This window comes from Pseudochaenichthys georgianus, chromosome 17, assembly GCF_902827115.2.
Source record: "Pseudochaenichthys georgianus chromosome 17, fPseGeo1.2, whole genome shotgun sequence".
NCBI lineage: Eukaryota > Metazoa > Chordata > Actinopteri > Perciformes > Channichthyidae > Pseudochaenichthys > Pseudochaenichthys georgianus.
Genome location: NC_047519.1, coordinates 42,328,337 through 42,400,425, shown reverse-complemented (window position 1 = coordinate 42,400,425; position 72,089 = coordinate 42,328,337). Strand labels below are relative to the sequence as shown.

The 72,089-nt window shown below is 41.3% G+C and overlaps 4 protein-coding genes across 4 annotated transcripts in view; 1 reads left to right on the top strand and 3 right to left on the bottom strand.

Annotated features, from left to right (window-relative positions):
• LOC117462669 (uncharacterized) overlaps positions 1 to 3,537 on the bottom strand; it is a 4,916-nt gene extending 1,379 nt beyond the window's left edge. Inside the window, exons 1-3 of the mRNA XM_071206417.1 lie at positions 3,231 to 3,537; positions 2,273 to 2,479; positions 1,656 to 1,817 (exon numbers count right to left, since the gene is read on the bottom strand). Of these exons, the coding sequence (XP_071062518.1) occupies positions 1,656 to 1,817; positions 2,273 to 2,479; positions 3,231 to 3,537 (676 nt within the window). The remainder of the gene's footprint in view (positions 1 to 1,655; positions 1,818 to 2,272; positions 2,480 to 3,230) is intronic.
• Positions 3,538 to 21,747: 18,210 nt separating this feature from the next.
• On the bottom strand, positions 21,748 to 29,465 carry LOC117462833 (GTPase IMAP family member 9-like). The gene is made up of 2 exons (XM_034105176.2): positions 29,396 to 29,465; positions 21,748 to 23,791 (listed from the first exon to the last, which is right to left on the bottom strand). Exons 1-2 carry the CDS (start codon positions 29,418 to 29,420, stop codon positions 22,659 to 22,661), a joined length of 1,158 nt encoding a protein of 385 aa, XP_033961067.1. The 5' UTR covers positions 29,421 to 29,465; the 3' UTR covers positions 21,748 to 22,658.
• Positions 29,466 to 39,455: 9,990 nt separating this feature from the next.
• On the bottom strand, positions 39,456 to 46,117 carry LOC117462963 (GTPase IMAP family member 4-like). Its single transcript, XM_034105339.2, has 2 exons — positions 46,048 to 46,117; positions 39,456 to 40,455 (listed from the first exon to the last, which is right to left on the bottom strand). The coding sequence occupies exons 1-2, from the start codon at positions 46,070 to 46,072 to the stop codon at positions 39,644 to 39,646; spliced, it is 837 nt and encodes a 278-aa protein (XP_033961230.1). The 5' UTR covers positions 46,073 to 46,117; the 3' UTR covers positions 39,456 to 39,643.
• Positions 46,118 to 64,381: 18,264 nt separating this feature from the next.
• LOC139435553 (uncharacterized) lies at positions 64,382 to 67,184 on the top strand. The gene is made up of 3 exons (XM_071206271.1): positions 64,382 to 65,670; positions 65,752 to 66,392; positions 66,479 to 67,184. The coding sequence occupies exons 1-3, from the start codon at positions 65,640 to 65,642 to the stop codon at positions 67,175 to 67,177; spliced, it is 1,371 nt and encodes a 456-aa protein (XP_071062372.1). The 5' UTR covers positions 64,382 to 65,639; the 3' UTR covers positions 67,178 to 67,184.
• The last annotated feature ends 4,905 nt before the right edge of the window (positions 67,185 to 72,089 follow it).

The following is a 72,089-nucleotide window of genomic DNA, read 5'->3' as shown; positions in this document are numbered from 1 at the left end:
GTATTTATAAAATGGTTCAACTACCAAATGAACAATGTACACAGTGAGGGGGGTGGGCTCAATGTGGTTTAATAATCTAAAACATCTCTAGAAGCTATGTCATTCAATTGATCTTTTTCATTTATTCCTGTAGACGCTATTGTCAATATAGAAATCATTTATTAGGTGAATGGCAGGTTTGGTGATAAAGGTACAATGTACAGTTTTTCCCTCAAAAATGTAACAGTTTTTTATTGTATTTCATAATTACAGGAAATCATATTAAAATGACAAGAATAAACGCTTTACTGAAATGTGTGATGTATTTTAACAAGAAAAAACTGTAGAAATGGAATACATTATTTCTCTGTTTTATAGCAGTTTTTAAATGCGAATTTAACTAAACTATAAATGATTTTCTGTTGGCCAAATTAGTTGAATTTTCTGTAATTGTACTAAAAAATACTTTTGTTATGGGTATATATCACTGTCAAATACATACAAAATACTGGTAATACTCATTTAAAAATGTATAATTGCAAGAAAATATATGAGTAAAGAAAGAAATATTTTGTAATTTTGTTTAATTTAACCACTACTTTACATTGATAAACTGGAAACACACAGGTATTGACTATCCTATTATAGTAAAAAAAACTACATTTTAACACATTTTGACTTTGACCATAGAGTTAAAGACACAAAAAAAACGGACTGTTGGGTGTGAATTCCTACCAGAGCACAATACAGATATAAAACGATGTTATAACCCACAAGTAACAGACTGTGGGTTGTATAGGAGACATTTTTCTATGCCATCATAAATCTATAAACTAGCTAAATAAAATAGCTGTCAGCATTCACTGCAGGCAAACCTAATGTGACCATTCACTTGTGATTTCTAAGTAGAAGAAGAAGATATACTTTATTATTCCCTCAGAGGGAAATGTCTTCCCCCACTCTGTTGTGTTTAAACACATTGCACACGCAGGGAGGATATACAAGCACTAACAGACAGTTTGGTACGTTCACAACCCAAGTAACATTGACCTGCTGATGTCTTTCAACACAAAAAAGGAGGAAAGTAGCTTTTAGAAATGTATCAATGGACTCAAATGTGTGACTTTAAAGGTCCCATGTCATGGCCATTTCTACTGATCATAATTCCATAATTGAGGTATACTAGAATAGATTTACATTGTTCAATGTTCCAAAATGACATTGGTTTCTCATACAGCATCTCTGTATAGTATGTGTGTTCACTGTCTGTCCTAAACGTCGGGTTACGTATTGTAACCCTTTGGTATATTAGCACAGGCGGAGCCCTCTACTGGACTCTATGGGTACTACCTTATCATGCAAGCATTCACCTACTGAGATTTCTATGGACGTAGCCGGCGCCGGGGCGGGCCTACCTGAATGCGTGCGCATCTCACTTCCGCATAAAAGGAGGCCTCGTCTCCTGACCACCATCCTACACCACCCTTCAGCGAGCGGTATAGGACAGACAGTGCCCCAAGGTAGAGGGCTCCGCCTGTGCTAATATGAGAAGGGTTACAATACGTAACCCAACGTTATATCTCACAGGCTCCGCCATCTACTGGACTCTATGGGTACAGTGGGCGGACCCCCCGATATATGCACGCACTGTCGTCCAGCACACCGTTCCACCTCACTGTCCCTGACCGGCTTTAGCAGCCACTGCGCCTCACTCACCTCTCCCTCGGTTGTAACCGTGGAGAAGTCTGGGCTGCGGCCGATAGAGCACACCCTGACGCGCTTGCCTCGCGAAAAAGTGTGCTCGAAAAAAATAGTGCTGAGGGCTCCCCTGCGTCCGCCTATAGGCAGACAGGGAAAAAACCCCAGCCCTGTATGGGTTCACTATGCACTCTCCCTCCTGAGTCCCTAAAGAGCACGGGGAAAATGCAAGTGCCCCCTATGTCCCCACACTTAACCACTGACCCTGTGCAGAGTGTGTAAGGACTATAGTATGGAGGTCTCTCCCCCTCCTGCCCCCAGGCAGGCGAGGGGAGCCCTCCAGCCCTGAAAAGGGCCCAGAGCACCCCACGTCCCCCGCGACCCTCCAGGGGTCCGGAGAAACATAAGGGCATTTTACGCCCGGGGAGAGGGTCAGATGCCCACTGACCAACAGCCCCCCCTCCTCACCAGTCCTGTGTTGCCCCAGCAAGCACAGATGTTGAGAAAGAGCCAGACATATCCAAGAGATAACACTTTATGAAGGGGCCTGGCGTTGACCAAGACGCCGCCGTGCATATATCCTCCACACTCGCACCGTTGAATAAGGCTGTTGATGCAGCCACAGCTTGTGTGCAGTGCGCACGGACCCCCGTGGGATAGGCTCTCCCTGCCTGCTCGTAGGCGTGTGCAATGCCTTCGAAAAGCCAGCCTGCCAGGCGTTTCTTGGACAGAGCTTTTCCAGTCACCCCGCCCCCGAAGCACACGAACAGCTGTTCAGTGCGTCTCAGGGTAGCTGTGCGCTCTACATAACATGCTAACACGTGCACCGGGCAGAGGAGGTGTAATTTAGCTTCCCTGGCCCCACCATGGGGTGGAAGACTAAATCCCCCCAACTGAATAACCCTCGACCTGAACGCACTCCTTAGGTTCTTAGGCACAAAGGAGGGGTTTGGTTTGCGCCGCTCCGGTCACCCCGAATCAGTAAACTGCTCGGGTGCACCGACAGAGCAGTTAACTCAGACACTCTTTTGGCTGACGTTAAGGCAAGTAGCAATGCTGTCTTCCACAACAGTGCTTTCAGGGAGGAGAGCTCCAGAGGCTCAAATGGTTCTGTGACCAAAGCCTCGAGAACCAGCGGCAGGTCCCACTGCGGGGTGGAGGCGCGCACTACTGGGCGCAGCCTCCTGACCCCCTGTAAAAACCGCAACATCAGTGGATGAGAAAAGGCTGACCTGCCGTTGAATCCCTCATGACAGGACGAGATGGCTGCTCCATACACTTTTATAGTAGAATGAGCTAGTCCTCTGTCCACCAGTAACTGTAAGAAGGACAAAATAGAGCCTAACTCACAAGATAGGGGCTCTATTTTCCGCTCCTCACACCATCGCTGGAATCCTAGCCACCTCGGCCTGTAACAGGCTGTGGTGGATCCCGCTCTAGCTGCCTAGATAGACTGAATAACGCTATCAGACAATCCACCCTGTCTCAACCTGTCCCTCTCAGGAGCCAAGCCTGGAGAGGACGGCCCAGAGTGGGTAACGCCCCGATTGCACCTGCCTCTTGAGACATCGCCCCCCAGAACTGGGGAACCGCCCAGGGATGGCCCACCTTCATCTGCGTCATTTCTGAGTACCACGGAGCCCCGACGCGATCCGGTGCTACCAGTATGACTGACAGACGTTCTCGCCTCACTCTCCCCAGGAGAGGGAGAATGAGACGCAGCGCTGGAAAGGCGTAGAGCAGCTTCCTTGGCCTTGGCTCGTGTGCAAACGCATCCACCCCCAAAGGCGGGTCGTCGCTCAGGGCCATGGAAAACCACAGGGCACAGTGGCCGTTGCGCCGGCTGGCGAACAGATACATTTCCGCTCTCCCGAACTAGGCCCAGATCTGCTTCACCACCTCTGGGTGAAGCACCCACTCGCCTGGCAGGGGCCGCCCCTCGACATGAGGTCGGCCCCCCCGTTCTCCGCCCGTAGCTCTAGGAGGTTGCTGTGTCGTGTTCCCGTTAGAGACCAGCTCCCACCTATAGCCCTCTTCAGGCAGGTCCCTCCCCATCATGTTCCTGTGAACACTGTGATGTAGGAGGCGCCCGGGAGACCTCAGACCCCAGAACTGGAGGTTGCCCTCCACTGAGGGGGGGATGGTCACCAGCCGCTGTTTGTGCCTCTTGGGATCCAAATGCAGGCTGGAGAACCACCTCTGCAGGCGGCGCATATGCAGTAACCCCTGCGGGACCACAATGTGAGCAGCCGTCATGAGACTCAAAGTCTGCATGACAGTTAAAGCAATCACTGTCCCTGTCGCAGCCTGTGAACCGCCCGGAGAACACATTTACTGAACGTGCATGGGGATAGGGAGCAGCCGAACGGTACTCTGTTGTACTCGTAGGAAGGCAAAACGCAGACACTTTCTGTGCTCCGGAGCAATTTCCACATGAAAGTATGCGTCTTTCAGGTCGATGGTGGTCAACCAATCGCCCGGTTTGCACAAGCCCCATTAACTGTTTTTATAGTTAACATGCAGAATTGTCTGCAGGCAATGTAGCGATTCGGGCTGCTGAGATCTAGAACAGATGTGAATTCCCCTGTCTTCCTGAGAACCAGGAAGTACATGGAATAAAGACCATTTTCTCTGTGCTGAGGGTGCACAACAGACACAGCCTGTTTCTGCACCAGAGCCTGAATCTCTGCTGAGAGGAAACCAATCTCCTCCTGAGAGGACATATTTCCTCTCGCATGCCCATAAAAGGAGGTGGGACACTGCAAAACTGGAGTGAATAGCCCCGTTTCAGCGTCCTGTCCATCCACTTTGTTAGTACACAGCTGAGTTTCAATTCCCCATAACATTGTGTTAATGGAAAGCCTTCAGCTGTGGGGCCGCAGCTACTGTGGTACTCTCTGGTGACCCGTTCCGCCGCAAAACTCCCTGTGAAGGGAAGATTTGACCATGGAGGGTCGACACAGAAAGGGCCGATTATTTACTGAGGTCCCTGAACGCACCGCCGCGCTCCACCATAATGCTGTTTTTACCACTACGGTAAACAGCATTTAATCGGAGTATTTATAGGCGTAGTGTGTTCTACTGAGGTCCCTGAACGCACCGCCACGCACTCTTGTGTGAGTGCGGGCTCCGCCATAATGCAGCCTTTACCACTATGGAAAACTGCATTAATTGGAGTCTTGCTCTAGGCATAGTGTGTTCTCTGACAGCAATACGCCGGCCATAATGTCCCTGCACCCGCATAGTGCTCTCCTTTAGATAGCACTCCCTGCGGTTCATCCCTCTCATCTGCGCATGCCCACTAGCCACCTCCTTTACAGGAGCTACAGCTGGGGCAGCGAATGGGGAATTTGTACGGTTAACATTGTGTGTAAGTGTAGCATTTGTGGAAACAAAAGACACTCAGATTTGGATACAGATCAACCTCATTCTTGTTAGAAAACGTAGTGATCTGTGCATTATACAGGGAGGAGGCGAGATTCGCCCTCTCGTCCCGGGCGGAGAGATGTTCTCCCCCCGCCAGGCCAGTCAGTTCCGTGAAGCCTGAACTCAGCCTGAGCAGTGGACGTGGGAATGGGGGGTGCTGAGGGGGCTGCAACATCCCCATCTGCAAGGCTCCACTAGCACCCGCACCCCCCCCATGGTTTTTATGTATATCTATGTACAGAGAGACCACGCAGTAAGCATGCATGAGGTGAAGAGCACGCTACACGAGGTGAGGAAGCAGCACTTTGAGAGGTAACGGTAAAAACTATTTATCAACGGATTCAAAACACTCAAGACTTAAAACATTGCAAATGTCAAAGTCCTAACTATGGTATACATTTTGATTAACGACCGAAAACAAAGTAATATTAGTAGCAGCTAGCTATCTACGGTAGCAGCTACCCTGCTGTGAAAGTGAGCTGTTCTATGCCATGCAAGGTGTTATTTTGTTTTGTAATGGTGCGCAAGATGTCTGCTCGAGTGGCTGAGCGTTATGTGCAGTGAATGTGAGTTACTTTTTTGCAATATTATTTAATAAATAGTTTAGCTAGCTAACTAGCATACATTGCAACCCAGTCTCACGGCATTTCGTGTTATATTCACGACATTGAATCTATTGATTCGTGTTCACCAACACAATTTTCCCCTTTTTTTCACACAAAACGATTTTAAAAGCAATGCATTTATATTGGTAGTATGTTTCGTGCCTGCAACACGTCTTTTTGTCCGGTCGGGTCATGGCAGACCGGAAGCTGTGGGGTTCATAAAAACATCTTCTTACTCAATATCAAGCCACAATTATTGTTTTCATTTTTAAATCTTATAATGTCTGACTTTTTTTGTCGTCTGTGAGGAAAATAAATGGGGCTCAGAGCCTCAGGATACTGAAATCTGTATTTTTTGCAATATTTCTTTCCTTCTAATTTGTTATTATTTTCTAAATAACACACTGTTATATACTCAACAATAACACACAATTATCCTTGTTTTTATTTATTTGTTTGATTCCATAATCTCCGGCTTTTTTGGCGTCCGTCAGGAACTGAATTACAAAATAAAAATAACCGGAAACAGATGTAGGCCTATAAGGGACATTTCGAGCATCATTGCGATACACAGCCACTGAACTGATTACCCAAGATCCTCAGCTATGGTTTAAGCTCGGTGATTGGATGTTTTAGCCGCAATGAACGTTGGGGGTTCATGCGATATGAAATCCGAAAAAAAAATGTTGGAGTTTAGGATGGCCGAAGACACTACACTACCCATAAACCCCAGCTATCGTTTGGGACTACAGTCCCCGTGATTAATCTTCAAGCTATGGGATTGGATGTTGGAGTGGAAGTGCGCCAAGGTTACTCCGAGCGTCAAACAGCTCTTTGAAATCGAATGAAACCACGGCAGACTATCCAAAACCGGACTTGAACGCCCCCCCAGAACTACACATGCAGCCTATTGTGTTTCTCAACATGTTCTATGTTACGTCTCTACTGGGAATTGTAATTTTAAAAGACGTTTTCGTTTTTCCCAAAATTAGAAGTTGACAGTATTAAACTGTGGACAGCCCTGGAGGTTTAGGGGATAGGAAACAAATTGCTGAGTACACATTTAAAACATATCATTAATTAATAGCTGAAAATCGCTTGTGTCCATAATGCGCAACATTAATATATACCCACATGACAGCTCATTGTTACTTTGTATTTCTACTCCACTCTAATACACTTTTTGTTATATTCCATGGAATGCTCTTAAGATCCCGATAGCAATGAATATCTTAAAGGTCCCATGTCATGCTTTTCTGGTTATCACCCGTCCCCTTGTGTTATGAAGGTTTTCATGCATGTAAACGGTCTGCAGAATCAGAAACCCTCAAAGTACACCCTGTAGCGAGTAAAACTCTAACACAGAAAAGACCTCCCAAAACGCCTCGTTGGAGATTTCTCATTTGCTTCCTGGGTACTCTGACATGGGGATACCCAGAGGCCGCACCCTCTGCCAGCCATTCACGAAACAAAGCTTCCCAAACCTTTCCGCATTCATGCCGGATATGTACAGCGTAGGGCACTGAAGAACGATGTTTTTCTTTGTTTGGACCAGCGGGAGATTCGGGAACACAACCTGTAAGTATTTATTGTTGTTTGTGTATTTATGATGTTTAAAACAAACAAGGTATCTACCACGACTGTTTAAATGGGTAAACGTTTTTCGGGCTGCTACGTTGGGATCACGGAGAAATGCTCTCCGCAGACCCATTCTCACAGCGCTATGAACCTTTTTCCAACTCAATATCAAGCCACACTTATTGTTTTTACTTCGGCTGCGAGTGTTTGTGTGCTCAGGATGAGTTTTGCTTGTTCTAGTTGTATCGCTGACACGGAAGCCTGTCACAGAGATGCTGTATGAGAACCCAATGTGAGTTTGGAAAATTGCACAATATGAATCTATTTTAGTAGACCTCAACAATGGAATTATGATCAGTAGAAATGGCCATGACATGGGACCTTTAAAGTACCAAAAGTAAAAGTAGTCATTGTGCAGAAGTACTTGTGGGGCAGAAGTACTAAGTAGAAAAACATTATTAGTACTCTATCAAAGTACAGAACAAATACCTCAAAAATGTAACTAAGTACAGTACTTGAGTAAATGTACTTAGTTACTTTACACCTCTGGCTATAAAGATAGAAAGACAAAGCCTTGCAAAGAGGCTTGAAAGGACATTTTCAAAATGCTCAACAGTGCTGCTAAAATTATAAACTGACTGCTTCACATTCAAAATAAATGCGTTATTATTATTACCACTGCTTCTTTAGTTATTTGTATTGATATTTTTTTTATTGATATTCTTCTGACTGCTAAATCATCTGTTATTCCTCATTTTATAGCCGATAATCTGTCTGTGTATATATATATATATATATATATATATATATATATGCAATCTCAGTTAAAGCGGTATTACAAGTTATTTTTACCCAAGCATGTGCAAACTTGTGTCTCTTTGTTTGCCTCTTCTGTTAGCTGCAGTACCAGTAATTGCAACGTTGGAATAAAAAGCAGCCAGAGATCCTCAAGTAAGATTTCTTGCCATATTACAAGTTTTTATCAATTCTCTCACATGTCCTATGTGATATTGCTATGCAAACAGTGAAAGGATATGTAAATCATCAAGAGGTGGCTAAAATATGTTTTTCTGCTGACCCTGTCCAGAGCAGCACATTGCTTTGCTTCCAGGTGGTTGCTCCTGTCTGCATCTCCAAGCTCGGGGCATAGCGACATCATCTACTCTAGGTAATACACTGACTATGGATAAGTACCTTTTACAACCCCACTTCAAGCACCCAAACTATCCATTTATGACGTGACATTTTATATACTGTTAACATTAGGAAACATTTAAGAAAGAAAAGAAAGCTGCAGGAGCTGATAATTCCTAAAATACAATTGGCCATATGATCACCAGTAAAACAATATATAAACAATCTGCACCAAATATATTTGGGATTTTTTTGTGACTTTTTCCTTTCTTGTGTACCTTAAGGGAGTTCTCCCCTGACAGCTGGACCCTACATTACATTACATGCTACTTGTGAGGCGCTTTTATCCAAAGTGCATACTCAATACTGTGGATACATTTGGGGTGAAGTGTCTTGCCCACGACACAACGACATGCTGACTGCAGTGGGGTTTGAACCTGGAAAACCTAATAAAAAAATCTTTCAAGGTATAAAAAAAAAAGTTTCTACCATGATCAAAAGCGGCAAGAAGAAGCTTAAAAACTTTTCTGGTCCTACCCCCCCACCCCCCCGTGCATTTATTGTTCATGAAAGTACAAGTTGAGGTCATCGTAAATAACTAATACAAATAATAACACAGGTCCTGCTCAGAACCATTCAGGATTTGGTTTCTAAATAAGAGTTTTAGTTTAGATAAAGTTGCACAGTATTTCAGCTCATCATTACAGTTATTCCACAGATGAACACCTTCTGTTGTGATGCAATGAAATTTGGAATTTGTTCGTATGGGTGGTTTTAAATAAATGCAGTTTCCTCTCAACATGTTTTCTCTCTATGTGAAAAGTCCCTGGACATTATGAGGTAATTGTTCTGCAGGCTGAGGAGGTTCAACATGGACTCCAGGATACTCTGCATCTTCTACAGGTGCACCATAGAGAGTATCCTGACTGGCTGCTCACGGCCTGGTACGGCAGTGCAATCATATTTCATTTACTTGCATATAGACTGTTCTTGCACTATTTCTATTCTATTTTATTTGTATTTACTTGCACTATTTTGTCTGTTTTATTTGTTCTATGTTTTATATATATATATATGTTGCACTGTTGGAGGAGCATGTGACTTCAGTTTTTCATTGACATATCTGCACTGAAGCTAAGCTACAAATGACAATAAAGCCTTGAGTCTTGAATTTACGCATTTTTTTAAAATGACAACAGTAATCTTCTGTCGTTAAGCTTTTTTATAATTAAAAAAAATATGAATTCTGTTTTTTTAGAGGTGTATGACTCTATTCTAACAATTAATATATGTTAAAAGAAAAATATTTCATGGAATTATAAAAACCTTTCTTGTAAAATTACAGATTTCTTTGGCAAAACACGTGAACAGTTTTTTACAAAAAATAGTTTACAGTGTAGTTAGTGTGTCAATGTCAAGTGCACCTTGAAGAGACGTGTTTGTTTTGTCTTTACCGGAGCAAGAGAGAGGCACCATGATGAACACAAATACTGGAAATCAAACTAAATGGTAATCTTGCCTGGATGTTTGACTTAATTGCCTAAAACCTGAACTGAAATGGTGCACCTGTGGCCTCTAGCTGTACATTTTTTTGAATGAGAAAACCTTTTTTACAAATAGTCACTACAACATGTTTAGTTTCTATCTTTCATACTTCTACAAATTACTCCATGTTGTGCCTAAAAAAACTTGTAAGGGTATAAGTTGCCTTTAGTTATAATCAGGAGCCCAAACTGAATCCTGACTGGCTACCCCTAAATATTCTTATTATTCTTAGTACGTTTCTTGTAGTCAAGTAAAAGCAGTCTCGCATTCGCAAAATCACCCAGGCTCTTAAAATGGTTGGAATTTAAGAAATATTCATTTTGTATTAACTGTTTTGATCTTTTCATTATTAGGAACTATATCAAGGTACCTATCCATCTATACATATCTATTGAGATAAGTTGCAATAATTAACAATAAAGTGTATTCACTTACCATGTTGGGCATGTTTGCTGGCCATAGTTGGTGATGGAGGGAGGAGCTGGTCTGCTGCTGAGCTGAGGAAGTGAAGTTAGTCTGCAACAACACCTCCTTAAATACAGACTGCATGCAGCAAACCACACCCACACACTGCTGACATCACAGTCTGAAATCCAGGTATGATCGGATGATTTATACAGATGTAGCACCTCATTTCAGATGAAAGGAAAAAACCCCACATGACTTGATACGCCCCCTTGATACATTATAATGAAACCAGCTGCAATGGATCATGGATCCACCAGGGGGAGCAGTGATTACAAAGCTGACACACTGGAACTCATGTGAAATAAACAGCTGATAGCTATATCTGATATCTATAAGATCCATATGTCACGGATGGCATCATATTATGTGCTAAATAAGAGACGTGTAATCATTTACAAAACATCACCATGTTTTTATTTAACAAAATAATGTTGTTTAATTCACGTTGGCGTACTAGAGCTACAAAAACAATCGGTTTGTTTTTTCATCAGGAAATGCAGCCCGGCTCAAACAAACGATTTTAAATCATCATCCTCACGATCATTTAATGTATCATATGTTCGCCGAATTTACATGAAAGCACGAACAAATATTAATTTGTCATCTTCATTAAAACTTTATTAATGTGCCTAAACTCAGTAATTCACTAAAAATAGGTTTATTTTTAATGGACCCTCGTCCAAGTGGGATTTATCTTTTATTACTATACTGTAGCATATCATTTTGTATTCCCACTGTCACGGATATAATCATATTCTGCATTGAATAAGATACATTTAATCATTTAAAAAAAATGGTGTTTGGTTTCTATTTAACGAAATACATGTGGTTAAATCCACGTGAGTTTACATCTACAAAAATAAGGTACAAGGCAAGGCACATTTGTTTATATAACACCTTTCAACACAAGGCAATTCAAAGTGCTGTAAACAATGAAAGACATTAAGTGCATTAAGAAACACATTATGAAATGGCATTTAAAAACAATAATTTAAAAGCAAAGATAATAACACTTGAATAAGTAAGATGTGAATAGTTCAATTAAAAGCAGCGGCAATAATAAAAGTCTTCAGCCTGGATTTAAAAGTAGTCAGAGTTGCAGTGTTAATTTTGGCAGCTATTTTTGAGTTAGTCTTAGTCTTTAGATGAAAATGGTTATTAGTTTTAGTCACATTTTAGTCATTTCTATCCTTCATAGTTTTAGTCCAGTTTTAATCGATGAAAAATTACATTTTAGTCAACTTTTAGTCATAATGTTTTCTCTCTTTAAACCAATTCAGTTAGGCAAATACAGGTATCTGAAATTGGAATCAAGGTGACAGTATTATGTGTTGAAATATACGAGTTAGTTACAACTTATCATGTCACGTTACCCCCAGTTTCCACTGGGTCCGTCTGCGCCACGCTGCGCCGCTGTTTTGGTCCGACCTCCTCTAGCGCCATAACCCACCGGACGCATCACAGAAGCGTTTCAGAAGCGTAGCGTCGTGCGTGCAGGCTCGCAGTTTTGTTATTGATTCGGGCATCCTGGACATTTGTACTTCTACAAGAAAGTAAGTAGGCTACGTAGTTAAATGTTTTATTTTTGTGTCTGTATAAATTGTGTTTATTGTTGTTATAAATGTCCTATTTTGTTGTGCTGTAGTCTATAGACACAGTTAATAATAATTGTAATAGTCCCGTTATAAACTACATGAATCAAATATGTGTTGCTGTATTTTAGTGGTAAACAAATGCATTCATCATCATAATTATTCTATATAAATAATTTACAGTGCCTGTAAACCAGAGGAGAACACTGGCATTACTGGCTGTACTGTACCTACAAGTATTAATTAACTTTAAAACATTAATATGTAGTTGTTAACTTCCACTCCACAAACTGCAGCGACTAAAAACCAGGCCTTGTCCTTTCTGATGTTGTCCTTGTAGTAAGCATTGGTTACATCATATCAAATAGGGTGTTTTTCCACTTCCATGATGAAAACCTCGTCGTCCATTGTGCGTATCATAGTGGAGGTGTTATGATGAAGGAGGGGGGTCTGCTAAATTAGTATATGTGGGGGATGGGCCTGGCCCGATGCTCACCTTTCCACTTCCTGTGATGGGGGGCTGCCTGCCCGACCTTACGTTAATTTTAGAGAAGCGCTGCGCCGAGCCGCTTCTGGGCCTGGGACGCTTCTGGGACGCTTCTGGGACGCTTCTGGGACGCTTCTGGGACGCTTCTGGGACGCTTCTGGGACGCTTCTGGGACGCGTCTGGGCAGTAACGCGGCGCGTGTGGTTAGACTACATTGACTAGAGTGGCCGCGATCCTTACGAACGCAGCGCGGCGCAGCGCTGCGCGGCGCAGACGAACCCGGTGGAAACTGGGGGTAAGGGGGAACAGGTGCAGACAATTAGGGCGGAGTCGACAATCACAGTGGAGGGAAAACACACAAAGGGAGGAAGTGAGGTAATCTGTAACAAGAAGGAAAGGTTACTACAAAATAAAACAGGATACAAGACTGAACTTTAAAAATTAACTTAACAGATTTGACGAAATATAACAATTAGCCATATTACCAAGGGAAATGGGGACACAGCAAATACATGCTGCCATCACTTCGAAGTTAGAGGCCTTTGCATATTTAAAACCAGTGCCAAACATCTGTAACATGTTTGTAAAACTACAGAAACAAACTCTCAATGGCCACCAATCTGCAGATCACACACATCCATTTGACAAAAGATGTAACAAAGATGTTTACACTGCCGACAGTCATTATTTCAAACAGTATGAACACATTTAACGCAGAATGTTTGCTCATTCATTTGTTTCCCTCGAAAAACGATGGTTGCCACCGTATGGTCAGATCCTGGGTGGACCATATTAATAATAGGTTAGCGCATAAGAGATAATGAATTAGGTAACTGCATTCTTTTTAAAGAGACTGTGACAGCATCCCAACAACTGTTGTGCAATGAAATATTGGGCTACTAGTCATCTCGAACCGTCAGCTTAAAAAAGAAGGTGCGATACCGTTCCGATAAATATCAATCATTTCGAACATCGCGGGGAAATTCCTTCGACTCATTTTGAACTTTTGGGGCAAGCCGGAAGTGACGTCAATGCGGGAACGCTTCACTGTGCGGCGAGAGAGCCAAACACGGACAAAGTGTGTTGTCATGCGTAGAAATGGTGAATTACTGAGTTTAGGCACGTAGTGGCGGAATGGCCATCTGGACGAATCCCGATGGGCCGGTACCGAAGTGGGCCGGTCGGATAAGTCACTAGCACATCCCCCACTCCCCCGGTTGACAATTTACTAGCGGTACCGAAGTGGACCGGTCGAGAGTCCCGGGATGATTTTTAGTGCCAGTCCACCACTGGCTACATGACCATATGATCGCCCATATTGACGCACCTCATTCCTAAACTTCTAACAGTTTCAACATAAACCGATCCTTCAGCCTCATATCAGCTCTCAGACACGTTCAAAACTAAACTGTCATCGCTGTCTGAACTTGCTGCTGTGTGAGCCATCGTGCGTTTGCATGCAGAAGCTGGGATCCTGAACGGTGCAGGTGGAGCGCTGTGCCCGCAATGACGTTACACATAATTTGGCGGGACTTGAAGAATCCCCAAGAAGATCCAGAAAATGGTCAACATTGAAGGCAGACTAATGGTTATCAAAGTACAAATATCCCAAATCAGTTCAGTAACGGTTTTCAAGGGGACAATATTTACTCAAATTGATGGGTTTGGATGATGGGGGAAACTCGTGTCACAGGCTCTTTAAACTGTCACTCATAGCTAATTCAGAGCCATTATTACCAGCTGCTAAAGCAACGCCGGTGTTGTTTTCACCTATTGAGTCTGCATGTGTGTGTCATCATGGCAACGTGGTCCTGAAGACACACAGAGGTGGTTTTGAGTACTTTGCCTAGTGTTTAAATACATGTGGACAGATTTAGTTAATCCCAACCGTGCAAGTTTTAGTGTACCTTCTCAATCCTTTTCCCATGCCATTGCTGTCAACACCTATCCATGCTGAACGCTGCTAAGATATTATTGATTGGGGTGTGGCCAAAAGTGCAATATGCTTCAAAATGTAACTGACAGAGAGCAGTGCTTTTGTCCTGTGTTTTTACACTGTGTCCATGGATTTTATTTTATTTCAAGATTTTTAATTACGCCGCTAAACTCCTTGAAAAGATCCTCTTCCTTTTCTCCAAGGTACACGACAAGGCAGCGGATGGCTATAGTTCTCTGCGTACTTCAATTGTATTGTGCTATTTTTGAAAAAGGAAAAAAAGAGAAATGACCTAAATGAATATATTCTGAACTGCCAACAACTTGCATTTCAATGACAACTCTAAATAAGGATCCTACCTCAAGAAGCATCCTTGATCTGCTTCACGAGATTCATTTTTAATAAAAAGCGATATCACAATAGTAACCAAAGTATTTTTACTCTCACAGTAGCCTCTACTACTTTGTATCCTCTCACAGAACTATTCACAGTTCAAAGTCAATTAACGCATAAATCAGAGTTCAAATTATACTCAATAAGTTGATGTAATTACCAACATTATTACGTGAACACAACTTATAAATTAATGTTTGCAAGTTAAAATGTTTATCTAAATCAATTAACTCACATTTTTATCTTGCAACCATGAATTTAATTAAGTGGAGGTGAAAGGTCGCCTGAATTCGTTTTGAGAGTGTACGTAAAGTGACGTCGTTTTCTTGCTCTTTCCTGGCTGCCAGTTCAGTGAGTTTTTTATAAAATTGGCGTACGCTCAAAAGATGGCGTACGCCAATTTCTAAGCAATCTTTGCGATTTATAAAAAAACAAACTTGACGGGAAAATGTGCGGTCCTCCACGCACACTCTGACCCATGCGTACGCACAGAGACGGGTGAGATGAGAAACTGCGACACCGTTGGCAGAAGGAAGAATGGAGAGAAACATCTGAAATAATACCATAAACAAAATGTTACCTCTCATTTATCATATATGAAGAATTAATTTGCGAAAATGGATTAAAGCCAATCTTAAAATGATTAAACAAACGCCTGTTTGAGACTCCTCAGTGCACACAAAACATAACTTGGAGAAATAAATAAATACGGATGTTATTTAAAACCACCTCGAATATGTTGTGTTAAATAATAATAATGTATAAAATATGTGGAACATGTTGAAGTCAGTATGAAGTCTCCATCAGACAGATAATGATAGGCTGAGACAGTCTGTTAAACTCCAGTCTGTGAAGGTTTCTCGTTTCTCTAATCCCCTCCTCGACTCCTATCCTCGTGTCTTAGTCCCGCCCACAAGAGATGCAAGCAGAGGAGTCGAACCGAGGAGAGAGGAGTGGAAGCAGCAAGCGTTTAGAGAAATTACATTACATTTAAAGATGATTTAGAAGAACTCAAAACCAGTAAACCACATAACCAAAACTAAAACTTCTTGCAAGTGGTTCAAGGTATTTTAATGTGGTAAGTAGGTTAAGACCTTGCAGGAATGAAGGGAGCTGATATGTCCTACAATAGTATATGACATTAGTATAACACCGTAACCAATGCTTTTACTGAAACATTACGGATTAATAGTCAGTATCAACTCTGTGTTTGAGAGTTAGAAAAACCCAATGCTGATAACGTTAGGACGTTTGGAACAACAAGTCCTCCAACTCATACGACCAAATAGACCGATTGTTCAGGCCAAATTATTACGACCAAATACGTCCTATAATTACGTTTTAAAGTGTTCACCCTCTAGTGCTCCCGTACAATGCAAACGTTTCAGATGGTCGTTTATTCACAAATAACCCTCTCTGTAAAATCCTAAATTGTAGGATAGTTTAGCCATTAAAACCCTTTTGATTAGATTTCTAGCGAGAAGTGCATATTGTACTTTTAGAATCCACGTCCAGTCGATATGTAGGATCTATAGTTTGATAGATATTACGAAGATGATTTGAGGTATGCGGCAGCCTCCATGTAAAGTTCCGGGTTGAAAACAGTATTTCCGGTCTCAAGGTTTTCATAATAAAACCAATGATCAAATGATTTAACAGTGATATCTGCAGTACTCATCCACTAAAAAACATCAGTTTATCCATGTTAATTATACGACATGTATTGGTTTAAAATGCTTTTGTGTTTTTCCCATAGGTTTTTCTCTTTCGATTCTGAGAGACACATTTCTTTTTTCAGAGGTTTTGATAGGCTAAAACATCGCCACAATGCATGTCGGGATTTGGTGTGTATGTGATATGAAATCTGATTATTTTTTTTTAACAATAAAATAATACTTAATTCCGAGTGTAAGGCAAGGCAAGTTTATTTATATAGCACCTTTCAACACAAGGCAATTCAAGGTGCTTTACAAACATGAAAGACATTCAGACAAAGGCATTTAAAAACAGTAAAAGATAAAAGAAACATTAAAAGTAAAAATACATGATAGCAATGAATACATTAAATGCTAATGTCATCTGTGGAAGCCGTAGCACTGTAAAAAGCACGACCAATCATCTGAGCCGGCCCAGCTAAAATAACTGGATGGCCTACCTGCTAGTGATGTGATAGAGTACTACTCCTACCTGCCTGTCAGCCTTCCATCTGTGCACAAACTCATCTCGTGCCCTCATTGGTCATGTGTGTGTTGGAGGAGGGGCTCTGTAAGGAAGTCTGAAGGAAGAGGCAGATTTCTTCGGCTGCGTACTTTACCCATGGATGTATAAGATGAAAAAATACATGAATAAAAAGTACCTGAATAAAAGGTTACAGTGCATTAAGATATGAATAGTTCACACAGAAGTTCCACTTCACTGATGAACACAACGGCTCAGTTTCAATTAAAATTAAAAGCAGCGACAAAAAGAAAAGTCTTCTTGCTGGATTTAAAAGTAGTCAGAGTTGCAGCGGACCTGCAGGTTTCTGGGAGTTTGTTCCAGATATTTGGAGCATAATAACTGAACGCTGCTTCTCCGTGTTTAGTTCTGACTCTGGGGACAGAAAGCTGACCAGTCCCTGAAGACCTGAGAGATCTGGATGGTTCATCATTTAGCAGGAGGTCAGAAATGTATTTTGGGCCTAAACCATTCAGTGCTTTATAAACCAGCAGCAGTATTTAGAAATCTATTCTTTGACACACAGGAAGCCAGTGTAAAGACTTCAGAACTGGAGTGATGTGATCCACTTTCTCAGTGTCAGTGAGGACTCGAGCAGCGGCGTTCTGAATCAGCTGCAGCTTTCAGTAAAGGCAAGACATAAGCAGACTTCCATACTTTTGGAATTGTGTTTGTGCTGAGGGAGAGGTTAAAAAGAGAGGTTCTAAGAAACTAACTTAGTGTGTGTTCTTAGAACCTTTCTTTTTATAGATAGCTGCAGATTTTATTGACCCTCAGAGAAGGAGAAAATGTCGTGTCTTTCAGGCATGTCCTTTCCTAACAAAAATGACAGGATACATAAAACATATTATTGCAGAACAAGTGTGTTATTTATGAAAGCGGTGTGTTTGTGTGTTTAGGGGCTGTAGATATAATTATTTTGTAATTGTAATGTTTTTTTTTTATTTCAACAGTGAGCTACAAAGACAATCAGATTATGAATGAACAGTATGAAGTTCATCAATATTGAAATATATGTTATTATCAAAATAATATTGAACTGTTACAAAACGTAGTGCAACTGTAGAAGCTTGCTCTGTTGTCTCACTGACATAATCACTTTTACCACGTTTTTTCAGACAATATTGAGAGATAAATAGTAGCAGTTCTCACTATGTGTTAAATATCCTTGCCTTCAATACATTAAAAGCTGACGAAGTCATATTGCTTGTTAATATCTAAATGTAACCTTTTGCATGGAAAAGACCCTCAACTTCACTGATGTGTAGGTGATCTAGTATTTAGTATTGTTTATTGGAATGTATATCAGTGTATTCAAGTCAATACTTCATTTATTTAAACCAATATCTTTCAGTAAGAATAGAGTCTTTGTACCTGTGCTGAAGTTCACTTCTGTGAGGAGTCCAGTGCTGTCCCTCACTCTCTGGTCCAGCCTGTCTGCATCACCTGGACACCCAAACAGATATATATGTAAAGAACCATGTGTACAAACAATATAACTGATTACCTTCTGTTGAACATGTTGGATTGTGTATTGTCCGAGTCAGGGTCCTTTTTATTTTACTGTAACTTTGGAAGTTTTGTTACCAATGCTTACTGTTGATTTGATACCCATTTGGTAATGCAATTAATAAAAACAACAAGGTTTGGGTTCGTTCTTCAGATGACTGTGACGTTAATGTGTAAGCTCGATAATGAACTCCAGCTCAACCAACCATATTGTAATATCTAAGTAATCATCTTGAGATATGACATTAATAATTGTAATATACACACATCTTATTGTGAGGTTCATTTCACATACACTACTTCGACGTTAGCTTGTCTACATACTTGAGCATAGCCAATTTAAATTAACCTTAGCGATGCATACAGTTCCTACCTACATAATAAAATATATCTCTAAATTACAAGGATGACATTATTTTCTAACCTCAAACAGAAGCCGTTTGTTCTACAGTATTATCCCACTTAACGCTTAACACTTGTCTATTTCGTTTCAACCTTTATATATACACAGTCTATGATTTTAACTTGGAGGCTACTATTAGCATCGTTAGCACCGATGTAGCTACCACTCGCTTACACGCTAACCCAAGCCTTAAAATTCATTACCTAGCTGATTAAAATCATTAACACATACATAAAGTACTTGAATTTCACTTACCGCAAAACCGCATTAATGCACTGTCGGTTTTAACCGCAGAGCGAGTCACAGTAGTCCGATATATAAGCATGAAGAACAAACAACAACGGCCGGCTTCAAGTTGTGTTCCCTGGATGAACTGAGCAGGCAGAGTCCCTGTAGCTAGCTTCACGGAGCAGCTAGCAGAGAGACAAGAAGCTAGCAGCAGCAGTCACTTGACAGAGCTGTCACTCAATGTGACCACGCCCTACTATATGCAAAAAGTTTAAGACCCAGTGGCGAGCCGTCAGGGCTCTCTAGGCCCTCTGTGAGGGTCTAAGATATTCTAAAAAATAATATTTGAAAACATTAAAAAAATATATATTTATAGGCTATATATCTTTTTTTTTTTGTTACATTTTTCATTAGTTTTACCAAAATAACTTGATTTAATTGTATTTAAAATAATATTTCCAAAGAAATAAATCCTTCGAATCTGCCTGTTCAGTTTCTGTTGGAATGTGAAGGGTTAAATGCCGTCCATGCGAGTTACTGTGAAGACGGGAGAGCTTGTTGGTCCCTCTCTACTGTACATTCACAGAGGGCCCGCTATAGTAACTCAATGAGAGAGTAATGTCAAAAGACAGTACAATTGACCAATAATATCTTCCCTTTAAATGGGCGGGCTTTATTTTATGACAAGTTCCGCCCGCTGTGAGGTCTATGCAAGTGGTGCAGTGACGCGTCCTAAAACACGGAAGTAAGCTGCGCTCGGGTTCCTTCCATGGATGTAGGTTCCCTCGACAGAAAGCAATGGGATGTCTCCAGAGGGTTTTGGAAAATAGCTGGAAATAAGGTCTGTGGAAAACGAACCTGTTAGATAAATGCACGTCTTGTTCAGCCGGATAATATCCACATGTCTATCCTACTTTTATTATTTTTGAATCATAAATCTAATCGATAGATTTATGATCGATAGATTTATGATTAGCATAAGTTTGTTCATGATGGCTCACTTCAGTGATCGTGATGACATCGTTGCGAAATTATTAACCATTAGTCATTTTCAAGATTGAGTTACAATGATAAACTGGAGTGGCAAAGGATCAGCTGCATGACCCGCAAGTGCTTCATCCAAAAGGACAGGAGGATGGACTTTGTGTTTATGTGATTTGATCATCAAAGGTAGGCCTAAGTCATTTTCAATGCGGGCCGCCGTGCCGACTTAATTCATTTGTAATTGTTACTTGGCTGTGGGTTCCCTGTCATGATAGGTGTTTATATAAATGGTGTTGTTCTGTGTGGTAGAGGGTCGCTGTCATTGATGCGTTTTGCACCCTGGGTTTTGATATTCCGCTGAAGTATACGCTGTGACGTAATATCTCTTCTTTTTTTTCGAGGGAAGGGGGCGGGGGGTCAGAGGGCCTAGGTATAAAAGTCACGGCTCGCCACTGTTAAGACCTACTATAAATAAAAGGGTTGCATTAGAAAACAATTCACTCACAGATTCATAATCATGAAGGTGGAACCTAACTATATTCATAATATTATTTATTGCATCCAGGGGTAGAAACATGTTTTTTTCTGCTGTAAAATTGGGCATTTTAACATGGGGTCTATGGAAATTGCTCCTTTCTGCAGTCATCGCCTATCGGACAATATATGAACTGCAGTGTGTGGCACTTCAGTATTGGCATCCCGGCTCTTCCCCAGAGTTTGCCGCTTGGTTATAACCAGGGAACGCCTTGAAATCCCCCTCTCAGAGCCGGTTTGTGAAGTATTGAGAGAACAATGTTGGATATTTTTCAATCATTCTACTGGTCTAGTGTTACAAACTGCAGCATTTTATTAAATGGGTGGCAGTGGCTCTGTCTGTAGTGCCTTGGAATTGGGACAGAAACGTCAACGGTTCACTTCCTGCACAAGTGCCCATGAGCAAGCCATTAAATGACTTACACCATTTAATTTAATCGTTTAATTACATCAAGTTTTGTTAATACATTTTGGTTCTGTCATGTTTCTGAAATAAGTTGAAAATACTTTTCACCTTTAGATAAATGCTCTTCTCTAAAAAGTCAAACATTTTTCCTCAAACCCTTATCATGCTTAAAACAAAGATAAATAGTTCCATGATAACTTATCCCTTTAGATACATGTGTTGATGCAAACTGCTTGGCTGTGTTTTCAGAAGATGTGTCATGCTACCAACACATGTATTTACCAGATGTTCCTTAAAGTACCTCTCCAAAGCTGTAGTGATTTGTTGTCCAAACCAATTAAAAAGTTAAGTTATTATTGAGATAATTAAGGAGTTTAAGGTATTTTCTGGATATAAAGATCAATAATGGAAAATCCTTCAAGTTACCTCAATTTAAAACGCTCAGATTTAGCACACATTCATTTCCAGTTTGTTTTTAATGGGCTCAGGCATTATTTCTTATTTTTTATGATGACATGACATTTTTTTATTTAGATCCAGTTGTGAATAATACTGTGATTTCTATTAAGATAGACCCTTAAAACCCTCTTTAATTAAACAACAAAAGCACATAGCACACTCAATGTGAAGTCAACCGTCTTTTATTATGGCACATTATTGATCACCTGATGTTTGTCTTTACACATTAAGATGTGTTCCAACCTTTTCATATTGAATTACAAAATTCATTGCATACATACATTTTAACCTTTCATTTTACAAAAGCCAACATTACGTCAGTTACAGGAAAGCCAAAGAAAAGGTATCCGTATAACATTTTAAAAGCATTAATTCATGATAATTCTACTTTTTTCTTGTAAAAGCAAAAGCTATCGAAGAACAAATTCAATTCAATTCAAAACCTTTATTTATCCAGGTAAAATCCCATTGAGATCAATGATCTCTTTTTCAAGGGAGACCTGCAGCAGTAGGTTCCACAAGAAGACATAAAAACATAAACAACAGAACAACAAAAAGACATCATATGGAAAAATGTACAGGGATTACAATTTACATATCTAACCACATGTACAGGTACCAACAGCATCTGATTGAGTAGCATCCAACCAAGCTTTAAAAACATTTAGTGGTACTAGCTTGGTAATTTTCCATTCTTTTTGCAGACTGTTCCATGTTAGTGGAGCTGCACATCTAAAACCTTTCTTCCCTAAGACAGTCCTAGCACTTGGCACATTTAATAAAACCACAGCATGCGATCTCAGGCAATACGTACTTTCAATTCGCCGAGAGATCAGGGAGCAGATAGAAGATGGTATATCCAACATGGCTTTGTAGATGAAGTTTGTAAATGAGTTTACATTACATTATAGTTAAGAATGGTAACATCTTGGTTCTTGACAATCTGTGCCCCTGATAATATTTAATTGCAACTCACCACTGAAATAACTGATATTACTATAAATCACATCAAACAACAACATCTGCAAGGTGACTGAAGATCAACAAGGAGGTATTCCAGAGGGTCAGACTGTATCATCAACGCCAAAAAAACAAAGATTTCACACCTTGTGCCACAGCGGAAAAAAGGTCGTCAAACCATGAAGCGTTGTCCTCTGCATCCTTCCTGGCCCTCCTTCCCTCCTCTTCTCTCATTCCCCTCTTTTCCTCCTCCATTTCCCTTTTATGAGCTTCTCTCACCCTTTCCCCCTCTTCTTTTATTCTGCTCCTCTCCTCCTCTGTTGATCTTTTGCTAGCTTCTCTCAGCCTTTCCTCCTCTTCTCTTAATATCCTCATCCCCTCCTCCATTTCTTTTTTGCTGGCTGCTTTTTGCTTTTCCTGCTTTTCTCTTTTTCTCCTCATCTCCTCCTCCATTTCTCTTTCACGAGCTTCTATCTGCCTTTCGGACCTCTCCCTATACTCATTGATTTTTTGTAATTGTTCCTCATTCTTTTTATCTAATCTCTTTTTAATTTCCTCTTCCTTTTTGCGTATTTCCTCTTCTCTCTCTTCAAGGATTCTCTGTTTTTCCTCTTCTAGCTCCCTCTCTGCCTCCTGGAACATTTCATTAGTGTAATGGCTTCCTCCGTTCTTCTCTGTTATATTTCTGATCTTGTCGAGCAGCTCTCTGACCTGAGAACGATCCTTCAGGTTATTATTGAAGACGTGGCACTGCCCGTTACATCTGGCCACAAGTTCCTGTAGCTCTTCACTTTCCTTCAAGAACTCTTCAATAGTTTGGTCTTCAAGCAGATCTCCGTGGGTAAAGATAACCATGCTGTATCTGTCTGCTTGCTCTCCAAAGATTTCCTGAATCTTCTGCACTGTCTGTTTTTCTTCATTTGTGAATCTGCCCAGTCTGATGACGACCAGGAAGACATGGGGTCCAGGAGCAGCAAAAGCAACGCTCTTACCAACATCTTTTCTGGTTTTCTCTTCATCAATCTTGGTGTCAAACAGACCTGGAGTGTCAATAACCTTAACTCTTTGTCCATCAACCCCACCAAAGGCATTAGAACAGTTTACAGTCATGGATTTAGCAGAGAACTTTGATTCAAAGTGCTTTTTTCCCAGAATGGTGTTTCCTGTGGCGCTCTTTCCAACTCCGGTCTTCCCCACCAACACAATCCGGAATACCTCGTTATTGTATGTGTTTGATTTTGATCGGAGGTCTGAAAAAAATGAAGAAATATTTAGCAATCTAGGTATTTATAAAATGGTTCAACTACCACATGAACAATGTTGACAGTGAGGGGGGTGGGCTCAAGATGGTTTAATAATCTAAAACATGTCTAGGAGCTATGTCATTCAATTGATAGTTTTCCTTTATTCATGTAGATGCTATTGGCACCTGACGTATTAAAATGACGTGTTATAGCAGAAAGGTTAGTATAGCGTATTTCTGGTATATTCATTTTAATGTCATCTAATATGTGTGGTTTTATATATTCCTGTGTGTTGAATTTGAAGGGACAAAGTACATTTTTTCCTCTTAATTATAGAGAAGTTTTTTATATATTCCTGAAACAATGTCCCCTTTTTAGTAAAAGTAGAGCGCAATAGTCTTTTCTTCCACTTTTATGTAATCAAAAGGTTTTTTTTTTTGGCTATTTGTGAGTAGGTAAGGTGCAGTGCAATCTGTGATTTCTGCCGTGAGTAAAAAGATTACCCGTGGATGAGTATTTTTCAGAAAGTCAGTAGAAGAGGCATGGGAGTCTCTTTGCTAATCATCAATGGTATTTGCAAATTAACAGTAGATGTACCCATGTTAATTGAATTGGTAAGAGATCAGAGGAACTCCAAGAGAGGGGCTTCCTCAGACCTAATACAATTAAAGTCTTGTTAGTTAGTGGTTCATATCCAGCATGTATTAGCTAAGAAACGATAACAATGTTGGTGCGTAGCTGCATATGGGAAAATGTATGTGCGCTCCTGTGCAGACGTTAGTTAATTGGATAATTCATATCCTGCAAGACTCCTAGAGAGGCCATGGGATAATGGTCGTTCTGAATTTATCAATACATGTATTTCTGTTAAGTGAGCTAACTTCGAGGTTAGAGGATGTCGTGCGTGCTAAATTGCCACAACATGTTGGAGTAATTGGCTTAAATATATGTGTGTGCTTAATTACTCTGTATCAAGTAGGAGCAGGTTTCATGGCAGGAAACATCCTTATTTAGACACACACGCACAAACACACACACACACGCACTGTAAGGAGAGGGAGCGAATCAGATGGAGTCAACGGCTGCTGAGTCATTGCCTAGAGTCCCGCCCAGAAGTGAAACCGACCAATGGAAAACTGCCAACTCACTGGCTAGCTCGCCCAGAAATGAAACCGACCAATGGAAAACTGCCAACTCACTGGCTTGCTCGCCCAGAAGTGAACTCGCCAATAACAAATAGCTAAGGAGAAGCATCCGACACAACCCCTCCCACAGAATTTGTATTTAAGCTATAACATTCTTATGCTCTGCACTCTCTTCCTGACTGACTGTCGTGGTACGTATATCACACGGTGGTAGGAATTGAGCCCGGAGCACTCTGTATTTGGTACTGTTGCAGAGTCTTCTGTATTGTGTATTGTTATTTTCTACCAGTAAAACAGATTATTGTTTAACTTCTATCCTGGTGCTTTGAGTTCCTTCTTTTGTAAATTTGACTAGCTCATCATCATCAGTCATCAAGGGACGGTGCGGAGCAGAGGTGAACCTTCCATATGGGCATAGATATGTCTCATAATTATTTGTGTGAACATAAAAATAATTTGTGTGTAAATATGTGATTTGTAAATGTAAAACACCATCCACAAATGCATTTAAAATATTTGCAAACTCACAAGTACATTTGCAAGTGTAAAACGGATCTGCAAATACGCAAAATATTTTCACAAATAACAAAATATCTGTGAATATCTCTTTAACATTTACAACTTTCGATCAAAAATGCGCTTGCGGATCTCAAATCTCTGCTCGTGGATCTCACATTTCTGCTTGTGGATCGTCTTTTTACACACACGGAATTTTGAGACATATTTTCCGCCGGTCTCCGCTAAAATGTACTCGTGTCACTCGGTTATTTTCGGAAACCACGTGATTGACCGCTGATGACGACATTTCCGCATGATTTCAAAGTAAGAGCATGATGGTTTGTTTAATGCTCTGTTTTTTATGTTCACACAAATAATTATGAGACATATCTATGCCCATACTTCCACCACCGCCATTGGGTGGTGCTCCAACACACCATAGAAAGCATTTATTAGGTGGTGATAAAGGTAGTGGGTCTGCCAATCATGATGAACACAAATACTGGAAATTAAAATGAAAATAAATGGTAATCTTGCCTGGATGTTTGACTTCTTAACTGCCTGTGTACAACCTGAACTGACATGGTGCAGCAGTGGCCTCTAGCTGTACGTTTATTTTAATGAGAAAACATTTTTGACAAATAGTCACTACAACATGTTTAGTTTCTATCTTTCATACTTCTACAAATTAAGCACATTTTGGGCCTAAAAAAACTTTTAAGTATATAAGTTGCCTTTAGTTATAATCATGAGCCCAAACAAACTTCTGACTGGCTACCCCTAAATATGTAGTCTTGTGCAACCCTGTCTCCTAAAAATTACGTTCCCACAGAACTAAACTGCATTCTCAATTACGTTTAGCAAGAAACTTATTTTCTCCCACGTTACGTTCGTTATAAACGTATCTCAAATACGTTTATTTTCTACATATCTTCTAGAAATATATTTTCTCCCACGTTACGTTTCTTATGAACGTATCTTAAATACGTTTATTTTCTACATATCTTTTCCATTTATTGTCTTGCTTATAATAATGATAATAGTCATTTATAAATATCATTTTAGAGCACACCTTTGAAATCGACAATCGGGCTCGATATATGGTTAAATTAAAATCAGATCCCTATAAAGTATATTCATTACTCGTTATTCTCTACTAATAGCTAATTAAAAACTGTATAATGGCTATTTTGCACATCCCTTTCAAGATTTCAAAATTGTTTAAGGTGTATTGATCATACACAACTTGGGTCGCAGGTTCCTCAACAGAGCATTACAAGACATCTATCAATATGTGTGTACTGTATACCTCCACCATTAAGTTGTCATATTCTGCACATTTCTTATTCTATCTATATACATAAGAGTATAATTAATGTGTATAATATAAGTTAAATGAAGTGCTTCAACATAGTTAACATTGCAGGAAAGCAATACATTAGACGTTAAGTACTTTGTCAGGCTTAATATATCTATCTGTAGATAGATACCCCCAAAGCTTTTTTCTTATTTGAAAGAAGACCTTAACCTAAAGTATTCTTTAATGTGTTAATAAAGGTTAATTCGTTTTTCTTTTTCTGTTTTACATATCCTCCTATTAATTTCTTTGTACATCCGGCACTAAACTGTTTTATTGTAGAGATCACTTACAGTATCTTCTTGACTTTTTATATTCTATATTTCTATCATTGACCTTCTACTTTCCCCCTATGAAAGTATGTACTCTTAATATTTTTTTCATCAAATAACATTATTCAACAAAAATAATTCAATAACGTGCTTTAACCACTAGGCGGTGCACACAAGGTACACAGCATACTCATAACTTTGAATTATTAGTGTAGGACACTTATGTATGTATAACATCTGAAGATGTGTAGTTTTATTCATTCATGTCTGTATGCAATTTACTCGGCGCGAGTTTGGGGACTTTTCATTGTGAACGTGACGTATCAGTAATGCATGACGCAGCAGACCCAACGTTTCGTTGCTCTGATTGGCTGTAGGTCTATTCAAATTGCATTCGGAGGCATTTTGATCTGACCGCGGCCGCGCTGATATTATAACGGCAGATAATTTTCACACCTTTAGTGTATAACACTCCCCCACTACTTAGACTATTCCTTGCACCCCTCTAGCATAAGCCCGAATGGTCTCAACCATATTGCGTCAGTAACGTGCACTTGTTGTTACAGCAGGACACCACCGGTAGATTTTCGCAATCCGTGTTCTCAACATGCTTACTTTAACATAATTTGTCATGGTCGGGCTAAGGTAGGGCTAAGCCATTTCTTGGTATGGCTGTAGCCTACCCCAGCCATACCCTGGCGCCGCCACTGCTCATCAGGGCTCTATAAATAAAGAACTACGGCAGATGTGTAATATTTAATGCAGCCGAACCGTGTATTACAATGTCGTTATGTGATGACTTCCAAAGAGAAAAGCAAGAACACTCTGAATTAGGTATTATTTTATTTTTCGTTTTCGGATATCATATCTTATTAACACCATATCCCAGCGTGCATTGCGGCTAAAACATCCAATAAACGAGCTTCAAGCTGAGGATCTTGGGTAATCAGTTCGGTGGGTTTGTGGTGTGTATCGCTCGAAATGTCCCGTCTGTTTGACTTTATTTATGGCTAAAAAGCGCAAGATTATAGAATTAAACGAATAAATAAAAACAAGGATAATTATGTGTTATTGTTGAGTAAATAACAGTGTGTTATTTAGAAAAGAATAACAAATTAGAAGGAAAAGATAAAAATACAGATTTCAGTATTTTGAGGCTCTTAGCCCCATTTATTTTCCTCACAGACGGGAAAAAAGTCAGACATTATACGATTTAAAATAAAAACAAATAAATAAAAAGATAAAACACTGGCATGTAATTTACGTTAGAATAAGAATTAGGTTTTGAATAATAGATGAGAGTAAAATCTACGTCACTTTACAGCCCCGCCCACTTTTGGGGAAACCAACGCTGTCATTTGAACGGTGATCAAGCCTGAAGCCACAGAGATCTCCTGTTACTGTCCTTTCTTCTTAGAGGAAGTACAGAAACACGTAACTCTGGATTTGTTGTAATGTTTGAGGAGCAATAAACGACACAGTAGCTTTTTGTCATGTTAAAACTATTATTTTCTGCCTCGCTCATGAGAGCAACAGCTGGCGAAATTACAGCCTCGCCTACTGATTTTAATTTAACCATATATCAAGCCCGATTCTCGATTTCAAATGTGTGATCTAAAATTGATATTGATATACTTTATTAATCCCCGTGGGGAAATTGTTTCTCTGCATTTGACCCATCCTAGTGTTGGGAGCAGTGTGCTGCCATTTTGAACGGCGCCCGGGGAGCAGTGTAGGGAACGGTGCCTTGCTCAGGGACACCTCGGTACACCTCGGTAGCACTTGGTCTTGCCGGGACTTGAACTGGTGACCTTCCAGTTGCCAAGCCAAGTCCCTATGGACTCCGCTACCACCGCCCAAAAAATGATATTTATAAATGATTATTATCATTATTATAAGCAAGACAACAAATGGCAAAGATATGTAGAAAATAAACGTATTTGAGATACGTTCATAACAAACGTAACGTGGGAGAAAATATGTTTCTAGAAGATATGTAAAAAATAAACGTATTTGAGATACGTTCATAACGAACGTAACGTGGGAGAAAATACGTTTCTAGCTAAACGTAATTGAGAATGCAGTTTAGTTCTGTGGGAACGTAATTTTTAGGAGACAGGGTTGTCTTGTGAAGAATGTAATGCAAGCAAGTAAAAGCAGTGTCGCATTCGCAAAATCAACCAGGCTCTTAAAATGCTTGGAATATAAGAAATATACATTTTGTATTAACTGTTTTGATCTGTTCATTATTAGGAAATATATCAAGCTACATATCCATCTATGAATATCTATTTAGATAAATTGCAATCATCATTAACAATAAAATGTATTCACTTACCATTTCGGGCAAATTTGCTGGCCATAGTTGGTTCTGGAGGGAGGAGCTGGTCTGCTGCTGAGCTGAGGAAGTGAAGTTAGTCTGCAACATCACTTCCTTAAATACAGACTGCATGCAGCTAACCACACCCACACACTGCTGACATCACAGTCTGAAGTTCAGCTCCAGTGGGATGATTTATAGATTGAAAAGTATAAATCCTTCCCTTAATAAACAGAACAAGGGGAAATACAGCCTCATGTGTTCAGATTTTTTTTAATTGAACAGATTATATATTTTAAATATAAGCCCTCAATGCTCTTTACATACACATTTACCCATTCACACACATTCATAGAGGCAGAGGCTGCCATGCAAGGTGCTCAGGGAGACTAACATTCACACACACTCACACACGCTGGCCATACCAATGTGTGGTTAAGTATCTTGCCCAAGGTCCCATGGACATGTAGAGACATGTACATTTTATTTAGAGTTTGACTGCACCTTCAGCAGTCTGCAGCTCTCAAAGTGTTTTAAAAGAAACATGGACAGTTGGCTTCAGCATTCGGCATAATCGTGATTTAATCTAATCTGGCTTCATATTATTAAAAGCAACACGAGCATCAACCCGACGCAGTCCGCCATTGTTGTGGTTGTGAGCGGCTGGGAACACAACTGGGACTAAAAAGGAGAACCAGTTCAGAACCAGAAAAGCACGGAGCTAGAACTGGTTTAGTGGGAAGGGGCATGGATGTGTTTAAACTGCCATCTCTTTCCCCGTTAGGTTTTCACGTTCATGTGATATGATTTTATTGCACTTCTTATTCAGGGTCTCAAATGATTGACACCGTTATATTTCCCATTAGAATGTATTTTCCTTTCACTTTTAGATAACTGCCCTCAGTTAACCCTGCTCTCCCTCCCTTCAACATTTACAATAAATGCCCTCTGTTCTTCTAAATCCCACAACAACCTGCAGACTGTAGTCAGCACTTTGAACTGTAGCTTTCAGTCTCTGTTCATGACAGAATGTCATATTATGCTGCAATCACAATCTTGGAAACTTTCAAAACCTTCAGCAGGGCTTTGAAATAAACAAGTTGTGTTTCACTTCCTTTGGAATGTACACCGTTGAATCCTCATACAAACTTCCCCCATTCTCGCAATGGTGGTTCAAGTGGAGTTCTTCCCAGCTTCAGTCTTCCCCTACATCACAATCCTGAGCACCTCATGATTGTTTTTGATATTAGAAATGTCAATGCACAAATGGGATTTATTTTCAGACACTGACACACAGTCTGATTCAGGATATAGCATAATCAGTGGCGTAACAAGGTTGTGATTGGCCCCAGTGATAATATTGTTTTGGGGCCCATCACCCCAGATATAAGCGCACGCTGATGCGCTCACACACGCACGGACATACACAACCACTCAGAAGCACCACATGTAGGCTATCAACAACAGCCTGCCCTGGCCTCAGACCACCACAGACTGACAACGGCACAGCGAACTAAGAAGAGGATTCCCCCTGTTTCCTTGATGTTGGTCTCTGGGGAATGGGCCGGTAGGCCTACATAGACCAGTTGCTATAATATAGCTTTTGATCTTGACGTCAGGGGGTCTCAATAGCGCCATAGAGTCCCCTATCGGTTGGGGCCCTTGGGGGAACTGTTGGACCACCACCGGGTACAGCCAAATCCAGCCTCTCCTACTGACTGGCTGGAGAAGAAGGTCGCACAGCCACGGCCACGGATACAGCTTCACTTGTGGAGCTAGATGGCAATGATGGTGGTGAGGCAGGTGAGCTATCCTTTGCCTCCGGCACCGGCTGCCGCTGCACGTCAGCATTGCTAATGATAGCGCTCGATTTCGAGGACGATATATGACACAAAAAACGGTCTAATTTTGTCTGTTTAGCTGTTACATCTCCTTGTTCTCTCTTTTTCTTTCTCTTTTGAGCGCCGCTCTTGTGCTTTGGTTTTCTGTACATTATGAATGCAAGCTATTAGATTTAATATAATATTTTATAATGCTGCCGAACTTGCTGCTGCTAGCTACAGTACAGTACTGGTTGATTAAACGGTTCGCTCGTCACGCAAGGTATCACATGACATGAAAGGGAGCAAGTTCATTGGACAGACAAATTACAAATTAATTTAGGTTGCTTGGTTACTTTGAAGACTGCGTGAACCGGTCAATGCCATTGGGGCATGGGCCCCTGGCCGTCTCTGGGCTCCGGTGCGTTGCACCGTCGATAGTTACGCCACTGAGCATAATTGAGATTAAACTGACCATCTTCATTTATGTACTTGGATGTCTTTCCCCTCTAGGCTATCACGTTCATGTGATATGATTTTATTCAACCTCTTATTTAGGGACTCAAATGATTGACACCCTTACATTTCCCATTAGAATGTATTTTCCTTTCACTTTTAGATAACTGCCCTCAGTAAACCCTGCTCCCCCTTCCCTTCAGCATTTACAAGAAATGCCCCCTGTTCTTCTAAATGCAACAAAAATGTGCAGACTGTAGTCAGCACTTTGAATTGCAGCTCAAGTGGAGCTCTTACTAGCTTCAGTCTTCCCCACCATCACATCCGGAGCACTTCACCATTCTACGTATCTGTTATCTGACGAGAAGGTTGAAAAGATAAACTATTTATAAAAATTGGAATTTTTGAAATTTCAATGCAAAAGTAGGATTTATGTTCAGACACATATTCCAGGTTAATGCAATTTCAGAAGCTACTTTTAATTGACTGATCCACACTTTTACAACAGCCTGATCTTTGTCAAAGTGGTTTTAAAAGAAAATGGAAAGGCTGGCTAGAGTCAAATAGTCAAAAAATCTGCCCCTATCGTCTATTCCTTGACCTCTGTGTGAAACGTCACGGGGTTAAGGAATAGTGGATAGGAGAATTCAAAACGATTTAGGAGAAGAGACTGCGGTGCTTTGAGAATCCGACTGCACTTTCAATATACGACGTATTTATGATGCGCCAGCGGACGTCATGAATGTGCGTCTGCTGCTGTGGGGAAACTCTTTTTTCATACAGCGGACCACATGGATGTATAATAAGAACGACGGACTACTGTAAACACATCTAGAGACTTTGCACCGTGCTCTGATGCTGTTCTTTTATGCTTTATGAACGTGGACAACAGAGAGACAAATATTTTTCATGAACGAGGTTGTAATTGAAATAAAAAAGGAAAGTGGCTCGTCATCCTCACCCTTTGGTCCACATTAATACAAATGATCCCAATATGTATGATGTTATGAAAAGATCTTTAAATAAATACAAATGTATTTATTATAAACGTTAGTCCTTAACATCTATCACTGTGTAAATAACCATTAAACATGTTTTAAAAGTTGAACAAACCCCACAAAGCTCAGTAAAGACTGTGAAATGTTGACTTTATTTGATCATTTCAGTAAAAACTAACGTTCATATTTCTCTTTTTGATTATAAAACTGATGACCGTTCAAAACAAAGCACTTTGGCAAGTTGCCACCTACCTTTTAAAATGCTTAATAAGCACCGTAACTTTCATGATATCATTTCTCGGTCATAATCGGTTGTTTCCGGGAACGGCCGAATGTTGTGTCACGGGAAATTACGGCCGCAAGGCATTGTGGGGCAGCATTTTCTCCTTTCCTTTCGTAAAGCAAGGTCCAATGTTACCTAAGCTAAAGCAGGTTATAACCATAGACTGTATATATACATGGACGTCACCCATAGGATTCTGCAGAGTTGCCGTGAAGCCCTTAGTAGGCGGAGTTGGCCACTAACGGCTCGACAGTGACGTCAGAGTTCAACTCCCGCCTGCTCCAAATAAGGGCAAAGATGCGGGACCTCCTGCCACCGAGCTGGAGCTAGCTGAAGCTACCAAGCTAAGCTAACATGCTCCCCATCTGCACACTGCCATCGCATTTTACGTTTGTAAGGTAAGCGGACATGAAACTATTCAGCAAAACTATAAATAATAATCTAAGTTATTGAGTTTTTAGCATAATACTTCAGAATCTTAAAATCCCTTAACGTTTTATGCAATTGTGCTAAATTCAACACTGGAATCAAGCAAATATTAATATGTTTGCATGACATTAGTTATTTATATTTTTATATCACTTAACTATACGTTTAATACATTTAAGTCAAGCTAAGGTACATATGATGGTAGCTAGTTAGTGCTCTTACCTGTGAGGCCTCCTCCAAACAGCATAATAACCAGACTGTATCATTACAACTAAGTACCAGTTCTAGATCCTTGACTTTAGACAAACAATTCAAAAGACAACATGTATTTAAAGACCAATCTTTATTTGAATGTGCCTCTTAACCTGGGATATTAGTTATACAGTAATAGTATTGACAATCTAAAAAAACTGAGCAACTCAACAGTCAACTTTATATTTCTTATTGTCTAATCATTTATTATTTTCATTTCCCCCCTCTCATATTCAGTGTGGACGGATTGAGATAGCGTGGTGTCCAGAGAGCTGCTGAGACTTCAGGGAGAAACCTCCGTGTGATGGACGTCCTGTCTGTTGGTTTGGAGAGGACTGAGGGTCTTTCCTCTGCGAGGAGGACCAGGCCTGATGGAGGAGGACCAGGTCTGATGGAGGAGCCCATGCTGGGCAAAGCTGATACCAACTGCACAGGCCTAGTCTGTCACTTTATTTGACTAAATGTGTTTACTTATACATTTAATAGGTTTACACCTTCTGTCCATACTGTATGTGCTTTTTATTTAAAACATGTTTGATTAAGTTTTGGTTCACATTTCAATAATTTGTATTTGTATCCTTTCGTCCATTATTCTTACTGAAAATGTTAGATCACACATTCACATCTGACTGAAGATTTATTTATTTGTGATGTTGCAAACTCTGCGGTACAAGGCACAAGTGATGTGAAGCTCATAAAGCGAGGCAAATAGAAATAATCAGCTGATGGAGTGTAGATGTGGATGTGTAGATGTGGAAATAGATGCATCCCATCAGCTGACTGTTTTTACAATAAAAGTAGTTTCTTAGTGTACTGGTCTTAAAATCTCATAACATCAGCTTTTAATGTTCCTCTTGGATGTTCTTCTTGACCCTCAGAGAAGGAGAAAATGTCGTGTCTTTCAGGCATGTCCTTTCCTAACAAAAATGACAGGATACATAAAACATATTATTGCAGAACAAGTGTGTTATTTATGAAAGCGGTGTGTGTTTGTGTGTTTAGGGGCTATAGATATAATTATTTTGTAATTGTAATGTTTTTTTTTTTATTTCAACAGTGAGCTACAAAGACAATCAGATTATGAATGAACAGTATGAAGTTCATCAATATTGAAATATATGTTATTATCAAAATAATATTGAACTGTTACAAAACGTAGTGCAACTGTAGAAGCTTGCTCTGTTGTCTCACTGACATAATCACTTTTACCACGTTTTTTCAGACAATATTGAGAGATAAATAGTAGCAGTTCTCACTATGTGTTAAATATCCTTGCCTTCAATACATTAAAAGCTGACGAAGTCATATTGCTTGTTAATATCTAAATGTAACCTTTTGCATGGAAAAGACCCTCAACTTCACTGATGTGTAGGTGATCTAGTATTTAGTATTGTTTATTGGAATGTATATCAGTGTATTCAAGTCAATACTTCATTTATTTAAACCAATATCTTTCAGTAAGAATAGAGTCTTTGTACCTGTGCTGAAGTTCACTGCTGTGAGGAGTCCAGTGCTGTCCCTCACTCTCTGGTCCAGCCTGTCTGCATCACCTGGACACCCAAACAGATATATATGTAAAGAACCATGTGTACAAACAATATAACTGATTACCTTCTGTTGAACATGTTGGATTGTGTATTGTCCGAGTCAGGGTCCTTTTTATTTTACTGTAACTTTGGAAGTTTTGTTACCAATGCTTACTGTTGATTTGATACCCATTTGGTAATGCAATTAATAAAAACAACAAGGTTTGGGTTCGTTCTTCAGATGACTGTGACGTTAATGTGTAAGCTCGATAATGAACTCCAGCTCAACCAACCATATTGTAATATCTAAGTAATCATCTTGAGATATGACATTAATAATTGTAATATACACACATCTTATTGTGAGGTTCATTTCACATACACTACTTCGACGTTAGCTTGTCTACATACTTGAGCATAGCCAATTTAAATTAACCTTAGCGATGCATACAGTTCCTACCTACATAATAAAATATATCTCTAAATTACAAGGATGACCTTATTTTTCTAACCTCAAACAGAAGCCGTTTGTTCTACAGTATTATCCCACTTAACGCTTAACACTTGTCTATTTCGTTTTCAACCTTTATATATACACAGTCTATGATTTTAACTTGGAGGCTACTATTAGCATCGTTAGCACCGATGTAGCTACCACTCGCTTACACGCTAACCCAAGCCTTAAAATTCATTACCTAGCTGATTAAAATCATTAACACATACATAAAGTACTTGAATTTCACTTACCGCAAAACCGCATTAATGCACTGTCGGTTTTAACCGCAGAGCGAGTCACAGTAGTCCGATATATAAGCATGAAGAACAAACAACAACGGCCGGCTTCAAGTTGTGTTCCCTGGATGAACTGAGCAGGCAGAGTCCCTGTAGCTAGCTTCACGGAGCAGCTAGCAGAGAGACAAGAAGCTAGCAGCAGCAGTCACTTGACAGAGCTGTCACTCAATGTGACCACGCCCTAATATATGCAAAAAGTTTAAGACCCAGTGGCGAGCCGTCAGGGCTCTCTAGGCCCTCTGTGAGGGTCTAAGATATTCTAAAAAAATAATATTTGAAAACATTAAAAAAATATATATTTATAGGCTATATATCTTTTTTTTTTTGTTACATTTTTCATTAGTTTTACCAAAATAACTTGATTTAATTGTATTTAAAATAATATTTCCAAAGAAATAAATCCTTCGAATCTGCCTGTTCAGTTTCTGTTGGAATGTGAAGGGTTAAATGCCGTCCATGCGAGTTACTGTGAAGACGGGAGAGCTTGTTGGTCCCTCTCTACTGTACATTCACAGAGGGCCCGCTATAGTAACTCAATGAGAGAGTAATGTCAAAAGACAGTACAATTGACCAATAATATCTTCCCTTTAAATGGGCGGGCTTTATTTTATGACAAGTTCCGCCCGCTGTGAGGTCTATGCAAGTGGTGCAGTGACGCGTCCTAAAACACGGAAGTAAGCTGCGCTCGGGTTCCTTCCATGGATGTAGGTTCCCTCGACAGAAAGCAATGGGATGTCTCCAGAGGGTTTTGGAAAATAGCTGGAAATAAGGTCTGTGGAAAACGAACCTGTTAGATAAATGCACGTCTTGTTCAGCCGGATAATATCCACATGTCTATCCTACTTTTATTATTTTTGAATCATAAATCTAATCGATAGATTTATGATCGATAGATTTATGATTAGCATAAGTTTGTTCATGATGGCTCACTTCAGTGATCGTGATGACATCGTTGCGAAATTATTAACCATTAGTCATTTTCAAGATTGAGTTACAATGATAAACTGGAGTGGCAAAGGATCAGCTGCATGACCCGCAAGTGCTTCATCCAAAAGGACAGGAGGATGGACTTTGTGTTTATGTGATTTGATCATCAAAGGTAGGCCTAAGTCATTTTCAATGCGGGCCGCCGTGCCGACTTAATTCATTTGTAATTGTTACTTGGCTGTGGGTGCCCTGTCATGATAGGTGTTTATATAAATGGTGTTGTTCTGTGTGGTAGAGGGTCGCTGTCATTGATGCGTTTTGCACACCGGGTTTTGATATTCCGCTGAAGTATACGCTGTGACGTAATATCTCTTCTTTTTTTTCGAGGGAAGGGGGCGGGGGGTCAGAGGGCCTAGGTATAAAAGTCACGGCTCGCCACTGTTAAGACCTACTATAAATAAAAGGGTTGCATTAGAAAACAATTCACTCACAGATTCATAATCATGAAGGTGGAACCTAACTATATTCATAATATTATTTATTGCATCCAGGGGTAGAAACATGTTTTTTTCTGCTGTAAAATTGGGCATTTTAACATGGGGTCTATGGAAATTGCTCCTTTCTGCAGTCATCGCCTATCGGACAATATATGAACTGCAGTGTGTGGCACTTCAGTATTGGCATCCCGGCTCTTCCCCAGAGTTTGCCGCTTGGTTATAACCAGGGAACGCCTTGAAATCCCCCTCTCAGAGCCGGTTTGTGAAGTATTGAGAGAACAATGTTGGATATTTTTCAATCATTCTACTGGTCTAGTGTTACAAACTGCAGCATTTTATTAAATGGGTGGCAGTGGCTCAGTCTGTAGTGCCTTGGAATTGGGACAGAAACGTCAACGGTTCACTTCCTGCACAAGTGCCCATGAGCAAGCCATTAAATGACTTACACCATTTAATTTAATTTAATCGTTTAATTACATCAAGTTTTGTTAATACATTTTGGTTCTGTCATGTTTCTGAAATAAGTTGAAAATACTTTTCACCTTTAGATAAATGCTCTTCTCTAAAAAGTCAAACATTTTTCCTCAAACCCTTATCATGCTTAAAACAAAGATAAATAGTTCCATGATAACTTATCCCTTTAGATACATGTGTTGATGCAACTGCTTGGCTGTGTTTTCAGAAGATGTGTCATGCTACCAACACATGTATTTACCAGATGTTCCTTAAAGTACCTCTCCAAAGCTGTAGTGATTTGTTGTCCAAACCAATTAAAAAGTTAAGTTATTATTGAGATAATTAAGGAGTTTAAGGTATTTTCTGGATATAAAGATCAATAATGGAAAATCCTTCAAGTTACCTCAATTTAAAACGCTCAGATTTAGCACACATTCATTTCCAGTTTGTTTTTTAATGGGCTCAGGCATTATTTCTTATTTTTTATGATGACATGACATTTTTTTATTTAGATCCAGTTGTGAATAATACTGTGATTTCTATTAAGATAGACCCTTAAAACCCTCTTTAATTAAACAACAAAAGCACATAGCACACTCAATGTGAAGTCAACCGTCTTTTATTATGGCACATTATTGATCACCTGATGTTTGTCTTTACACATTAAGATGTGTTCCAACCTTTTCATATTGAATTACAAAATTCATTGCATACATACATTTTAACCTTTCATTTTACAAAAGCCAACATTACGTCAGTTACAGGAAAGCCAAAGAAAAGGTATCCGTATAACATTTTAAAAGCATTAATTCATGATAATTCTACTTTTTTCTTGTAAAAGCAAAAGCTATCGAAGAACAAATTCAATTCAATTCAAAACCTTTATTTATCCAGGTAAAATCCCATTGAGATCAATGATCTCTTTTTCAAGGGAGACCTGCAGCAGTAGGTTCCACAAGAAGACATAAAAACATAAACAAACGAACAACAAAAAGACATCATATGGAAAAATGTACAGGGATTACAATTTACATATCTAACCACATGTACAGGTACCAACAGCATCTGATTGGTAGCATCCAACCAAGCTTTAAAAACATTTAGTGGTACTAGCTTGGTAATTTTCCATTCTTTTTGCAGACTGTTCCATGTTAGTGGAGCTGCCACATCTAAAACCTTTCTTCCCTAAGACAGTCCTAGCACTTGGCACATTTAATAAAACCACAGCATGCGATCTCAGGCAAATACGTACTTTCATTCGCCGAGAGATCAGGGAGCAGATAGAAGATGGTATATCCAACATGGCTTTGTAGATGAAGTTTGTAATAGTTTACCTTACATTATAGTTAAGAATGGTAACATCTTGGTTCTTGACAATCTGTGCCCCTGATAATATTTAATTGCAACTCACCACTGAAATAACTGATATTACTATAAATCACATCAAACAACAACATCTGCAAGGTGACTGAAGATCAACAAGGAGGTATTCCAGAGGGTCAGACTGTATCATCAACGCCAAAAAAACAAAGATTTCACACCTTGTGCCACAGCGGAAAAAAGGTCGTCAAACCATGAAGCGTTGTCCTCTGCATCCTTCCTGGCCCTCCTTCCCTCCTCTTCTCTCATTCCCCTCTTTTCCTCCTCCATTTCCCTTTTATGAGCTTCTCTCACCCTTTCCCCCTCTTCTTTTATTCTGCTCCTCTCCTCCTCTGTTGATCTTTTGCTAGCTTCTCTCAGCCTTTCCTCTCTTCTCTTAATATCCTCATCCCCTCCTCCATTTTTTTTTGCTGGCTGCTTTTTGCTTTTCCTGCTTTTCTCTTTTTCTCCTCATCTCTCCTCCATTTCTCTTTCACGAGCTTCTATCTGCCTTTCGGACCTCTCCCTATACTCATTGATTTTTTGTAATTGTTCCTCATTCTTTTTATCTAATCTCTTTTTAATTTCCTCTTCCTTTTTGCGTATTTCCTCTTCTCTCTCTTCAAGGATTCTCTGTTTTTCCTCTTCTAGCTCCCTCTCTGCCTCCTGGAACATTTCATTAGTGTAATGGCTTCCTCCGTTCTTCTCTGTTATATTTCTGATCTTGTCGAGCAGCTCTCTGACCTGAGAACGATCCTTCAGGTTATTATTGAAGACGTGGCACTGCCCGTTACATCTGGCCACAAGTTCCTGTAGCTCTTCACTTTCCTTCAAGAACTCTTCAATAGTTTGGTCTTCAAGCAGATCTCCGTGGGTAAAGATAACCATGCTGTATCTGTCTGCTTGCTCTCCAAAGATTTCCTGAATCTTCTGCACTGTCTGTTTTTCTTCATTTGTGAATCTGCCCAGTCTGATGACGACCAGGAAGACATGGGGTCCAGGAGCAGCAAAAGCAACGCTCTTACCAACATCTTTTCTGGTTTTCTCTTCATCAATCTTGGTGTCAAACAGACCTGGAGTGTCAATAACCTTAACTCTTTGTCCATCAACCCCACCAAAGGCATTAGAACAGTTTACAGTCATGGATTTAGCAGAGAACTTTGATTCAAAGTGCTTTTTTCCCAGAATGGTGTTTCCTGTGGCGCTCTTTCCAACTCCGGTCTTCCCCACCAACACAATCCGGAATACCTCGTTATTGTATGTGTTTGATTTTGATCGGAGGTCTGAAAAAAATGAAGAAATATTTAGCAATCTAGGTATTTATAAAATGGTTCAACTACCAAATGAACAATGTTGACAGAGAGGGGGGTGGGCTCAAGATGGTTTAATAATCTAGAATATGTGTAGAAATTATGTCATTCAATTGATGTTTTTCATTTATTCCTGTAGATGCTATTGGCACCTGACGTATTAAAATGACGTGTTATAGCAGAAAGGTTAGTATAGCGTATTTCTGGTATATTCATTTTAATGTCATCTAATATGTGTGGTTTTATATATTCCTGTGTGTTGAATTTGAAGGGACAAAGTACATTTTTTCCTCTTAATTATAGAGAAGTTTTTTATATATTCCTGAAACAATGTCCCCTTTTTAGTAAAAGTAGAGCGCAATAGTCTTTTCTTCCACTTTTATGTAATCAAAAGGTTTTTTTTTTTGGCTATTTGTGAGTAGGTAAGGTGCAGTGCAATCTGTGATTTCTGCCGTGAGTAAAAAGATTACCCGTGGATGAGTATTTTTCAGAAAGTCAGTAGAAGAGGCATGGGAGTCTCTTTGCTAATCATCAATGGTATTTGCAAATTAACAGTAGATGTACCCATGTTAATTGAATTGGTAAGAGATCAGAGGAACTCCAAGAGAGGGGCTTCCTCAGACCTAATACAATTAAAGTCTTGTTAGTTAGTGGTTCATATCCAGCATGTATTAGCTAAGAAACGATAACAATGTTGGTGCGTAGCTGCATATGGGAAAATGTATGTGCGCTCCTGTGCAGACGTTAGTTAATTGGATAATTCATATCCTGCAAGACTCCTAGAGAGGCCATGGGATAATGGTCGTTCTGAATTTATCAATACATGTATTTCTGTTAAGTGAGCTAACTTCGAGGTTAGAGGATGTCGTGCGTGCTAAATTGCCACAACATGTTGGAGTAATTGGCTTAAATATATGTGTGTGCTTAATTACTCTGTATCAAGTAGGAGCAGGTTTCATGGCAGGAAACATCCTTATTTAGACACACACGCACAAACACACACACACACGCACTGTAAGGAGAGGGAGCGAATCAGATGGAGTCAACGGCTGCTGAGTCATTGCCTAGAGTCCCGCCCAGAAGTGAAACCGACCAATGGAAAACTGCCAACTCACTGGCTAGCTCGCCCAGAAATGAAACCGACCAATGGAAAACTGCCAACTCACTGGCTTGCTCGCCCAGAAGTGAACTCGCCAATAACAAATAGCTAAGGAGAAGCATCCGACACAACCCCTCCCACAGAATTTGTATTTAAGCTATAACATTCTTATGCTCTGCACTCTCTTCCTGACTGACTGTCGTGGTACGTATATCACACGGTGGTAGGAATTGAGCCCGGAGCACTCTGTATTTGGTACTGTTGCAGAGTCTTCTGTATTGTGTATTGTTATTTTCTACCAGTAAAACAGATTATTGTTTAACTTCTATCCTGGTGCTTTGAGTTCCTTCTTTTGTAAATTTGACTAGCTCATCATCATCAGTCATCAAGGGACGGTGCGGAGCAGAGGTGAACCTTCCATATGGGCATAGATATGTCTCATAATTATTTGTGTGAACATAAAAATAATTTGTGTGTAAATATGTGATTTGTAAATGTAAAACACCATCCACAAATGCATTTAAAATATTTGCAAACTCACAAGTACATTTGCAAGTGTAAAACGGATCTGCAAATACGCAAAATATTTTCACAAATAACAAAATATCTGTGAATCTCTTTAACATTTACAACTTTCGATCAAAAATGCGCTTGCGGATCTCAAATCTCTGCTCGTGGATCTCACATTTCTGCTTGTGGATCGTCTTTTTACACACACGGAATTTTGAGACATATTTTCCGCCGGTCTCCGCTAAAATGTACTCGTGTCACTCGGTTATTTTCGGAAACCACGTGATTGACCGCTGATGACGACATTTCCGCATGATTTCAAAGTAAGAGCATGATGGTTTGTTTAATGCTCTGTTTTTTATGTTCACACAAATAATTATGAGACATATCTATGCCCATACTTCCACCACCGCAATTGGGTGGTGCTCCAACACACCATAGAAAGCACTTATTAGGTGGTGATAAAGGTTAGTGGGTCTGCCAATCATGATGAACACAAATACTGAAATTAAATGAAAATAAATGGTTAATCTTGCCTGGATGTTGACTTCTTAACTTCCTGTGTACAACCTGAACTGACATGGTGCAGCAGTGGCCTCTAGCTGTACGTTTATTTTAATGAGAAAACATTTTTGACAAATAGTCACTACAACAGTTAGTTTCTATCTTTCATACTTCTACAAATTAAGCACATTTGGGCCTAAAAAACTTTTAAGTATATAAGTTGCCTTTAGCTTATAATCATGAGCCCAAACAACCTTCTGACTGGCTACCCCTAAATATGTAGTCTTGTGCAACCCTGTCTCCTAAAAATTACGTTCCCACAGAACTAAACTGCATTTCTACCATTACGTTTAGCAAGAAACTTATTTTCTCCCACGTTACGTTCGTTATAAACGTCTCTCAAATACGTTTATTTTCTACATATCTTCTAGAATATATTTTCTCCCACGTTACGTTTCTATGAACGATCTTAATACGTTTATTTTCTACATATCTTTTCCATTTATTGTCTTGCTTATAATAATGATAATAGTCATTTATAAATATCATTTAGAGCACACCTTTGAACTCGACAATCGGGCTCGATATATGGTAAATTAAAATCAGATCCCTATAAAGTATATTCATTACTCGTTATTCTCTACTAATAGCTAATTAAAAACTGTATAATGGCTATTTTGCACATCCCTTTCAAGATTTCAAAATTGTTTGAAGGTGTATTGATCATACACAACTTGGGGTTCGCAGGTTCCTCAACAGAGCATTACAGACATCTATCAATATGTGTGTACTGTATACCTCCACCATTAAGTTGTCATATTCTGCACATTTCTTATTCTATCTATATACATAGAGTATAATTAATGTGTATAATATAAGTTAAATGAAGTGCTTCAACATAGTTAACATTGCAGGAAAGCAATACATTAGACGTTAAGTACTTTGTCAGGCTTAATATATCTATCTGTAGATAGATACCCCCAAAGCTTTTTTCTTATTTGAAAGAAGACCTTAACCTAAAGTATTCTTTAATGTGTTAATAAAGGTAATTCGTTTTCTTTTTCTGTTTACATATCCTCCTATTAATTTCTTTGTACATCCGGCACTAAACTGTTTTATTGTAGAGATCACTTACAGTATCTTCTTGACTTTTTATATTCTATATTTCTATCATTGACCTTCTACTTTCCCCCTATGAAAGTATGTACTCTTAATATTTTTTTTCATCAAATACATTATTCAACAAAAATAATTCAATAACGTGCTTTAACCACTAGGCGGTGCACACAAGGTACACGCATACTCATAACTTTGAATTATTAGTGTAGGACACTTATGTATGTATAACATCTGAAGATGTGTAGGTTTTATTCATTCATGTCTGTATGCAATTTACTCGGCGCGAGTTTGGGGACTTTTCATGTGAACGTGACGTATCAGTAATGCATGACGCAGCAGACCCAACGTTTCGTTGCTCTGATTGGCTGTAGGTCTATTCAAATTGCATATCGGAGGCATTTTGATCTGACCGCGGCCCGCGCTGATATTATAACGGCAGATAATTTTCACACCTTTAGTGTATAACACTCCCCCACTACTTAGACTATTCCTTGCACCCCTCTAGCATAGCCCGAATGGTCTCAACCATATTGCGTCAGTAACGTGCACTTGTTGTTACAGCAGGACACCACCGGTAGATTTTCGCAATCCGTGTTCTCAACATGCTTACTTTAACATAATTTGTCATGGTCGGGCTAAGGTAGGGCTAAGCCATTTCTTGGTATGGCTGTAGCCTACCCCAGCCATACCCTGGCGCCGCCACTGCTCATCAGGGCTCTATAAATAAAGAACTACGGCAGATGTGTAATATTTAATGCAGCCGAACCGTGTATTACAATGTCGTTATGTGATGACTTCCAAAGAGAAAAGCAAGAAACACTCTGAATTAGGTATTATTTTATTTTTCGTTTTCGGATATCATATCTTATTAACACCATATCCCAGCGTGCATTGCGGCTAAAACATCCAATAAACGAGCTTCAAGCTGAGGATCTTGGGTAATCAGTTCGGTGGGTTTGTGGTGTGTATCGCTCGAAATGTCCCGTCTGTTTGACTTTATTTACGGCTAAAAAGCGCAAGATTATAGAATTAAACGAATAAATAAAAACAAGGATAATTATGTGTTATTGTTGAGTAAATAACAGTGTGTTATTTAGAAAAGAATAACAAATTAGAAGGAAAAGATAAAAATACAGATTTCAGTATTTTGAGGCTCTTAGCCCCATTTATTTTCCTCACAGACGGGAAAAAAAAGTCAGACATTATACGATTTAAAATAAAAACAAATAAATAAAAAGATAAAACACTGGCATGTAATTTACGTTAGAATAAGAATTAGGTTTTGAATAATAGATGAGAGTAAAATCTACGTCACTTTACAGCCCCGCCCCTTTTGGGGAAACCAACGCTGTCATTTGAACGGTGATCAAGCCTGAAGCCACAGAGATCTCCTGTTACTGTCCTTTCTTCTTAGAGGAAGTACAGAAACACGTAACTCTGGATTTGTTGTAATGTTTGAGGAGCAATAACCGACACAGTAGCTTTTGTCATGTTAATAAACTATTATTTTCTGCCTCGCTCATGAGAGCAACAGCTGGCGAAATTACAGCCTCGCCTACTGATTTTAATTAACCATATATCAAGCCCGATTCTCGATTTCAAATGTGTGATCTAAAATTGATATTGATATACTTTATTAATCCCCGTGGGGGAAATTGTTTCTCTGCATTTGACCATCCTAGTGTTGGGAGCAGTGTGCTGCCATTTTGAAACGGCGCCCGGGGAGGCAGTGTAGGGAACGGTGCCTTGCTCAGGGACACCTCGGTACACCTCGGTAGCACTTGGTCTTGCCGGGACTTGAACTGGGACCTTCCAGTTGCCAAGCCAAGTCCCTATGGACTCCGCTACCACCGCCCAAAAAATGATATTTATAAATGATTATTATCATTATTATAAGCAAGACAACAAATGGCAAAGATATGTAGAAAATAAACGTATTTGAGATACGTTCATAACAACGTAACGTGGGAGAAAATATGTTTCTAGAAGATATGTAAAAATAAACGTATTTGAGATACGTTCATAACGAACGTAACGTGGGAGAAAATACGTTTCTAGCTAAACGTAATTGAGAATGCAGTTTAGTTCTGTGGGAACGTAATTTTTAGGAGACAGGGTTGTCTTGTGAAGAATGTAATGCAAGCAAGTAAAAGCAGTGTCGCATTCGCAAAATCAACCAGGCTCTTAAAATGCTTGGAATATAAGAAATATACATTTGTATTAACTGTTTTGATCTGTTCATTATTAGGAAATATATCAAGCTACATATCCATCTATGAATATCTATTTAGATAAATTGCAATCATCATTAACAATAAAATGTATTCACTTACCATTTCGGGCAAATTTGCTGGCCATAGTTGGTTCTGGAGGGAGGAGCTGGTCTGCTGCTGAGCTGAGGAAGTGAAGTTAGTCTGCAACATCACTTCCTTAAATACAGACTGCATGCAGCTAACCACACCCACACACTGCTGACATCACAGTCTGAAGTTCAGCTCCAGTGGGATGATTTATAGATTGAAAAGTATAAATCCTTCCCTTAATAAACAGAACAAGGGGAAATACAGCCTCATGTGTTCAGATTTTTTTTTAATTGAACAGATTATATATTTTAAATATAAGCCCTCAATGCTCTTTACATACACATTTACCCATTCACACACATTCATAGAGGCAGAGGCTGCCATGCAAGGTGCTCAGGGAGACTAACATTCACACACACTCACACACGCTGGCCATACCAATGTGTGGTTAAGTATCTTGCCCAAGGTCCCATGGACATGTAGAGACATGTACATTTTATTTAGAGTTTGACTGCACCTTCAGCAGTCTGCAGCTCTCAAAGTGTTTTAAAAGAAACATGGACAGTTGGCTTCAGCATTCGGCATAATCGTGATTTAATCTAATCTGGCTTCATATTATTAAAAGCAACACGAGCATCAACCCGACGCAGTCCGCCATTGTTGTGGTTGTGAGCGGCTGGGAACACAACTGGGACTAAAAAGGAGAACCAGTTCAGAACCAGAAAAGCACGGAGCTAGAACTGGTTTAGTGGGAAGGGGCATGGATGTGTTTAAACTGCCATCTCTTTCCCCGTTAGGTTTTCACGTTCATGTGATATGATTTTATTGCACTTCTTATTCAGGGTCTCAAATGATTGACACCGTTATATTTCCCATTAGAATGTATTTTCCTTTCACTTTTAGATAACTGCCCTCAGTAACCTGCTCTCCGCTCCCTTCAACATTATACAATAATGCCCTCTGTTCTTCTAAATCCCACAACAACCTGCAGACTGTAGTCAGCACTTGACTGTAGCTTTTCAGTCTCTGTTCATGACAGAATGTCAATTATGCTGCAATCACAATCTTGGAAACTTTCAAAACCTTCAGCAGGGCTTTGAAAATAAACAGTTGTGTTTCACTTCCTTTGGAGATGTACACCGTTGAATCCTCATACAAACTTCCCCCATTTCTCGCAATGGTGGTTCAAGTGGAGTTCTTCCCAGGCTTCAGTCTTCCCCTACATCACAATCCTGAGCACCTCATGATTGTTTTTGATATTAGAAATGTCAATGCACAAATGGGATTTATTTTCAGACACTGACACACAGTCTGATTCAGGATATAGCATAATCAGTGGCGTAACAAGGTTGTGATTGGCCCCAGTGATAATATTGTTTTGGGGCCCATCACCCCAGATATAAGCGCACGCTGATGCGCTCACACACGCACGGACATACCATCAAACCACTCAGAAGCACCACATTGTAGGCATCAACAACAGCCTGCCTGGCCTCAGACCACCACAGACTGACAACGGCACAGCGAACTAAGAAGAGATTCCCCACTGTTTCCTGATGTTGGTCTCTGGGGAATGGGCCGGTAGGCCCTACATAGACCAGTTGCTATAATATAGCTTTTGATCTTGACGTCAGGGGGTCTCAATAGCGCCATAGAGTCCCCTATCGGTTGGGGCCCTTGGGGGAACTGTTGGACCACCACCGGGTACAGCCAAATCCAGCCTCTCCTACTGACTGGCTGGAGAAGAAGGTCGCACAGCCACGGCCACGGATACAGCTTCACTTGTGGAGCTAGATGGCAATGATGGTGGTGAGGCAGGTGAGCTATCCTTTGCCTCCGGCACCGGCTGCCGCTGCACGTCAGCATTGCTAATGATAGCGGCTCGATTTCGAGGACGATATATGACACAAAAAAACGGTCTAATTTTGTCTGTTTAGCTGTTACATCTCCTTGTTCTCTCTTTTTCTTTCTCTTTTGAGCGCCGCTCTTGTGCTTTGGTTTTCTGTACATTATGAATGCAAGCTATTAGATTTAATATAATATTTTATAATGCTGCCGAACTTGCTGCTGCTAGCTACAGTACAGTACTGGTTGATTAAACGGTTCGCTCGTCACGCAAGGTATCACATGACATGAAAGGGAGCAAGTTCATTGGACAGACAAATTACAAATTAATTTAGGTTGCTTGGTTACTTTGAAGACTGCGTGAACCGGTCAATGCCATTGGGGCATGGGCCCCTGGCCGTCTCTGGGCTCCGGTGCGTTGCACCGTCGATAGTTACGCCACTGAGCATAATTGAGATTAAACTGACCATCTTCATTTATGTACTTGGATGTCTTTCCCCTCTAGGCTATCACGTTCATGTGATATGATTTTATTCAACCTCTTATTTAGGGACTCAAATGATTGACACCCTTACATTTCCCATTAGAATGTATTTTCCTTTCACTTTTAGATAACTGCCCTCAGTAAACCCTGCTCCCCCTTCCCTTCAGCATTTACAAGAAATGCCCCTGTTCTTCTAAATGCAACAAAAATGTGCAGACTGTAGTCAGCACTTTGAATTGCAGCTCAAGTGGAGCTCTTACTAGCTTCAGTCTTCCCCACCATCACATCCGGAGCACTTCACCATTCTACGTATCTGTTATCTGACGAGAAGGTTGAAAGATAAACTATTTATAAAAATTGGGAATTTTTGAAAATTTCAATGCAAAAGTAGGATTTTATGTTCAGACACATATTCCAGGTTAATGCAATTTCAGAAGCTACTTTTAATTGACTGATCCACACTTTTACAACAGCCTGATCTTTGTCAAAGTGGTTTTAAAAGAAAATGGAAAGGCTGGCTAGAGTCAAATAGTCAAAAAATCTGCCCCCTATCGTCTATTCCTTGACCTCTGTGTGAAACGTCACGGGGTTAAGGAATAGTGGATAGGAGAATTCAAAACGATTTAGGAGAAGAGACTGCGGTGCTTTGAGAATCCGACTGCACTTTCAATATACGACGTATTTATGATGCGCCAGCGGACGTCATGAATGTGCGTCTGCTGCTGTGGGGAAACTCTTTTTTCATACAGCGGACCACATGGATGTATAATAAGAACGACGGACTACTGTAAACACATCTAGAGACTTTGCACCGTGCTCTGATGCTGTTCTTTTATGCTTTATGAACGTGGACAACAGAGAGACAAATATTTTTCATGAACGAGGTTGTAATTGAAATAAAAAAGGAAAGTGGCTCGTCATCCTCACCCTTTGGTCCACATTAATACAAATGATCCCAATATGTATGATGTTATGAAAAGATCTTTAAATAAATACAAATGTATTTATTATAAACGTTAGTCCTTAACATCTATCACTGTGTAAATAACCATTAAACATGTTTTAAAAGTTGAACAAACCCCACAAAGCTCAGTAAAGACTGTGAAATGTTGACTTTATTTGATCATTTCAGTAAAAACTAACGTTCATATTTCTCTTTTTGATTATAAAACTGATGACCGTTCAAAACAAAGCACTTTGGCAAGTTGCCACCTACCTTTTAAAATGCTTAATAAGCACCGTAACTTTCATGATATCATTTCTCGGTCATAATCGGTTGTTTCCGGGAACGGCCGAATGTTGTGTCACGGGAAATTACGGCCGCAAGGCATTGTGGGGCAGCATTTTCTCCTTTCCTTTCGTAAAGCAAGGTCCAATGTTACCTAAGCTAAAGCAGGTTATAACCATAGACTGTATATATACATGGACGTCACCCATAGGATTCTGCAGAGTTGCCGTGAAGCCCTTAGTAGGCGGAGTTGGCCACTAACGGCTCGACAGTGACGTCAGAGTTCAACTCCCGCCTGCTCCAAATAAGGGCAAAGATGCGGGACCTCCTGCCACCGAGCTGGAGCTAGCTGAAGCTACCAAGCTAAGCTAACATGCTCCCCATCTGCACACTGCCATCGCATTTTACGTTTGTAAGGTAAGCGGACATGAAACTATTCAGCAAAACTATAAATAATAATCTAAGTTATTGAGTTTTTAGCATAATACTTCAGAATCTTAAAATCCCTTAACGTTTTATGCAATTGTGCTAAATTCAACACTGGAATCAAGCAAATATTAATATGTTTGCATGACATTAGTTATTTATATTTTTATATCACTTAACTATACGTTTAATACATTTAAGTCAAGCTAAGGTACATATGATGGTAGCTAGTTAGTGCTCTTACCTGTGAGGCCTCCTCCAAACAGCATAATAACCAGACTGTATCATTACAACTAAGTACCAGTTCTAGATCCTTGACTTTAGACAAACAATTCAAAAGACAACATGTATTTAAAGACCAATCTTTATTTGAATGTGCCTCTTAACCTGGGATATTAGTTATACAGTAATAGTATTGACAATCTAAAAAAACTGAGCAACTCAACAGTCAACTTTATATTTCTTATTGTCTAATCATTTATTATTTTCATTTCCCCCCTCTCATATTCAGTGTGGACGGATTGAGATAGCGTGGTGTCCAGAGAGCTGCTGAGACTTCAGGGAGAAAACCTCCGTGTGATGGACGTCCTGTCTGTTGGTTTGGAGAGGACTGAGGGTCTTTCCTCTGCGAGGAGGACCAGGCCTGATGGAGGAGGACCAGGTCTGATGGAGGAGCCCATGCTGGGCAAAGCTGATACCAACTGCACAGGCCTAGTCTGTCACTTTATTTGACTAAATGTGTTTACTTATACATTTAATAGGTTTACACCTTCTGTCCATACTGTATGTGCTTTTTATTTAAAACATGTTTGATTAAGTTTTGGTTCACATTTCAATAATTTGTATTTGTATCCTTTCGTCCATTATTCTTACTGAAATGTTAGATCACACATTCACATCTGACTGAAGATTTATTTATTTGTGATGTTGCAAACTCTGCGGTACAAGGCACAAGTGATGTGAAGCTCATAAAGCGAGGCAAATAGAAATAATCAGCTGATGGAGTGTAGATGTGGATGTGTAGATGTGGAAATAGATGCATCCCATCAGCTGACTGTTTTTACAATAAAAGTAGTTTCTTAGTGTACTGGTCTTAAAATCTCATAACATCAGCTTTTAATGTTCCTCTTGGATGTTCTTCTTGACCCTCAGAGAAGGAGAAAATGTCGTGTCTTTCAGGCATGTCCTTTCCTAACAAAAATGACAGGATACATAAAACATATTATTGCAGAACAAGTGTGTTATTTATGAAAGCGGTGTGTTTGTGTGTTTAGGGGCTATAGATATAATTATTTTGTAATTGTAATGTTTTTTTTTTATTTCAACAGTGAGCTACAAAGACAATCAGATTATGAATGAACAGTATGAAGTTCATCAATATTGAAATATATGTTATTATCAAAATAATATTGAACTGTTACAAAACGTAGTGCAACTGTAGAAGCTTGCTCTGTTGTCTCACTGACATAATCACTTTTACCACGTTTTTTCAGACAATATTGAGAGATAAATAGTAGCAGTTCTCACTATGTGTTAAATATCCTTGCCTTCAATACATTAAAAGCTGACGAAGTCATATTGCTTGTTAATATCTAAATGTAACCTTTTGCATGGAAAAGACCCTCAACTTCACTGATGTGTAGGTGATCTAGTATTTAGTATTGTTTATTGGAATGTATATCAGTGTATTCAAGTCAATACTTCATTTATTTAAACCAATATCTTTCAGTAAGAATAGAGTCTTTGTACCTGTGCTGAAGTTCACTGCTGTGAGGAGTCCAGTGCTGTCCCTCACTCTCTGGTCCAGCCTGTCTGCATCACCTGGACACCCAAACAGATATATATGTAAAGAACCATGTGTACAAACAATATAACTGATTACCTTCTGTTGAACATGTTGGATTGTGTATTGTCCGAGTCAGGGTCCTTTTTATTTTACTGTAACTTTGGAAGTTTTGTTACCAATGCTTACTGTTGATTTGATACCCATTTGGTAATGCAATTAATAAAAACAACAAGGTTTGGGTTCGTTCTTCAGATGACTGTGACGTTAATGTGTAAGCTCGATAATGAACTCCAGCTCAACCAACCATATTGTAATATCTAAGTAATCATCTTGAGATATGACATTAATAATTGTAATATACACACATCTTATTGTGAGGTTCATTTCACATACACTACTTCGACGTTAGCTTGTCTACATACTTGAGCATAGCCAATTAAATTAACCTTAGCGATGCATACAGTTCCTACCTACATAATAAAATATATCTCTAAATTACAAGGATGACCTTATTTTCTAACCTCAAACAGAAGCCGTTTGTTCTACAGTATTATCCCACTTAACGCTTAACACTTGTCTATTTCGTTTCAACCTTTATATATACACAGTCTATGATTTTAACTTGGAGGCTACTATTAGCATCGTTAGCACCGATGTAGCTACCACTCGCTTACACGCTAACCCAAGCCTTAAAATTCATTACCTAGCTGATTAAAATCATTAACACATACATAAAGTACTTGAATTTCACTTACCGCAAAACCGCATTAATGCACTGTCGGTTTTAACCGCAGAGCGAGTCACAGTAGTCCGATATATAAGCATGAAGAACAAACAACAACGGCCGGCTTCAAGTTGTGTTCCCTGGATGAACTGAGCAGGCAGAGTCCCTGTAGCTAGCTTCACGGAGCAGCTAGCAGAGAGACAAGAAGCTAGCAGCAGCAGTCACTTGACAGAGCTGTCACTCAATGTGACCACGCCCTAATATATGCAAAAAGTTTAAGACCCAGTGGCGAGCCGTCAGGGCTCTCTAGGCCCTCTGTGAGGGTCTAAGATATTCTAAAAAATAATATTTGAAAACATTAAAAAAATATATATTTATAGGCTATATATCTTTTTTTTTTTTGTTACATTTTTCATTAGTTTTACCAAAATAACTTGATTTAATTGTATTTAAAATAATATTTCCAAGAAATAAATCCTTCGAATCTGCCTGTTCAGTTTCTGTTGGAATGTGAAGGGTTAAATGCCGTCCATGCGAGTTACTGTGAAGACGGGAGAGCTTGTTGGTCCCTCTCTACTGTACATTCACAGAGGGCCCGCTATAGTAACTCAATGAGAGAGTAATGTCAAAAGACAGTACAATTGACCAATAATATCTTCCCTTTAAATGGGCGGGCTTTATTTATGACAAGTTCCGCCCGCTGTGAGGTCTATGCAAGTGGTGCAGTGACGCGTCCTAAAACACGGAAGTAAGCTGCGCTCGGGTTCCTTCCATGGATGTAGGTTCCCTCGACAGAAAGCAATGGGATGTCTCCAGAGGGTTTTGGAAAATAGCTGGAAATAAGGTCTGTGGAAAACGAACCTGTTAGATAAATGCACGTCTTGTTCAGCCGGATAATATCCACATGTCTATCCTACTTTTATTATTTTTGAATCATAAATCTAATCGATAGATTTATGATCGATAGATTTATGATTAGCATAAGTTTGTTCATGATGGCTCACTTCAGTGATCGTGATGACATCGTTGCGAAATTATTAACCATTAGTCATTTTCAAGATTGAGTTACAATGATAAACTGGAGTGGCAAAGGATCAGCTGCATGACCCGCAAGTGCTTCATCCAAAAGGACAGGAGGATGGACTTTGTGTTTATGTGATTTGATCATCAAAGGTAGGCCTAAGTCATTTTCAATGCGGGCCGCCGTGCCGACTTAATTCATTGTAATTGTTACTTGGCTGTGGGTGCCCTGTCATGATAGGTGTTTATATAAATGGTGTTGTTCTGTGTGGTAGAGGGTCGCTGTCATTGATGCGTTTTGCACACCGGGTTTTGATATTCCGCTGAAGTATACGCTGTGACGTAATATCTCTTCTTTTTTTTCGAGGGAAGGGGGCGGGGGGTCAGAGGGCCTAGGTATAAAAGTCACGGCTCGCCACTGTTAAGACCTACTATAAATAAAAGGGTTGCATTAGAAAACAATTCACTCACAGATTCATAATCATGAAGGTGGAACCTAACTATATTCATAATATTATTTATTGCATCCAGGGGTAGAAACATGTTTTTTTCTGCTGTAAAATTGGGCATTTTAACATGGGGTCTATGGAAATTGCTCCTTTCTGCAGTCATCGCCTATCGGACAATATATGAACTGCAGTGTGTGGCACTTCAGTATTGGCATCCCGGCTCTTCCCCAGAGTTTGCCGCTTGGTTATAACCAGGGAACGCCTTGAAATCCCCCTCTCAGAGCCGGTTTGTGAAGTATTGAGAGAACAATGTTGGATATTTTTCAATCATTCTACTGGTCTAGTGTTACAAACTGCAGCATTTTATTAAATGGGTGGCAGTGGCTCAGTCTGTAGTGCCTTGGAATTGGGACAGAAACGTCAACGGTTCACTTCCTGCACAAGTGCCCATGAGCAAGCCATTAAATGACTTACACCATTTAATTTAATTTAATCGTTTAATTACATCAAGTTTTGTTAATACATTTTGGTTCTGTCATGTTTCTGAAATAAGTTGAAAATACTTTTCACCTTTAGATAAATGCTCTTCTCTAAAAAGTCAAACATTTTTCCTCAAACCCTTATCATGCTTAAAACAAAGATAAATAGTTCCATGATAACTTATCCCTTTAGATACATGTGTTGATGCAAACTGCTTGGCTGTGTTTTCAGAAGATGTGTCATGCTACCAACACATGTATTTACCAGATGTTCCTTAAAGTACCTCTCCAAAGCTGTAGTGATTTGTTGTCCAAACCAATTAAAAAGTTAAGTTATTATTGAGATAATTAAGGAGTTTAAGGTATTTTCTGGATATAAAGATCAATAATGGAAAATCCTTCAAGTTACCTCAATTTAAAACGCTCAGATTTAGCACACATTCATTTCCAGTTTGTTTTTAATGGGCTCAGGCATTATTTCTTATTTTTTATGATGACATGACATTTTTTTATTTAGATCCAGTTGTGAATAATACTGTGATTTCTATTAAGATAGACCCTTAAAACCCTCTTTAATTAAACAACAAAAGCACATAGCACACTCAATGTGAAGTCAACCGTCTTTTATTATGGCACATTATTGATCACCTGATGTTTGTCTTTACACATTAAGATGTGTTCCAACCTTTTCATATTGAATTACAAAATTCATTGCATACATACATTTTAACCTTTCATTTTACAAAAGCCAACATTACGTCAGTTACAGGAAAGCCAAAGAAAAGGTATCCGTATAACATTTTAAAAGCATTAATTCATGATAATTCTACTTTTTTCTTGTAAAAGCAAAAGCTATCGAAGAACAAATTCAATTCAATTCAAAACCTTTATTTATCCAGGTAAAATCCCATTGAGATCAATGATCTCTTTTTCAAGGGAGACCTGCAGCAGTAGGTTCCACAAGAAGACATAAAAACATAAACAACAGAACAACAAAAAGACATCATATGGAAAAATGTACAGGGATTACAATTTACATATCTAACCACATGTACAGGTACCAACAGCATCTGATTGAGTAGCATCCAACCAAGCTTTAAAAACATTTAGTGGTACTAGCTTGGTAATTTTCCATTCTTTTTGCAGACTGTTCCATGTTAGTGGAGCTGCACATCTAAAACCTTTCTTCCCTAAGACAGTCCTAGCACTTGGCACATTTAATAAAACCACAGCATGCGATCTCAGGCAATACGTACTTTCAATTCGCCGAGAGATCAGGGAGCAGATAGAAGATGGTATATCCAACATGGCTTTGTAGATGAAGTTTGTAAATGAGTTTACATTACATTATAGTTAAGAATGGTAACATCTTGGTTCTTGACAATCTGTGCCCCTGATAATATTTAATTGCAACTCACCACTGAAATAACTGATATTACTATAAATCACATCAAACAACAACATCTGCAAGGTGACTGAAGATCAACAAGGAGGTATTCCAGAGGGTCAGACTGTATCATCAACGCCAAAAAAACAAAGATTTCACACCTTGTGCCACAGCGGAAAAAAGGTCGTCAAACCATGAAGCGTTGTCCTCTGCATCCTTCCTGGCCCTCCTTCCCTCCTCTTCTCTCATTCCCCTCTTTTCCTCCTCCATTTCCCTTTTATGAGCTTCTCTCACCCTTTCCCCCTCTTCTTTTATTCAGACGTTGGCCATACCAATTTGTGGTTAAGTATCTTGCCCAAGATCACATGGACATTTTATTTACTAAAAGAAACATGGACAGTTGGCTTCAGCATTCAGCATAATAGTGATTTAATCTAATATGGCTTCATATTATTAAAAGCAACACGAGCATCAACCCGACGCAGTCCGCCATTGTTGTGGTTGTGAGCGGCTGGGAACACAACTGGGACTAAAAAGGAGAACCAGTTCAGAACCAGAAAAGCACGGAGCTAGAACCAAACTGGTTTGGTGGGAAGGGGCATGGATGTGTTTAAACTGCCATTTATTTCCCGCTAGGTTTTCACATTCATGTGATCTGATTTTATTGCACCTCTTATTCAGGGTCTGATTGACACCCTTACTTTTCCCACCTGCTTGCTTCACTCACCGTAACAACATTTCCCATTAGAATGTATTTTATTTTCACTTTTAGACGACTGCCCTCAGTTAACCCTGCTCCCCCTCCCTTCAGCATTTACAAGAAATGCTCTCAGTTCTTCTAAATCCCACAACAACCTGCTGACTGTAGTCAACACTATGAACTGTAGCTTTCAGTCTCTGTTCATGACAGGATGTCATATTATGCTGCAATCACAAGCTTGGAAACTTTCAAAACCTTCAGCAGGGCTTTGAAATAAACAAGTTGTTCTTCACTTCCTTTTTCAATTAAACTCATACTGTTTAATCCTCATATAAACTTGAACTCAAAGATGTTTTGCTTTTATTGAAGATTGTAGTGTACGGTGCAAGGGATTCATTTTAAGTTCTGATTCCCATAAGGCTGTTCCCTGTGGAGCTCTTCCCAGCTTGAGTCTTCTCCTCCATCACAATCCTGAGCGCCTCATCATTGTATTTTATATCAGAAATGTCAATGCACAAATGGGATTTATTTTCAGACACTGACACACAGTCCAGATGAATGTGATTTTAGATGCTACTTTTATTGAAAATGTATAGTTTGACTCCAGCTCCTTCAGCAGCTGTTGTGTGGGACTGATCCACACTGTTACAGCAGCCTGCACTTTGTCAAAGTGTTTTCAAAAGAAACATTGACAGGCTGATTCAGCATACAACTTAATAGTGATTAAACTGACCATGTTCATTTATACTTCCATTTCTTTCCCCTCTAGGCTTTCACGTTCATGTGATATGATTTTATTCAACCTCTTATTCAGGGATTGAAATGGTTGACACCCTTACATTTCCCATTAGAATTTATTTTCCTTTCACTTTTAGATAACTGCCATCAGTAAACCCTGGTCCCCCTCCCTGCAGAATTTACAAGAAATGCCCCCTGTTCTAAATCCCACAAAGAAACTGAACGTACAGAGTGAAGCCAGGCCTTTGAATTGCAGCATCTCTTTGTCTGAGGCCATGATACTCCGAGGAGGGAATGAGTCCTCAGAAAGTATTTGCAAACATTAATCATAAATAATATATGTTTTAAGACTGAGATATACTCAACATATGTAAGGCAAATGTCAGCCTTATGAACGGAGGTACCGTGGGACTTGCCCTTCCCATGTACGGGAGTCCGCTCAATGGAAATGCGATGTCAAGTTCCGATGTCAAGTTCCTGTCAGCGGCTAGACATATGTTACCAGTGTTTACCAGTGTTGCCAGGGGCATGATAACATCCTCCACTGGAGGTTGGGTGGTGCTGCTGTGAATAAGGCCGACTATGGGTGCCGATGGGCGGACGGTAAAGCACCGCAAAGTAGACCCCCTTTAAGTGTAGCCAGGGGCACGAGCAAAATCCTCCATGGAGGTTGGGTGCTGCTGCTGTGAATAAGGCCGACTATGGGTGCCGATGGGCGGACGGTAAAGCACCGCAAAGTAGACCCCCTTTAAGTGTAGCCAGGGGCACGAGCAAAATCCTCCATGGAGGTTGGGTGCTGCTGCTGTGAATAAGGCCGACTATGGGTGCCGATGGGCGGACGGTAAAGCACCGCAAAGTAGACCCCCTTTAAGTGTAGCCAGGGGCACGAGCAAAATCCTCCATGGAGGTTGGGTGCTGCTGCTGTGAAGAAGGCCGACTATGGGTGCCGATGGGCGGACGGTAAAGCACCGCAAAGTAGACCCCCTTTAAGTGTAGCCAGGGGCACGAGCAAAATCCTCCATGGAGGTTGGGTGCTGCTGCTGTGAATAAGGCCGACTATGGGTGCCGATGGGCGGACGGTAAAGCACCGCAAAGTAGACCCCCTTTAAGTGTAGCCAGGGGCACGAGCAAAATCCTCCATGGAGGTTGGGTGCTGCTGCTGTGAGGAAGGCCGACTATGGGTGCCGATGGGCGGACGGTAAAGCACCGCAAAGTAGACCCCCTTTAAGTGTAGCCAGGGGCACGAGCAAAATCCTCCATGGAGGTTGGGTGCTGCTGCTGTGAAGAAGGCCGACTATGGGTGCCGATGGGCGGACGGTAAAGCACCGCAAAGTAGACCCCCTTTAAGTGTAGCCAGGGGCACGAGATTCTTGAGGGTGTGATCATCTTGGTTTAGTCCGTGGGGGAGTGCTTAAGTTCGGGGGCCCGGGGACCCAAGGTGCTCGAGGTTCTGGAGGTACATGGGAGGGATCCTGGAGCTCCTCAGTCCGTGTTTTGGGGGTCTTGGAGCGGCCCCGAAGAGGTGCCTTTGTCGGTGTACCTAATGGGTAAGAAAGCCAGTCTACACAGGTCGTGAAATGTGATTGAAATGTACAGAGTGCTGTACATTTCAATCACTTTGAATGGGAGTCGTGAGGTGTGGATGAAAGGGCCATATCTCCCTTAAATTCACAGCAAAGTTACCCATCTTTCACACACTAATTCATGGGTAACAGAGCCATGTGCACCATGCATTTAAAGTAATGTTAGCCAGCTTTCAGACACTAATTCGTGGGGAAGAAAGTCACCCTGGTCGGGTCATCAAATGTGATTGAAATGGACAGATTCCTGTACATTTCAATCACTTTTAATGGGAGTCGTGAGGTGTGGATGAAATGGCCATATCTCCCTTAAATTCACATCAAACTCACCCATCTTTCACACACTAATTCATGGGTAACAGAGCCATGTGCACCATGCATTTAAAGTAATGTTAGCCAGCTTTCAGACACTAATTCGTGGGGAAGAAAGTCACCCTGGTCGGGTCGGGAAATGTGATTGAAATGTACAGAGTGCTGTACATTTCAATCACTTTGAATGGGAGTCGTGAGGTGTGGATGAAATGGCCATATCTCCCTTAAATTCACATCAAACGTCACCCATCTTTCACACACTAATTCATGGGTAACAGAGCCATGTGCACCATGCATTTAAAGTAATGTTAGCCAGCTTTCAGACACTAATTCGTGGGGAAGAAAGTCACCCTGGTCGGGTCGGGAAATGTGATTGAAATGTACAGAGTGCTGTACATTTCAATCACTTTGAATGGGAGTCGTGAGGTGTGGATGAAATGGCCATATCTCCCTTAAATTCACATCAAACTCACCCATCTTTCACACACTAATTCATGGGTAACAGAGCCATGTGCACCATGCATTTAAAGTAATGTTAGCCAGCTTTCAGACACTAATTCGTGGGGAAGAAAGTCACCCTGGTCGGGTCGGGAAATGTGATTGAAATGTACAGAGTGCTGTACATTTCAATCACTTTGAATGGGAGTCGTGAGGTGTGGATGAAATGGCCATATCTTCCTTAAATTCACATCAAACTCACCCAGCTTTCACACACTATTTCATGGGTAACAGAGCCATGTGCACCATGTATTTAAAGTAATGTTAGCCAGCTTTCAGACACTAATTCGTGGGTAATAAAGGCCTGTACATCTCCCTGTTTGAAAGGGCCTTATCTCCCTTAAATTCACAGCAAAGTTACCCATCTTTCACACACTATTTCATGGGTAATAAAGCCATGTGCACACTGTATTTAAAGGGCTGCAGGAACACTTTACCCGCCTTGTAAACACCTTCTCCTGGGTAAAACAATCCATGTATTTCCGCCTGCTTTCCATCAGCACCCGCCAGTCATTTCAAACGGTTTCAAATCGTTTTTTCACTTTTAAAAAGAGCTTTCTGCCCTGTAAATGATTTCTAATCATTATTACCGTCATGGAGGAGCTGCAGGGACACTTTACCCGCCTTTTAAACACCTTTTCCTGGGTAAACAATCAATTTATTTCCGCCTGCTTTCCATCAGGACCCGCCAGTCATTTCAAACGGTTTCAAATCGTTTTTTCACTTTTAAAAAGAGCTTTCTGCCCTGGCAATTATATCTAATCATTATTACCGTCGTGGAGGAGCTGCAGGAACACTTTACCCGCCTTCTAAACACTTATTCCTGGCTAAAACAATCAATGTATTTCCGCCAGGGTCACAGCCTGCTGCTGCTGCTGCTGCTGCTGCTGCTGCTGCTGCTGCTGCTGCTGCTCTCCCTCCCTAAATTCACATCAAACTCACCCAGCTTTCACACACTATTTCATGGGTAATAAAGCCATGTGCACACTGTATTTAAAGTAATGTTAGCCAGCTTTCAGACACTAATTCCTGGGGAAGAAAGTCACCCTGGACGGGTCATCAAATGTGATTGAAATGGACAGATTCCTGTACATTTCAATCACTTTTAATGGGAGTCGTGAGGTGTGGATGAAATGGCCATATCTTCCTTAAATTCACATCAAACTCACCCAGCTTTCACACACTATTTCATGGGTAATAAAGCCATGTGCACACTGTATTTAAAGTAATGTTAGCCAGCTTTCAGACACTAATTCCTGGGGAAGAAAGTCACCCTGGACGGGTCATCAAATGTGATTGAAATGGACAGATTCCTGTACATTTCAATCACTTTTAATGGGAGTCGTGAGGTGTGGATGAAATGGCCATATCTTCCTTAAATTCACATCAAAGTCACCCAGCTTTCACACACTATTTCATGGGTAATAAAGCCATGTGCACACTGTATTTAAAGTAATGTTAGCCAGCTTTCAGACACTAATTCCTGGGGAAGAAAGTCACCCTGGACGGGTCATCAAATGTGATTGAAATGGACAGATTCCTGTACATTTCAATCACTTTTAATGGGAGTCGTGAGGTGTGGATGAAATGGCCATATCTTCCTTAAATTCACATCAAACTCACCCAGCTTTCACACACTATTTCATGGGTAATAAAGCCATGTGCACACTGTATTTAAAGTAATGTTAGCCAGCTTTCAGACACTAATTCCTGGGGAAGAAAGTCACCCTGGACGGGTCATCAAATGTGATTGAAATGGACAGATTCCTGTACATTTCAATCACTTTTAATGGGAGTCGTGAGGTGTGGATGAAATGGCCATATCTTCCTTAAATTCACATCAAAGTCACCCAGCTTTCACACACTATTTCATGGGTAATAAAGCCATGTGCACACTGTATTTAAAGTAATGTTAGCCAGCTTTCAGACACTAATTCCTGGGGAAGAAAGTCACCCTGGACGGGTCATCAAATGTGATTGAAATGGACAGATTCCTGTACATTTCAATCACTTTTAATGGGAGTCGGTGTGGATGGCCTGTTGAATCCGATTTTGAGCACTCTTTTCCCCGCATAAACTAGTTTAAATCACCGTTAAACACTTATTCTGTTGATGTCTATATAACCGACTTCCCGCTATGCATTAAGTCGGTTATATGGACCCTGTACACTAGGCATACCGCGGCCGGTAGTAAATGTCCAACCATTGTACCCTCTGGTCCCTAGGGTATGTAAGGCAAATGTCAGCCTTATGAACGGAGGTACCGTGGGACTTGCCCTTCCCATGTACGGGAGTCCGCTCAATGGAAATGCGATGTCAAGTTCCGATGTCAAGTTCCTGTCAGCGGCTAGACATATGTTACCAGTGTTTACCAGTGTTGCCAGGGGCATGATAACATCCTCCACTGGAGGTTGGGTGCTGCTGCTGTGAAGAAGGCCGACTATGGGTGCTGATGGGCGGACGGTAAAGCACCGCAAAGTAGACCCCCTTTAAGTGTAGCCAGGGGCACGAGAAACATCCTCCATGGAGGTTGGGTGCTGCTGCTGTGAAGAAGGCCGACTATGGGTGCTGATGGGCGGACGGTAAAGCACCGCAAAGTATACCCCCTTTAAGTGTAGCCAGGGGCACGAGAAACATCCTCCATGGAGGTTGGGTGCTGCTGCTGTGAAGAAGGCCGACTATGGGTGCCGATGGGCGGACGGTAAAGCACCGCAAAGTAGACCCCCTTTAAGTGTAGCCAGGGGCACGAGCAAAATCCTCCATGGAGGTTGGGTGTTGCTGCTGTGAATAAGGCCGACTATGGGTGCCGATGGGCGGACGGTAAAGCACCGCAAAGTATACCCCCTTTAAGTGTAGCCAGGGTCACCCTGCATGCGTCGTCAAATGTGATTGAAATGGACAGATTCCTGTACATTTCAATCACTTTTAATGGGAGTCGTCAGTATATGGAGCTTAACCCATAATTCCCGGACGTTCCAGGCCGAATTTGGAAGCTCATATGCGGCCTGCCATGCGCCTCCACCCGTGGAAAGCAAAAAAAAGTAAAGAAAACGGTCAATTATATGTTAAAATAATCAAAAATGAAGTTTTTGAAAATTCTTGAAAAACGGCTAAGTGCCAACGGGGGAGGGGGTCAAGTCTTCGGCGCTTCGGAACGAAGCCCCGGAGACTTTTGCACTCCCCCGTTGCAATTTACAACGGAGAGGGGAAACGAGAGCTCCCCTCCTCCGTCCAAAAAATTCATTCATCTTTTCCAAGCTACCATCTGCACGAAATCGGAAACCCGGTTTTTGAGAGCACTTAGAAAAAAACGAGCTATTTTCACATGATGGGGAAATCATGGAGGAATGTATCCGCCTCATGAGCACTTTGGATCGGATGAAATTGTTGCCTGGAGGACCCCCAATCATGGTTCTCACAAAACTTTAAGTTTTCAAACTGGTGTCTGGAGGAATGCAAGGGGAGTTGTCAGGGGACTCTACCCGCCTCAAGAGGCACTATTTTGGGATACATTTTATCCATTTTCACCCCTTTTTATGGTTCTTCCAAAAAGTTAACTTAGACTTTTTCCGACTCTGGAGAAAGGTAGGGGGAGTTGTCAGGGGACTCTACCTGCCTTTTGGAACACTATTTTCGGATACAATTTATCCATTTTCACCCTTTTCTCTGGTTCTTCCAAAAGTTGACTTAAACTTTTTCCCACCCTGGAGAAAGGTATGGGGAGTTGTCAGGGGACTCTACCTGCCTTTTGGAACACTATTTTCGGATACAATTTATCCATTTTCACCCTTTTCTCTGGTTCTTCCAAAAGTTGACTTAAACTTTTTCCCACCCTGGAGAAAGGTATGGGGAGTTGTCAGGGGACTCTACCTGCCTTTTGGAACACTATTTTCGGATACAATTTATCCATTTTCACCCTTTTCTCTGGTTCTTCCAAAAGTTGACTTAAACTTTTTCCCACCCTGGAGAAAGGTATGGGGAGTTGTCAGGGGACTCTACCCGCCTTATGGAACACTATTTTGGGGTACTTTTTTCCCATTTCACCCCTTTTTTCTGGTTCTCTGGTTGTGGCGGCCTCGCCCTGGCCGTCCACCCTCTGGGTACCTGACTCCCCTGCCTCCTCCGGGGGGCAGTTGAGAAGGGTTCAATGCCTCCCCGGAGGATACTGTTATCCCGGCAACCCGCCAGCAGATGAAAAGACCCACCCCTCCGCCTCTCCACCTCTTCTGAGGGACGAGGGAACCGCGCGGGGGTCTGCTGGAGGCTACTGCCGGGTGCTCCGTCCTGCGCCTCACCGGTACCCTGACTCCAGCGCGGTGTGGCGGCCTCGCCCTGGCCGTCCACCCTCTGGGTACCTGACTCCCCTGCCTCCTCCGGGGGGCAGTTGAGAGGGGTTCAATGCCTCCCCGGAGGATACTGTTATCCCGGCAACCCGCCAGCAGATGAAAAGACCCACCCCTCCGCCTCTCCACCTCTTCTGAGGGACGAGGGAACCGCGCGGGGGTCTGCTGGAGGCTACTGCCGGGTGCTCCGTCCTGCGCCTCACCGGTACCCTGACTCCAGCGCGGTGTGGCGGCCTCGCCCTGGCCGTCCACCCTCTGGGTACCTGACTCCCCTGCCTCCTCCGGGGGGCAGTTGAGAGGGGTTCAATGCCTCCCCGGAGGATACTGTTATCCCGGCAACCCGCCAGCAGATGAAAAGACCCACCCCTCCGCCTCTCCACCTCTTCTGAGGGATGAGGGAACCGCGCGGGGGTCTGCTGGAGGCTACTGCCGGGTGCTCCGTCCTGCGCCTCACCGGGACCCTGACTCCAGCGCGGTGTGGCGGCCTCGCCCTGGCCGTCCACCGTGCGCCCTCTGGGTCGTACCCGAAACTGTCGGGTATCCTTTGGGAGAATCAGACTCTGGAGGAACGTGAGGGGAGATTACAGGGATCTCTGCCCGCCTAACGAGTGCCTAAATGGGACACCGCACCATGATGCAAATGAAAACAAACACTGATTTGAAAATAAGCTGAGTGCGTCTTTCGTGAGTCTTTTCACGCTTCCTTCTTTTTTACCCACGATTCTGGTGACATTTTCCGGTACCGAAATGCTCAAGAATACAGGTCGGATGGCGGTCCGTTGTCCGATCTGCAATAGCTCCTACCGTGCCCTGAGCAAGCACCTACAGAGGAACCATGGTGTGCGTAACTTGGATGAAAGAAAAATTCTGCTGTTGTTGGCCAACGGACGGACCAACATTAGGCTCCATCCCTGTACCATTCTGGGATGCGAGTACCACGGCACAAGGCTGGATCGCCACTTGGCCAGAGACCATGTTGAGCTGGCCCGGGAGGAACTACATGTGGTTCAAAATCAAATGAAAATGACAGTGGCCAAGAAGGAGCTTTATGAACTCCGAATGACAAACCCCACAATAGAAATGATTACCGCTTGGGCTGTTGACACGGTGGCAGACGACGATATACTGTCACAACCTCCACCCTTGTCCCCGGTGAATGAATGTGACAACCCGGACTGCAAAGAATGGAGGCTGGAGGCTAACGCAGTGAGGGCTCAGCGGGACATATATGCTGCTGAGGTGAAATCCCTGCGCTGCAAGTTGCAGCAGAGGATAAAGGACAAGCGACAGAGGATGGATCAGCGGGCCGGGGACATGCCCGCGTTCGATGGGGAGGAACGAGAGCGGGTCATTCTGAAGAAATGACCCCGACCAGAGTCGACACCAACGAGGCTGTCCAAGTCGAAAGGTCCCTCCTGCAGCAAGTCTCCCATTCCTGCCTGCAGCACGTCTCCCATTCCCGCCTGCAGCACGTCTCCCATTCCCGCCTGCAGCAAGTCCCCCACTGGCTCTCACACCCATTCATCCAGCTCCTCAGAGCCTGCATCCATCCATACCGAGGCCTCGTCAACCTCCCCTCCCATAAATTCCCCCTGGTTCCGGGGCAGGGGCCGGGGAAATATAATGCGGGACATAACATTCCCACGGATCATGGGTAAGTGTTTTGGCTATGTGACACATGCAGTTTCTGTAACACATCATGTGTTGTCATTAAAGTACTGTTTATATTTCACAGAGGAGTATCTGCAAGGATACCGGGAGCATTATGCAGGTATCGACCCACCAGTGAGGCTCCAGGAAAACACAGTCTCCAAACTAAGCAGAGTGAAGTCGTTCCTCAGTTTCATGGCACACGGTTTCAATCGCCTGTCTGACTGGCTCTTTTTGAGGGATCTCAAGAGGATACGCGGGTGGTCCCGGAGCCTGATGAAGTCAAGCCTTCAGGTCACGACCTCCGACTTCTACATCAAGAATATATCACACTTTCTCAAGTACATGGCCGACACACCGTGCAAGGGGAGCAGGCTCAGCCAAACGGACATGATTTTAATCAAACGGGAAGTAGTTGCCATCCTGAAGTCCCTGAAGAGAAAAGTACTTATCCACCAGATGCAAGTGAAGCGTGACAAGATGGAAGGTCTGCCGAGCCACAACGACCTAATGACATGCTTGACTTCGACCACCACTCGCATCCCTCAGCTCCTGGATGTGATGGCCAGCAATCCGACTACCGCGACCCGGACACTGCTCTATGGGTATATGACTCTTCATTGGAGCTGCATTTATGGCCACCGTCCGGGGGTCTACTCCAACATGACCAACGCCGAGGTCCGAAAGGCGGATACAACTGGCACTGCCTTCGGCTACCTGGTTCATGTGAGTGCTATTAATCAATGTATTTATTCTGGCAGTTATATGCATGATTGACATTGTATTGACACTCTCTATCTCTGTCATAACAGGTAAGTAACCACAAGACGGCCAACGCGTTCGGGGAGGCGCAGCTGTACCTCACCGTAGAAGAATTTGGATGGATGAAGAGGTGGCTGGAAATTAAGGGTACGCTGACCTGCACCCAGAGCCGTTACTTTCTGTACACAGAGGGGAAGAACCCGTTCAGGAAGCTTGCCTACTCTCTGAGGTTGGCATGGGCTGATGTGGGGCTCCGCAGTCCCATTAACTTCACCGACCTCCGCACAGTCCACGCCGATAATGCGAAGAGGTTTCAAGACAAAGGCAACCGCCAAAGAGTGAGTGATTTCATGTGTCACAACACTGCAACTGCGGACAAATTTTACGCGAATAATCCTTCTTTGAAGGAGGCTGCGGACATTCGGTTGCTCTTCACAGAGTCACTTCAAGCAGCGGCGGCGGCATCGACAGCAGCAGCAGCAGCGGGAAATGAAGACACTTTTGCGGGTATTGACATCGACAGTGACAACTCTGGAGAGGAGCACAGCCCGGCTCCCTACCAAGACTCCCTACCAAGACATGTCCCGAAGAGGGACCAGTCACTGGCCGAACACAACCCCTCAGACATGGGTGAAGAGAGGGTGCCATACTCTGCCCCAACTTCACCCACTGTTGCCAGTGATCAACTTGTAAATATGCAGTGTGTTGTTGTAATCAGTCCCCTTGTAAATACGTTATATCCTGTTTGAATTTATTTATTACTGTCAATATTACTGTAAATAAAGTTTGTTAAAATTACTAAGTGTTCTGTTTTTAATCCCACTATGGGTTTTCTTCTTTTAAGATCCCCAGGGGCACGATATTCTGGTTCTGGTGGTAGCATGTAGGTGTTTAGTCCGAGTGAGGAGTGCTCAAGTGTGGGATGATTTGTAAGGTAGAAGAGGGTAAAAAAAGTTAAAGTGTGAACCTCCAGCAGGGCAGGTGGTGCTGTGAAGAAGGCCGACTATGGGTGCCGATGGGCGGACGGCAAAGCACCGCAAAGTAGACCCCCTTTAAGTGTAGCCAGGGGCACGAGCAAAATCCTCCATGGAGGTTGGGTGCTGCTGCTGTGAAGAAGGCCGACTATGGGTGCCGATGGGCGGACGGCAAAGCACCGCAAAGTAGACCACCTTTAAGTGTAGCCAGGGGCACGAGCAAAATCCTCCATGGAGGTTGGGTGCTGCTGCTGTGAAGAAGGCCGACTATGGGTGCCGATGGGCGGACGGCAAAGCACCGCAAAGTAGACCCCCTTTAAGTGTAGCCAGGGGCACGAGCAAAATCCTCCATGGAGGTTGGGTGCTGCTGCTGTGAAGAAGGCCGACTATGGGTGCCGATGGGCGGACGGCAAAGCACCGCAAAGTAGACCCCCTTTAAGTGTAGCCAGGGGCACGAGCAAAATCCTCCATGGAGGTTGGGTGCTGCTGCTGTGAAGAAGGCCGACTATGGGTGCCGATGGGCGGACGGCAAAGCACCGCAAAGTAGACCCCCTTTAAGTGTAGCCAGGGGCACGAGATTCTTGAGGGTGTGATCATCTTGGTTTAGTCCGTGGGGGAGTGCTTAAGTTCGGGGGCCCGGGGACCCAAGGTGCTCGAGGTTCTGGAGGTACATGGGAGGGATCCTGGAGCTCCTCAGTCCGTGTTTTGGGGGTCTTGGAGCGGCCACAGAGAGGTGCTTTTCCCCGGGGTATGTCATGGAAGTCTGAAATAACCTGTTTGCTCATGTCAGGGAGAGATGCTGGGGCTGCTGCGTCCGTGTTTTGGGGGTCTTGGAGCGGCCCCGAAGAGGTGGCTTTGTCGGTGTACCTAATGGGTAAGAAAGCCAGTCTACACAGGTCGTGAAATGTGATTGAAATGTACAGAGTGCTGTACATTTCAATCACTTTGAATGGGAGTGGTGAGGTGTGGATGAAATGGCCATATCTCCCTTAAATTCACAGCAACGTTACCCATCTTTCACACACTAATTCATGGGTAACAGAGCCATGTGCACCATGCATTTAAAGTAATGTTAGCCAGCTTTCAGACACTAATTCGTGGGTAATAAAGGCCTGTACATCTCCCTGTTTGAAAGGGCCATATCTCCCTTAAATTCACATCAAACTCACCCATCTTTCACACACTAATTCATGGGTAACAGAGCCATGTACACCATGCATTTAAAGTAATGTTAGCCAGCTTTCAGACACTAATTCGTGGGGAAGAAAGTCACCCTGGACGGGTCATCAAATGTGATTGAAATGGACAGATTCCTGTCCATTTCAATCACTTTTAATGGGAGTCGTGAGGTGTGGATGAAATGGCCATATCTCCCTTAAATTCACATCAAACTCACCCATCTTTCACACACTAATTCATGGGTAACAGAGCCATGTGCACCATGCATTTAAAGTAATGTTAGCCAGCTTTCAGACACTAATTCGTGGGGAAGAAAGTCACCCTGGCCGGGTCGGGAAATGTGATTGAAATGTACAGAGTGCTGTACATTTCAATCACTTTGAATGGGAGTCGTGAGGTGTGGATGAAATGGCCATATCTTCCTTAAATTCACATCAAACTCACCCAGCTTTCACACACTATTTCATGGGTAACAGAGCCATGTGCACCATGTATTTAAAGTAATGTTAGCCAGCTTTCAGACACTAATTCGTGGGTAATAAAGGCCTGTACATCTCCCTGTTTGAAAGGGCCATATCTCCCTTAAATTCACAGCAAATTTACCCATCTTTCACACACTATTTCATGGGTAATAAAGCCATGTGCACACTGTATTTAAAGGGCTGCAGGAACACTTTACCCGCCTTGTAAACACCTTCTCCTGGGTAAAACAATCCATGTATTTCCGCCTGCTTTCCATCAGCACCCGCCAGTCATTTCAAACGGTTTCAAATCGTTTTTTCACTTTTAAAAACAGCTTTCTGCCCTGTAAATGATTTCTAATCATTATTACCGTCATGGAGGAGCTGCAGGGACACTTTACCCGCCTTTTAAACACCTTTTCCTGGGTAAACAATCAATTTATTTCCGCCTGCTTTCCATCAGCACCCGCCAGTCATTTCAAACGGTTTCAAATCGTTTTTTCACTTTTAAAAAGAGCTTTCTGCCCTGGCAATTATATCTAATCATTATTACCGTCATGGAGGAGCTGCAGGAACACTTTACCCGCCTTCTAAACACTTATTCCTGGCTAAAACAATCAATGTATTTCCGCCAGGGTCACAGCCTGCTGCTGCTGCTGCTGCGGCGGCTGCTGCTGCTGCTCTCCCTCCCCAAATTCACATCAAACTCACCCAGCTTTCACACACTATTTCATGGGTAATAAAGCCATGTGCACACTGTATTTAAAGTAATGTTAGCCAGCTTTCAGACACTAATTCCTGGGGAAGAAAGTCACCCTGGACGGGTCATCAAATGTGATTGAAATGGACAGATTCCTGTACATTTCAATCACTTTTAATGGGAGTCGTGAGGTGTGGATGAAATGGCCATATCTTCCTTAAATTCACATCAAACTCACCCAGCTTTCACACACTATTTCATGGGTAATAAAGCCATGTGCACACTGTATTTAAAGTAATGTTAGCCAGCTTTCAGACACTAATTCCTGGGGAAGAAAGTCACCCTGGACGGGTCATCAAATGTGATTGAAATGGACAGATTCCTGTACATTTCAATCACTTTTAATGGGAGTCGTGAGGTGTGGATGAAATGGCCATATCTTCCTTAAATTCACATCAAACTCACCCAGCTTTCACACACTATTTCATGGGTAATAAAGCCATGTGCACACTGTATTTAAAGTAATGTTAGCCAGCTTTCAGACACTAATTCCTGGGGAAGAAAGTCACCCTGGACGGGTCATCAAATGTGATTGAAATGGACAGATTCCTGTACATTTCAATCACTTTTAATGGGAGTCGGTGTGGATGGCCTGTTGAATCCGATTTTGAGCACTCTTTTCCCCGCATAAACTAGTTTAAATCACCGTTAAACACTTATTCTGTTGATGTCTATATAACCGACTTCCCGCTATGCATTAAGTCGGTTATATGGACCCTGTACACTAGGCATACCGCGGCCGGTAGTAAATGTCCAACCATTGTACCCTCTGGTCCCTAGGGTATGTAATGTTATCGCAGGGGTCACAAACATAAGACCAGCTGTTAAATAAAGCTCTTCTGACCTTAGCTGGCATGTGGGTATATATATTAATACTGCCCATAATGGGCACAAGCAATTTTCACCCATTTATTAATTATATGTTTTAAATGTGAGTGTTTCCTGTCCCCTACACCTCCAGGGATGTACACAGTTTAATACTGGCAACTTCTTATTATGGGAAATACGAAAACGTCTTTTAAAACTACAACTCCCAGTAGAGACGTGCCATAGAGAACATGTTGCGAAACAGAATAGCCAGCATGTGTAGTTCTGGGGACGGGGTGGGGGGGGGGGGGGGGGGGGGGACGAGGTGGACCCGTTCAAATCCAGTTTTGGACAGTCTGCCGTGGTTCCATCCCATTTCAAGTGCTGTTCGAGGCTGGCTTAAACCTCGGAGCACACTCTCCAATCACAGAGCTTGAGTACTATCACGGGGTTTGTCAAACAGAGCACATGGTGTAGTCCAAACGATAGCTGGGGATTCTGGGTAGTGTAGTGTCTTCTGCCATCCTTTACTCCTGGGAATGGACGCTCACATTACCTTTAAGGGCAGCCGACATAAACGAATGCCGTGCTTCCATGAGCGTCAAATCCCGACGCAGATGGGAATACATTGCAATCAGTTGAAAGCTATTTGCGTCCCTTTATGACGCTGAAGGAGCCTAGGAGCGTTTCAATTGGACGCCACGGACACTGACCAAACGTCGTTATTGGACGCTTAGGGAGTGAGAGTGTGTTGATTTACACCATAACGGTGCACAGCTGATATAAAAGGAATGTAGTTTTTAAAGATATTACTGATTTTCTTTGAATGTAAGAATGTAAATACTGAGTCTGAAATAGTATAGCAATATGCTGTAACATGATGTGAAAGCATGCATAAAACTATACATCTTCAGATGTTGTACATACACACTAATAATACAAAGTTATTATGGCTGTGTGCACCTTGTGTGCACCTCCTAGTGGTTAAAGCACATTATTGAATTATTGTTTGTATGTGTTATATTTGATTAAAAAAATATTAAGAGTACATACTTTCATAGGGGGAAAGTATAAATATAGAAATATAGAATATAAAAAATCAAGAAGATACTATAAGTGATCTCTACAATAAAACAGTTTAGTGCAGGATGTACACAGATATTAATAGGAGGAGGTGCAAAACAGAAAAACGGATTAACCTTTATTTAAACATTAAATATTAAATATTAAGCCTGACAAAGTAATTAACGTCTAATATATTGCTTTCCTGCAATGTTAACTATGTTGAAGCACTTATTTTAACTGATATTATACACATTAATTATACTCTTATGTATGTACAGTAGATAGAATAAGAAATGTGCAGAATACGACAGTTTAATGGTGGAGGTACACACATATTGATAGATGTCTTGTAATGCACTGTTGAGGAACCTGTGACCCAAGTTTTTCATTCATTGCATAACTACACCGTAGTTGT

Excerpts from the sequence above, each read along its gene's own strand:
- LOC117462833 (XM_034105176.2), bottom strand. The coding sequence starts at position 29,420 with ATGGCCAGCAAATTTGCCCGAAATG. Across the intron at positions 23,792-29,395 it reads CAGCAAATTTGCCCGAAATG|ACCTCCGATCAAAATCAAAC; the intron begins GTAAGTGAATAC and ends CATTTTTTTCAG.
- LOC117462963 (XM_034105339.2), bottom strand. The coding sequence starts at position 46,072 with ATGGCCAGCAAATTTGCCCGAAATG. Across the intron at positions 40,456-46,047 it reads CAGCAAATTTGCCCGAAATG|ACCTCCGATCAAAATCAAAC; the intron begins GTAAGTGAATAC and ends CATTTTTTTCAG.
- LOC139435553 (XM_071206271.1), top strand. The coding sequence starts at position 65,640 with ATGCGGGACATAACATTCCCACGGATCATGG. Across the intron at positions 65,671-65,751 it reads AACATTCCCACGGATCATGG|AGGAGTATCTGCAAGGATAC; the intron begins GTAAGTGTTTTG and ends TATATTTCACAG. Across the intron at positions 66,393-66,478 it reads CCTTCGGCTACCTGGTTCAT|GTAAGTAACCACAAGACGGC; the intron begins GTGAGTGCTATT and ends CTGTCATAACAG.